General features: G+C 38.7%; 1 protein-coding gene across 3 annotated transcripts; it reads left to right on the top strand.

Moving 5' to 3' along the window:
* The first annotated feature begins 262 nt into the window (after nt 1-262).
* CSNK1A1 (casein kinase 1 alpha 1) lies at nt 263-42,634 on the top strand. 3 transcript variants are annotated; one of them, XM_081303393.1, is made up of 11 exons: nt 263-889; nt 1,534-1,640; nt 20,332-20,458; nt 22,890-22,988; nt 25,349-25,432; nt 29,465-29,604; nt 31,545-31,623; nt 31,845-31,919; nt 32,896-33,002; nt 33,875-34,023; nt 40,975-42,634. In XM_081303393.1, the coding sequence occupies exons 1-11, from the start codon at nt 767-769 to the stop codon at nt 40,980-40,982; spliced, it is 1,098 nt and encodes a 365-aa protein (XP_081159519.1). In that variant the 5' UTR covers nt 263-766; the 3' UTR covers nt 40,983-42,634. The 3 variants fall into 3 exon arrangements, with proteins under 3 accessions (XP_081159519.1, XP_081159520.1, XP_081159521.1); XM_081303394.1 differs by having other exon boundaries at nt 264-889; nt 33,875-33,987; XM_081303395.1 differs by lacking the exon at nt 25,349-25,432 and having other exon boundaries at nt 267-889.
* Nucleotides 42,635-72,089: the final 29,455 nt, after the last annotated feature.

A 72,089-nucleotide genomic window follows, 5' to 3' on the forward strand; every position in this document is an offset into this window, starting at 1 on the left:
CCTCTCCCTCACTTGCTCTCTAGGCCTAGGACCCGGCAGCCTAAGAGAGAGCGGGCGGGTCCGAAGTGACTAACAGATACCAATAGAACTGTCGACGACAGGAAGTGGAAGAGAGCCCGGAGCGGGGGTGAGGACAAGCCACGCCACGCTTGCGCAGGCAGCAGGCGTTGCAGTGCGCATGCGCAGCAGTGTGGTGACGCGATGACGCTTGGAGCGTGGGCCGCGACTCTCACGGATCCGGTTCCGCCCTCCTCTCACTGCCGACCCTTCGGGTCTAGAGCCCGAGATCCCTTTCCCAGAGTGCTCTGCGCCGTGAAGAAGCGGCTCCCGGGGACTGGGGGCATTTTGTGTTGGCTGGAGCTGGAGTAACAAGATGGCGGCGTCGGCGGAGTGACAGGGGTCCCCCTGGGCCGGAGCCGGCGGCAGTGGTGGCAGCGGTATCACCGTCCTAACTCACCGTGCCCCTTTTCCAGCCCGCGACGTCGCCGTGAAAACTCGGCAGCGGCGACCTCCCAGAAACAAGTGGCCTAGCCTAAGTAACCGCGAAAACCACTCAAAAATTGCGGCCTGGCTAAAAGAAACCTGACTGATTGGCGGTGATCGGGTTTCCCTTGGCCGATTCTGGGCCCTGTACACCGGGAAAAACCTCCGATTTTCACTTCCTGCCGCCCTCCGCAGCCTTGCCCGGCGGACGAGCCCCCGAGGCCTCCGTCCTCCCCTCAGAGGTGTCGGGGCTTGGCCCCAGCCTCCATCTTCGTTTCTCAGGATGGCGAGCAGCAGCGGCTCCAAGGCCGAATTCATTGTCGGAGGGAAATATAAACTGGTACGGAAGATCGGGTCTGGCTCCTTCGGGGACATTTATCTGGCGATTAACATCACCAACGGCGAGGTAATCACCCAGGGTGGGGTTCATCCAACGCTGCGCTCCCCCCTCCCCGAACCCCAAACTGCTCGGGCCTCTTCCTACCGCACGCACGCACCGGGGAATCCAGAGGGAAACCAGATTTCCTGGTGTAGGAGCCTCCCCCGCTTTCTTCCCTAAAAGGAAAAGAACCCGATAGAGGTTGGCTAGACTGGGAAGTTTCTCAGCTTGTTACAAATGTCCTTTGGTCAAACTTTGTTTTGTTTTTTTTTTTTTTAATCGTGCTTAAGGTGAGAAGGGCAGAAGCCTGAGGTCCCTGTTTCTCTTTTGTGTTTTCTGTATGTAATTGTACTGGGGTTCATGTTCCAATGAGTGCAGTTTCCGATCGCCTGGTTCCATCAAAACCTCTCATTACGTTCAGAGGTTGCCTGTTTTCTGGATGAATCGTTTTCCTGCACTTTAGAGGACGTGCGGATTTCGTCACTACCCCCTGAAGAGGCCTTTGAGGCTGGCTGCCCCGTTTTATAATTACAAAGGGAACTTTCCCCTCCCAGCCTTTCTCTTCGTCCTAGTAATAGCGACTTGGAGCTTTGCTAATGTCTCTTCTCCTTTCTCAAGTGACACTGAATCCATAGGGATGTTGACAGCATCATCCCTTCTTTCCCCTGCAGGAAGTGGCAGTGAAGCTAGAGTCTCAGAAGGCCAGGCATCCCCAGTTGCTGTACGAGAGCAAACTCTATAAGATTCTTCAAGGTGGGGTTGGCATCCCGCACATACGGTAAGAACCCGTCAGACAGGCGGTCCGCCCAGCGAGTACGAAAGGGGCCAGCCCAAGCCCCCTGTAGTCGGTGATTTCCTGACAGCCCTAGATCCCCGGTAATCACGAGTAAATTTCAGTTCGCCCACTGAGTTGAAAATATCAGTTGGTTTCACTCATGTCCATTCAGCTCCCGTCGTTTTTCCCTTCCCGAGGCTTTCATCTGCAGTTACGTGTGCAGGTCAGCTTTGATCCCTACAGGGGGAGGTTGACTGCTGCTTTCTTTCCTGCGGCACCTCTGATGTTCTTAGGTTTGTCCAGTGAAGTGGATTTGAAGGTGCCCAAATGATCGGGCTTAGCCAGTTCGGGTTGATACTGGAGCTGGCTTGGGAAATGGCTGCTCTTTTGTTGTGTTTTTGTTCCAACATGTCTTCCTCCTCCGCTTAGAAAATGGCGGAACGACGTGACTCAACCCCATATTACTGCCCTTTTTTCACTTTGAGTTCAGAAGTTATGCTTCTTGAATCCCCCGTTAGCAGCCCTGAATGGATTAATCCATTGTAAAGCCAAGAATAAAGCTTCAGGAGGCGGTGGGGTTCGAAGAAGGAGATAACAGAATGACAGTATGTTTGTAATCTCTGCGCAGATGCGACATGACATTGTTAAGTTATACTGTGTAGAAATTCTCAGAGATGTTTATTACCCTTTCTTTTGTGAATGATAGTGTTTGGCACATTTCAGTTTGTACTAAATTTTTTATGGGTAATGGCAATGGCAGTCTGAGCAGCACCAACCGTGTTGAAATAAATTGTCAGTTGTGTTAAAAGAAAGCTTCACTTACCCACAATTTGGTAAGTAATTTTAACCTGTTGAGTTATTTTGTCAACAAAACTTCAAGGACATTGTTGGCCTTTGGAGGATGGGATATTGGTGAAAGCAAATAGAAATAATAATCAAATAAAAGATGACTAGGTTTTTAAAATACATTGTGTTCTTTCAAATAGTTAACCTCTAAGGGTTTTAGAGTAATTCTTTTTAGTTTGAGATTAAATAACCCTCTATAGAATAGTAACTAAAATGTGGTTTAAGATGAGCTGTATTCCACTAATGAAAAATAACATTTGCAAAAAGATGCTGAATAATAGAGAATTAAATGGAAGATTTTCTGTATCCTTTTCCATTCTCGTTTCTATTTTTTTTTAAGTCTTAATTTAAGTACTGGGTTACATACATTAATTCTGATTTGGGAACAACCAAACTAACATTATACTTAAAAAAAATCCAGTGAAGATATGACATTTTTAATGGAAAATTGATGAAATGAATTCCTTGGAAGAAAATTCCAGGTTTATCTTATGTAGCAAAGGTTGATGTGAAATTTGAGATGATCTGGATTTGAGATTTTTCAATGTGTCTCATCACTTTAAAAACCTGTGTGGAAAAAAATGGCCTCTAACCCCCACTGGTTTGCTTTCCACCACTTGTTTTTTCCTAGAATTTCTTAACAAATGGAATCGTACACTATGAGGTCATTTGTATCTGGCATCTTTTGCTTAGTATAACACTTTTGAGATTTGTGGAGTGGGAGATTTTTAAATTTCACAAACCAAGTTGAATTTAATGTATTTGAAATGATTTTCAAAAATCATTAAGCATGTTGACTTTTCTTTCCTAAACCCAAGTTAAGAACATGCTATTTTATATGATATCTTTCATTTAAGGATAAAGCAGGTACAAGCCAATAAGGGAAATGAGTAATACATTGAATAAGTACATTAATAAATGAAATTAACTTGTGAGCAAGCTAATAGGTGCCTGTTGTAAGATGGTGGGTACAGAGAGGGTTATGGTAGTTACAGGCTGCCTGTGGGTGGGGCCAAATAGATGAATCTGGCTTTCAAATTAAGGCTTTCTGGGAGGGGAGATGGGATTTCAGGGTCTGGCTCTAAGGAAAAAAGGTTGGTGAACTGGTTGGGGAGGACAACCAAGACTAATATATGGCTTCTGGGAGTAGTCTCTAAGGTAGAATGTATAATTGGATAGAAGCAGGGAAAGCATACATTTGTTTCAAGAATGCTAGGGACAGGTACATAAAAACAAAGTTGGTTCATTGAATTTGTTTTGTTTATTTATAATCTGTCTATGTGGTATTAAGGATCAAACCCAGGAGCATTCTACCTCTGAGCTATATCTTCAGCCTTTTTCTTTTTTTTTTTTTAACTTTAATACATGGTCTTGCTAAGTGGCTGAGGCTGGCCTCAAACTTGGGAACCTCCTGCATCAGCCTCCCATGTCACTGGTATTCCATATGTGTGCCACAATACTCAGCTCTGGTTCATTGGTGTTAAAGTCTGAAAGAACATCAGTTTTCACTGATACATAAAAAATATTTATATTAATGTTCTTTGTTTAGATAGCAGCATCTTCCCATCCTCCTAGTTTAGCTTGTTTCCCACAATTCCTGTGTCTGTATATACTTAATAAATATTTACTTGGTAAATATTGAATTAAGTTGGCTTTTAGTTTTATCTAGATTAAATAAGATAATCCCTTATCCATTGTTTTAGACTGGTAAACACTAATTGTAAAAATTTAGATTTACCCTTTATTTGCACACATCTCTCATACCCATTTAGTCTTGTAGTCTCTCATACTCATACACAGTACACGTTATTGGTCTGTGGATTTGCTTTAAGATACTTAGGGATATCTTAAAACAAATCCTCAAAATTACCTTGTCTACCTAGCTGGTCTGCCTAATCAGAATCTTACTGTGTAATTTGAGGAACCTATGGTTAAGTTGAAGCCTGGCAATCCAGTCTCTTAGTTTTTAAACTAAATCCTTGGCACCTTGTGAATTGACATCAGGAAATGACTTAAATTACTGAGTTTCTGTTACAGTCCTCCTTTTTGCCACACAGAAATGAATTAACATGTTCTTTAAAGAAACAATTAAGATAAGCAGAAAAGAGTGCTTATTTAGGCAGTTGGTTTTCAGTGGTATTGACTGGTGATCTAGGATCATTCGGTCCTTTAACGCCTATGAACCTCTCAGTTTCCTCATCTTTATAAAATAAATATTTTTACTAATTTAGTAATTTTCTATTTTTGTTGGGGTGAGAAAGCAAAGTGCTGAATAGAAAGGATTTTTGTTCTTTGTAACTTTCTTCTAACACCTATGATCCCCAGGTTGGGGGCTTCTACCCTCCCACTGGGGGGGGGAAGGATTTCTACTGGCTTTTGCATGCTGAGTTTTTGGTTTTATTTGACTGATGGATTCCTACCTAAGTAAATGTTTCCTGCTTAGTTTCTCTTAAACCTTTTAATTCTGGCATTTCTTTTAGACTTGTTTTTAGAAGATAGTAGCTAGAAAGCATTTCTTCAGTTTGATGTTTTATCTAGATATCCTAACTGCCTTGCCCTTGGTACTGGGAATTGAACCTGGGAGTGCTCTCCATTCTCAGACATTTTATTTGATTTTATTTGGTTCATGGGGATTGAATCCAGAGGTGCTTAACCACCAGCTACATCCCTACCACTTTTATACTTTTGAGACAGGGTCTTGCTGCGGCTAGCTTTTGAATTTGGGATACTCCTGCCTCAGCCTCCTGAGCTGGTGAGGTGTGCCTCACCACACCCGGCTCATTTCATTTTCTGTTGACGCAGGGTTTCACCAAGTTGCCCAGGTTGGCTTCTAACTTTCAATCCTCTTGCCTCAGCCTTCTGAGTCTCTGGGATTATAGGTTTGTGCCATTACACCTAACTTTAAATTTTGGGAATAAGTACCACAGAAGACTTGAAGATATCATCAGCTTCAAGTAAACCATAGACTAAAAATGAAGTAAAATAGTGGAATATACTTTTATAGGGAAATCATATAAAGAAGATGGGTGGGACATAGGAGACTTGCTCTTGCCTTGTATTTTTCGTTTTGTTTTTAGTACTGGGGATTGAACCCGAGGGTGCTCTATCATTTAGCAACATCCCTTGTCCTTTTTATTTTTTCTTTCGAACTGGGGGTCTCACTAAGTTACTGAGGCTGGTCTCATACTTGGGATCCTGCTTCAACCTCCCAAGTAGCTGAAATTACAGGTGTGTACTGCCCCACTTGAACATTATACTTTAAAAAATGTGTGTGTGTGTGTGTGTGTGTGTGTGTGTGTGTGTACATGATATCTTTATTTATTTATGTTTATGTGTTGCTGAGGATCGAACCCAGGGCCTCCAAGTGCTAGGCAAGCTCTCTGCCGCTGAGCCACAACCCCAGCCCTGACCATTATGCTTTTTATGCACATTTTTTGCTTTCTCTGTCCAAATGTCTGATATTCTGGAGATAATTATGAACTAATGATTAATTCTTTCTTTAGTGTTAAAAATCAGCTTAAATTGTAGCCACACGAGGTGTCACAGACCTATAAACTTAGTGCTGGGAAGGCTGAGGCAGGAGGATCACATGTTCAACTCAAAATCAACCTTAGCAACTGAGCAAGGCCCTAAGCAACTTGGTGAGACCCCATCTCAAAATTTAAAAAAAAGAACTGGGAATATGGCCCAGTGGTTAAGCTCCCATAGGTTCAATCTCTATTATCAAAAATAAAACAATATCAGCTTAAATTTTAATCTTATCTTTTCGGCATTGAATACATATCCCATGAATAAGATTGCAGTGCCGTTAGAGAACAAAAAAATGACAACTGCATTGGGTATGTCTTTACTGATATTTGTTAAAGATCATTAGATGAATGAAAGATGTAATTATTAGCGTAACTGAAATCGTGGAATACTAGAAACGTGTTCAATTGATATTATTAGTCTACGAAATAATGTTATAATGCTAGGTAGTAGCATTTTTGAGTTGAATGAAACCTGAGAGGTGTATGTAGCCCAATTCCTGATCATACAAATTAGACTGTTGAGTCTCAGAGGAGTACTAGAATCTACTAACTTCTAGTTCTTCTGAAAGCCATTACCACCTTTGTCAAGGTCACATAATAAAGCTAAGTGGTGCTCCTCGAATCAAATGAAAAGGTATACCTTTTCATTTGATTCGAGGAGCACCACTTAGCTTTATTATGACATTTAGCTTCATTTAGAAAATCTGAAAATCTCTTCTATAAAATAAGTGACCTGGACTGGGGACTGTAGCTTAGTGGTAGAACACATACTTAGCATGTGAGAGGCCCTAGGTTCAATCTCCAGCAACCCCCACCCCACCAAAATTGTTAACAGAGAGGGTTAACAATTTGAAGGTCAGAATTGAGTCTTTAAAGTCTTTAAAGTCCTTGAGTTTAACAGAAGTTTATGTGAATACCTTGCTAGCTTTTGAGTGAGTGAATACCTAGTTAAAATGATGCCACCCTTTTTATTTTCTATTTTCGTTTTATTTATGGTACTGGTCATTAAACCAGGGTGCTCTACCACTGAACTACACCCCCAGCCCTTTTTTGCTTTTTATCTGAGACAGTCTCACTAAGTTGCTAAAGCTGGTCTTGAACTTGACATCGTCCTCCAAAGTCACTGGGATTACAGGAATGCGCCACTGCCCTGCTGATGTTCGATTTGGTTAACTATTTTTGTTTCCAATAACAAAATGAAGCTTTTTGTTGGCTATTTGTTTAGATAGCTCTTAATATTTTGGATTACCAATATTAACATAACACAAACTGATGCATGTCTTAAACAGTTAAATTTATGTACAGCAAAATGCATACATCTTAATGTGTGTTTGGATCAGTTTTGGCAAATGTATAGTCATGTAACACACACCCCTCTTGAGATAAGGAAAAATTTTTCTTTGCGCTCATGCACACACACGCTTGGATTCTTTGTAAGCTATATTCTATAATGACATTATTTTTTTAAGAAAAGGTGGATTTTTAGATCATAGTTATACATTCTGGATTTATCATTGTGCAGTACACTATTATATTTACCTAACAAAATATTCAAGTGATTTTGGTGGCTGCAGCAGTGAATGTTCATTGGTAATATTAAAGGGAAATGGAAAAAGCTTTCTTTATACTGAGATAATTCATGTTAGGGTTCTGTCATATCATAGATCTCAACCTAGAATGAATTCCATAATTTTTAAAGTTGACTTTAATTTAGAAAAGGGATTTTTTACAATGACCATGGTCCTGAAGAGTTTTTAAATGCATTATGTAGATTGAAAGAATCAGTATGCCTGGAAGATGCCTCTTCTATTCTCTGCAGTAATTTGTTCTTTGAGGTACGATTGCCTGTGATTTACATGTAACATTGGTAAGTACTGTTGAAATAAGGGAGTAATTGTTTGAAACCAATATGGCTAATTTTTTCCCTTCTACACATGAAGAGGGAAAAAAGTTAAACATTTGGGCATTGTCTGTGATTATCTTTTAATAATTACAACAATCCTGTAAATTTGGAGTTTTATATACAGTTTGTCAGTAGTTAATTTGTATAAAGTCATACAGCTAATACATTATTTGAATATATATTGTTCCTTCTTTGAATAGAACCAGGCTTCCCAAATGTTCTTCCCAAAAGAATATCCCTAAATATGGGGTTGGGGATGTAGTTCATTGGTAGAGCACTTGCCTAGTATGTAGGAGGCTCTGTTCCATCCCTGGTACTACCAAAAAGAAGAGACTCATTGCTAAACCTGATGTTTTTATTTAATTGTCTTGGGGTATGGCCTAGGTATCACGATTTTTTAAAATTCCCCAGTGTTTCTGATACACAGCAAAGTTCAGGAACCGATGTACTATACCATATTTTGTGCATTAATTGTTGCCTCTGCCCATTGTCATCAATCCTGTCTTTACCTGGAGCTACATCTCTCCTCTTTTTGTGGTGGGGTCACCAGGGATTGAACCCAGGGGTACTTAACCACTCAGCCACATCCACAGGCCTTTTTATTTTTCGAGACGGGGTCTTACTAAGTTTCTTAGGGTCTGGCTAAGTTGCTGAGGCTGGCTTTGAATTTGCGATCCTCCTGCCTCAGCCTTACAAGCTGCTGGGATTACAGGTGTGTGCCACTACATCCGGCTACATTTAATAAATTTTAGAAGTACCAGATAACATTTAAATTTCGTTTCTTCAGTTTCTAATAGGAATATTCTTCAACCCTGATACTTCTGTTTCGGAAGTATTAAGCTGAACCTCATAGGCCAGCCGCCAATTATCAAGTGGAAATGTGGCTGTACTAGTTCATTTAGCTTTGAATTCTGATGTAAAGATGACACTGTATCATTAAAATGTCCTGTAACTTCACAGTGAAGACTTATTATTGAGGATGTTCATGCTTACATACCTATTAGCATCTGTTAGTAGCGTTGGCCCTTTGAAATTTCTTTTGATTCTAGGTCAGCAATATTATGAAGTTGCTTCCATCACCAACTTCTGTATTGAAGGATTTTTCTTAAGGGATGATAACAGTGGCTGAAGCATATATAGTATAAACCATCCTTGTTGCAATTGTGTCATTCTTAAATATATTGTGGAGAGATTTGCAAATGAACCTTCTGAAATTAAGTCAGTCTGTTTAGGTTGAGTATTCCTTATCTGAAATGCTTGGGACCAGAAGTGTTTCAGATTTTCGGAATTTTTTTTTTCCAGATTTTGTAATATTGCATAGACTTTTGTAGTTGAATATCCCTGATTTGGAAATTGTAAATGCTATGAAATCTGAGACTATGTGCATCAAGTTGGCACTCAGAAGATTTGGGATTTGAGAATTAGGAGTGTGCTTAGTCTGTATTTCAGAAAATCTGGAAGTTACTCTAAGTACTTCATCTTTGTTATATTTCCCTACACTGCCAAACTATTCTATCCCCATGTTGACTTTTATGGAACATCAAGTATGAGATCTAATTTAAAGCTACTTTGGAAAGTAATAGCATGAAACTTTTGTAGGTTTTAAGTTTTCAAATTTTTCAAGTCTCAGTTATATAAGAAGTATCTAGTATGTTGTCCTTGGTAACAACTGAAATAATGAAGCGCATCTAATTAAACTGAAGTTCGTACTTTACGTGAATACCATTTTTTTTCCCTTTTATATTTCTTCAGTATGCTTTTCCCCATTGATGAGTTGTTTTATGTTTGGCCATTCACATTTTTTTTTTTTAAAGAGAGAGTGAGAGAGGAGAGAGAGAGAGAGAATTTTTAATATTTATTTTTTAGTTCTCGGCGGACACAACATCTTTGTTGGTATGTGGTGCTGAGGCTCAAACCCGGGCCGCACGCATGCCAGGCGAGCGCGCTACCACTTGAGCCACATCCCCATGGCCATTCACATTTGATAGAAGTTAGTCTTCTACCAAGCTCCACTTGTTAAAATCCTAGTGTTCCTATTTCTGAACCTTCTAGTATTAATACTTTGTATCCCTATTGCATAAATGTTTAATGAAAACTGATGGTTAAGACTGTCTTTGTGGACTTAGCATATTTTATAACATCTTGTACAGTACTATGTAGGGAATAACAAGTACCTTCTTTCATTCAGTTTTTGTGGGTGTGTGCTAGTGCCTATCTACCCTGTGCTGACAAAATTGAAAATACTAGATACATTTCACTTAATACTGGATACATTTCACTTAGGAGAAAATTTTTGTGAGTCTTGTATTTTGAGCATCTGCCACGGACCTGGCATATTGTAGTGGTCAATTTGACTCCTGCAGAAAATCAGGAAAGATGTTTGGATCCTTTTTTTTTTTTTTTTTTTGGTACTGGGTATTGAACCCAGGGGCACTCTAAAATTGAGCTATATTCCCAGTCCTATCATCTCATCCTTAAACTGAACTGCTGTTTTACTTGTCCAGTTTTAAGTTGTTTGGTCACTGAAGAATTTACTTTTATGAGTACTGCATAATTCTGTATTATTCAGGTTTTTACAGGATGTATGGGGTTGTTTGTTGTGGTGGTGGTGGGGGGGGCATTCTGGAGATTTAACCCAGAGGCACTTTACCACTGAGCTATATCCCCCACCCTTGCAGTTCTTCTGACTCATCCTCAGCAAGTTACTAGGGTTATAGGCATGCTTCACTATGCCTACCGGATTTATTTATTATTCATATATTCATTGCTTTGTGTGTTGTTTATTTTCCAGATTATATTGACTCTTTGTAAATAGGGATTATTCCTTCTTCCATTTTCCCTTTTGCTACATCTTAGGTAATCTTCCCAGCCCAGACCTTGTTTGTTTGTTTATTTATTTTTGGTGCCAGGCATTGAACCCAGGAGTGCTTAACCACTTAGCCATATGCTTTTTTTATATTTTTATTTTTGGACAGGGCCTCACTGAGTTGTTCAGGGCCTCACTAAATTGCTGAGGATGCTCTCAATTTATGATCCTCCTGCTTTAGCCTCCCAAATCACTGGGATTATATGTGTTCACCTTCGAGCCTGGCTCTTCTGTACTTTTTAAACAAAAATTATATCAAACTTTAGAATAATTCACCATTTTCTCTTTGTATTCAGAGGGTTTGAGTTAATTTTGTCCTATGTACTTTTCAGATAGTTTTTACCTCAAATACTTAGTCTCTTTTAAAAGGATTTGCCAAACAAGTTTATATAGTGTGGGGGAAATGTTCAACCATTTTATTTTTATTACTTTGATGCTGGGCATTCAATCCAGGACTTTCCATGCTCAACCATTTTTATGTGCATCATGTTTTCTGTTTTGAGAAGTGGGAGTATAGATAGCATTTAAGCCTTGAGAATTTGTGGTTTAAATTAAGAAGTCAGGAAGGAGGCCCAGTTTTGATATTTTGGAAGTACAGTAGATCATTTTGAACTTGGACACATTGAATTTAAGGTGACATGATATCCCAATTTTAACTCTTGTGCAGTTAGTTAACAGAAAACCGAAAATATCTCAGCCCAAGAGATTAGAACTGAGGTTAGATCTGAGCAATTAGCATATAAGTGAAAACCCAATCCCTTAGTTAATAATTCAAAGTTAATAAAGCAAAAAAAAATAAAAATAAAAACAGTTAGGATAATGGGCTGTGGAAGACAATAAACCAGGTTTTCAACAAATGAGTTGGTGTAGAAGAAACTAAGGTCATCTTATGCATATTATGTACCTGCCTATTACTGGTTATTTTCAGTATACATTGAAAATAGATCCAAATTTCAGGCAAACCCCTAAATGCTACCCACCCCTTCATCTTTTCCTCTTCCATCTGTACTTCAAGAAGCAGCCTTACTTCTTCAGAGGAATTAAAGTCTTATAATTTTTGCATCCTTCTGTTCTTGTGTGTGCTTTCTTATTTTGGAGGTGGGGGTACAGTCTCTGGCTGGTCTCAAGTCATGGGTTTAATTGATCCTCCTGCCTCAACCTTCCTAGTAGCTGGACAAGAAACATAAGCAAAGCTGACCGGTACTTGTTTGCTTATATACATACATACACACTGTACTGTATATAAAAGCAGGGAGCTGGGGTTGTGGCTCAGAGGTAGAGTGCTCACCTAAGTATGTATGAGGCATGGGGTTCGATACTCAGCACCATAAAAAAATAAGATTAAGATATTGTGTCCACCTATAACTAAAAAATAAATATTAAAAAATAAAAGCAGAGATTATTTGGTTTTGTTAGCTATTATGAATATTGAATGGTTAATGACTAGTGTCTTTAGTGGGTAGTGATATGTGTGAAAGGAAATTTTATGTTTTGTATTTTGGGGAGAGTTTTTTGTTGTTGTTTTGGCAGTACTGGGCATTGAATCCAGGGCCTCATACTTGCTAGGCAAATGTTCTACCCCTGAACTACATCCCCAGCCCTTGGGAGATTAGACCACACCTAGCTTTAATATTTATTTTCTTTTCCCTTCATAGACTTGTTGGATTTTATATTACTTATATGCTTTTTTAATTCTCTCCCCTAGGTGTAAGATTAGTGATATGGGGAAATGAGTCAATTTTAAAAGGTTGAAGCCAGTCTGGCACTTACTTGTAATCCACCTACTTGAGAGTCTGAAGCAGGAAGATTGCAAGTTCAAGTCCAGCCTTGGCAACCTTAGTGAGACCTTGTCTTAAAATGAAAATATATATATAAAAAAAAAGACTGGTGATATAGCTCTTTGTTATAGAACCCCTGGGTTCAGTCCCCAATATGGGGAACTGGGTATGGGGGTTGAAGTTGGGCACATGGTAGGACACCTTGAGTACAGCTACTCTTAATTTTTTTTAGTTGTAGATGGCCACAATATCTTTATTTTATCTATTTTCTTAATGTGGTGTTAAGGATCAAACCCTGTGTCTCAGGCATATGAGGCAAGTGCCCTATCACTGAACCTCAACCCCAGCCCTGGCTACTCTTAATATTGAACCACCCTTGAGCCTAGGAGTTGAAGACCAGGCTGAGCAACATAGCAACGTTCTATTGCCAAAAAAGAAAAAAATGGGGCTGATAATGTAGATCAGTTGTAGAGTGCTTGTCTAATGTAACTAAAGCCTAGAGTTAGTCCTCATACTCACACAAAAAATGGCAAAACAGGTTTGATGACATAAAAAATTGAATTAATAGCTAATCTTTCTTGATCATATTATTTTTAATTTGATAGGTACATCCATATCTAAAACTATGGTGGTTTTTGTATTTATGTTCTTTCTTTATTAAATTTGATACATCAACCCTGGAGTAGCTAAGTAGCCTTGTGTTTTTTTTCCTTAGTGAAAATATTTTGGTTCCTAAACCATCGTAAAGATATTTGTGAAAGTTGCAAATTTGGGGTTTTGTTTTTACAGAAATTGTGTTAAAATCGAATCCAAGGGATTATGAATAAAGATTGTTACTGATCTTTTAAAATCTGAACTGTACTTTGAACGTGAAACTGGAAGAGAAGGAAATGGCTTAGTGCTCAATTTTCTTTCTTTCTTTTTTTTAGTTGTAGATGGGCACAATAACTTTATTTACTTATGTGGTGCTGAGGATCGAACTCAGTGCCCACACATGCTAGACAAGTGCTGTACCATTAAGCCACAACCCCACTCCTAATGCTCAATTTTCTATGGCAGGAGGATTCATATTTAGTATTTAGATAATAAAATCGATCCTCAGCATCTCATAAAAATAAAGGTATTGTGTTGTGTCCATCTACACCTAAAAAATAAATATTAAAAAAAATTTTCAGGTGTCTGTATTCAAAATGTACTGAATAAAGGCCACAAATTAAAGAAGCAAATAGGGGCAAGGAAGTTTAAGGACAGTGAGAATTATGCAGCATCCTTGTTTATGAAGACAATTAAAGCCAGAAGGAAGTAACCCATATTTAGTCTGGTTCTGGTTCTCCTTTAAAAGGGTTGAAGAGTTACCATGAATCGAAATGTAGTTGAGCCTGAATTGCATTATTGGCCCCTTTCATGATGAATATCAGTAAGGGGGGCTTCATAAGTACTAATAGTTGTCTAATATTCAAGTTTATCAATGCCTACAGCTTCCAGAAGTAATCAACAAATGAATGCAGTACCAGAAAGATTGGTGACTTTTCAGGCTTTTCATTTGTTGCTTATTTAATGGATCTAACCAGGGTCTTATGCATACCTGACAAGCATTCACCACTGAGCCATATCCCCAGCCCTTTTGTTGTTCTGAGACAAAGTCGAACAGAGTTGCCTGGCTGGTATGAGTTGGCCTCTGGAGTAGCTGGAATTGCAGGCATGCACACCAGGTCCAGCTTAGGCTCAAAGGTTTAAATTGAGAATAGAAGAGGTCCAGAAACCTGGTGATTTAGGGAGATGAGGCCAGCATGTCATTCTTTGTTGCTGAAGAATGAATTGTTAGCACCAAAATAAACACAAAAAACTAGACAGAGATGTAATCCCAGGTACTTAGAAGAATGAGGCAGGAGGACTGCAGGTTCCAGGCCAGCCTTTGCTATTTAGCAAGACCCTGCCTCAAAATAAAAATAAAAAGGGCTAGGAATGTAGTTCAGTTAGTTGCAGAGTACTCCCTGGTTTCCATCCCCAGTATCTTAAAAAGAAAAGAAATCAACATGGCATGATTATAATAAGAAGCCAAAGGTGTCAGGCTCAGTGACCCACACCTATAATCAATCCCAGTGACTCCGGAGGCTGAAAAGGGTTGTGGCTGTGGCTCAATGGTAGGAGTGCTCCTGGGTACAATTCTCAGTAGTGGGAGGAAAAAAAATGGAAAGAACGATTATGATTTTTGACACTATATCTCTGTATTATGAATAGTAAAATTATACTATTAATAATACCATACACAGGGCTGGGGAGGTAGCTAAGTGGTATAACACTTGCCTGTCATGTATTAGGTCATGAATTTGATCTCCAGCACCATTAAAAAAATTTTTAAAAAGCTATACATTAATATTATTGTATAGGAACACTGAAAGGAATTCAGAGAAGAGACCTATGTAACTGGAACTGTTGCCAGTAGCATAGCATTCTGGGGTGGTTTTTTTGTTTTTTGTTTTTTCTTTTGTACCTGGGATTGAACTCAAGGGCACTGGACCACTGAGCCATATACCTCCAGCCCTATTTTTATTTATGGGACCAGGGATTAAACTCAGGGCAAGCACTCTACCAACTGAAGTATATCCCCAGCCCCTTGTATTTTGTTTAGAGACAGGGTCTCACTGATTATTTAGCACCTCGCTATTGTTGAGGCTGGCTTTGAACTCATGATCCTCCTGTCTCAGCCTCCCTTAGCCTCCTGAGCTGCTGGGATTACAGGTGTGTGCCACCACACCCAGCACCAGGTAGCATTCTAAAGGAAGAATTTGACCTCCCTATAAAAAGTAATAAAGGTTGGGTGATGGTGAATTGGCCAGAGTCTTAGTTTGAGAGACAGTGTCTTGAGAATACTTTGTAGATGTCATAAAAAATTGAATGTATTATAACACTAATTCAGTGTTTAAACTTTTTATTTGGTTTATAAAGCTTCTGACATTAATAACCTAAAGATAACAAAGATAAATAGCATAGGGAAAGACTTTCTTTTTTTTTATTTAACTTTGTTAAAACTGTCCTGCCCCGTCCCCCTACCCCACCCCACACAGTAGTACTGGGGATTGGATCCAGGGCCTCCCAAAAGAGCTGATGTGCTGTACTTGGTTAAAACTATCACTCTTAAATTTTATAATTATTTGACCTATTTTAATCAAAGATGAGTAGATGCTTCCCAGTGATAGTATATTATACCTTGAGTTCAGGGAGTATTTTTATTTTTCTTGCATTTTCTTCCTCTGACAACTCAGGTACTCCCTATTAACAACTAACCATTTCATGTATGTAAAACAGTAAATGATGGGAACACAGGGTTGTGAAGTAGACAAAATAGCTGCCCCTGTCAAACTGATATTCTGAAAGGAGGACCTCTATTAAACAGATAATTACTTTTTTGATGTTACTTGTGTCTTAGTTATAGTGATGGAATCAGTACTTATTTGTGTACTTTATTCTGAGGTGTATAAGGATTCTACCAATTTATTTTTCTTGGAATTCCTCAAGTACTTTGATTTCAGTAATTTGCTATTTCCGTTTTCATAAGGAGATTCCTCAGAAAAACAAAAAACTCTTAAGTTGAAATCTTCAGCTATCATACAACTTTTCTTTTGTATATATATATGTGGTGTTGGGGATTGAATTCAGGACCTTGTCACCTAATAGTTAACATCCCCAACCCTTATAATATTGTATCCCAGCTACAAACTCTCCTAATAGTTCTCCTAGTTACTTATAAAATATAAATCTTTTTAACCTTGCATTTAGTTTATAAACAGGTCCAGGGATGCAGCTGGGTTGGTGGAGCACTTGCCTAACATGTAGGAATCCCTGTGTACAATTCCCACCCTGACCCCCCATGCTGGTACCAAAAAATAATTCTATAAATAGCCTCAAACTATTTGATCCCTTTATGGGAGCCCCATAGTATGGTATTATCTTAAGTTTGAGTTTTTTGTGTATTTGTAATTTAGATTGTAGTTTGGATGTGGGGTGAGAGAAAAGGATATGAGAACAGAGAGATGGTCCTTGCTTTTTATTAGCATATTCTTCAGACTTTAATGTACCCATTTTTATGTACTCTAAGCAAATAATGACGTTGTATAAATTGTGAACTTCAGGTAACACTGAAGTCTAAAGGTGTTGGTTTGAAACAGAAAATGAGAGCCCTGGACATCTTGTTTTATTTTTTTAACTTTAAATTATTAGGAAAAATAAGAAACAAATCCAGCAATTTTTTTTTTTAAACTGGAAGATTTTTTTTTTTTTTTAAGAGAGAATGATAGAGGGAGAGAGAGAGAGAGAATTTTTCAATATTTATTTTTTAGTTATCGGCGGACACAACATCGTTGTTTGTATGTGGTGCTGAGGATCGAACCCGGGCCGCACGCATGCCAGACGAGCGCGCTACCGCTTGAGCCACATCCCCAGCCCTTGAGCCACATCCCCAGCCCCAAATCCAGCAATTTTTTTAATCTTCAAGGATAACCTAAGTATATACAATATGCACATCACTTTACCACAGCATACTTAATAGCAAATTTATCATGTATGTAACATTAAAAAAAATCTAAATGTAAAGCTGAGTCTATAACTTGTAGGCACCTAGGAAGTGGAGCATAAGAGTGAGGTTTTTGTGGTGATATAGTTCAGATTGTCCAAAATTTAAATGATCTCAGTCATGTTAGTGCTTATTTATTACTCAGGTTCTATAAAGACAGCTAAAAACTGAAACAGAATAGTAAGCCGTTTGCCAAACACTGAAGTAACAGAAAGAGGATATTTTATTGCCAGAGGGCTAGAATATGGATATAAGCAGTAGGAGGTGAATGAGGGAAGTTCTGTGAAATGGGAGACCAGTATGAGATAGGCTACATAAGGAGATTTCTTTAGTATCTGGCGTTTTAGGAGGTTGGGTTAAAACAATGAGAAGCTCTCAAAATAGTGGAAAACATGAGGTGATGATAGAAATGAGTAGGATTTGAATAAGCAGATCATCCCTGGTTCCTAATCTGTGTGCAATAATGTTCTTGATGGGTTAGTCCAGATGGAAAGCACAGATGGAGGGTATGAAGTGTTAGCTTTAGAGAAATAAGCTATATTCCTTGAAATCAAGAGGAAATATAAAAGATAGAAGAAACACCTGCCTCACACTTTTAAGGAGTTTAAAGTACCAATCTTTGTAGATCGAAAGACCTAGTTATTTTGGAGCTTTTTTGATATTTGCCCTTTTGTTTGTTTGTTTCTGTTTCTTTTTGAAATAGGATCCCCTAAATTTCCCAGTCTGGCCTCAAATTTAGGATCCTCCTGCCTCATCCTCCAGAGTACCTGGGAGTACGGACACGTGCTACCCCACCCATCTTAGCTTTTTTTTAAAAGTCCTTACACTTTAGTAAGAAGAAAAGTACCCAAATGAAAAGGGGCTTTTAGAGTTATGTTAATTTGATGAAAATATGAAGTATAAATCTTTTTAAATTTCTGTTCATATTTGGGTTTAGATGAATGGTTATAAAATTGCTTGTTATTTTTATGTCAGGGCCATCAATGGACATTTTCCTGGTATAGATGAGAGAGATGGTTTGTGCTTTTCTTTTGACCTATTAGACTTTTTATGCCTTCCCCTTGCTTCCTTTATTCTTTCTCCCTTTTCTTAAAAACTTAGGTAAAATCGGGTGTGGTGGGAAATGCTTGTAATCCTAGCTACTGGAGGCTGAGGCTGGAGGATCACAAGTTCAAAGCCAGCCTGGGCAATTTAGTGAGACCTTGTTTCAAAATAAAATATATATAAAAAGAAGTGGGAATGTAGCTCAATGGTAGGTTGCTTATCTAACATGTGCACAAGGCCCTGGTTCAATCCCTAGTACTGTCCACCCCACCCCACCCCCCACCCCACCCCACCCCCCGCAAAAAAATAGGTAAATTAGATTTATTTTTATTTAAATTCTGTAGTAGTTCTCAGTGATGTTAGACATTTAAAATAGCAAGTTCCTGACAACTCTAGCATAGATTTGCTGTTGCCATTAAATAAAAGAAAAAAGAAAAGGGAAGGAAAACACAACATTTTTGTTCATCATTTACCTAAAATATTGTCATGTGTTATGTCCCCTGTTTCCCACCCCAAAAAGTCCTGTGACCTTTCTACAAGTAAATGTTTGAATGAAAATGAAGGGTGTTGAATTTCCGTGTGGAGAATAAGGAGTAGAAAAATGACAGACCAATGCTGTGCTGTCACGTTGGCACAGGTGTTTTTTTTCCTTAGGCACATGGACAAGACCTCTACAGGTTTAAGCAGACTTGTTTTCCTTTATCTTTTTCTACAAAAAGGGCATAAAATGGATTTTTTTTGTGTGTGTGTGGTGGTTATCCATATCTCACGCTTGATATGTATTACACTTGAAGTAAAAGTCATAGAAAGAGCCAGGCATGGTGGCACACACCCCTAATCTCAGTGACAAGGTGGATCACAAGTGCAAGACCAGTCTCAGTGAGACCCTTTTCTCAAAAGAAAAGGGCTGGGGATGTGGCTCAGAACCCCTGGGTTCAATCCCCAGTACTAGGGAAAAGAAAAAGAAGGGGGAAAATAGAAGCCTATTTCTACCCTTTTGATGGATATTTTTAAATTATAATTTCAAATACGGTAACCCTTGTATCTGTTTTACTGGAGTTAACAAGAAACTAGTCCAGTTTTAAGCTTTAAGATCGCTTGTTCTTTTTTGCTTATACATCCTAAATATTGTCTAATTTTTTTTTCCAAGAAGAATTTGTTATCTGGTTAAGTTTAAAATAAAGATGGATGTTCAAGCCAGGCTGTGGTACACACCTGTAATCCCAACAGTTTGGGAGGCTGAGGCAGGAGGATGGAGAGTTCAAAGTTAGCCTCACTAAAAGCGAGGTGTTAAGCAACTCAGTAAGACCCTGTCTCTAAATAAAATACAAAAGAGGGCTGGGGATGTGGCTCAGTGGTCAAGTGCCCCCTGAGTTCAATCCCAGTGACCAAAAAAAAAAAAAAAAAAGGAGGAGGAGGAGGATACTCATAAGTGTTAAAATTTGAAATCGCTTACTGTGGTGATTCCCAGTCCTTGGGTAAATAAAAGTAGCAGTGGTCATCCTTGAAAGAAAGTACAAGTAATAAGCACAGTTTGGTGGGAAATGATACAGGAGTTTGTTGTTTAAAAAGTGATTTTTAGGGGCTGGGGTTTTGGCTCAGTGGTAGAGCACTTGCCTGGCACGTGGGAGGCACTGGGTTCGATCCTCAGCACCATATAAAAATAAATAAATAAGGTGAAGGTATTGTGTCCATCTACAACCCCCCAAAATTTAAAAAAATAAAATACAATAATAAAAAGTGGTTTTTATTTTCTGGAAAATTTTAGAATGACTGATTTAGTTTTCATTTCTTATTTTGGAAGTAAGTCTAGTAAGATTAAGGAACTTGACCAAGGTCACAGGAATCAGTGACAGCAGGTGAGTATAGAATTCAGCTGCTCTAGTAAAAGAATTTGTTAATATCTTCATGCATTTCCTATCTTTAGGACATTGGAGTCACTTGACAAAAAAAAAAAAATCTTATTCTATTTTATGTTAGACAAAGTATTTAATCAGTGGGATCATGTTCCGAATAGAGAGTTTACCTTGAAGGAAAAAAAAAAAGGATAACTGTCTTAATATTAAAGTTTAGCAATTTTTTAAAGTTTTATGATATTAAGCGGTAATTGGGTTATCATAGTAATCCTCCCTTCTCCTTTTCTTCTTCTGTTAGGTGGTATGGCCAGGAAAAAGACTATAATGTGCTAGTCATGGATCTTCTGGGACCCAGCCTTGAAGACCTCTTCAATTTCTGTTCAAGAAGGTTCACAATGAAAACTGTACTTATGTTAGCTGACCAGGTATGTGAAATTTTGATGAAAAATAGAGAATAAGAAAACTACTATTAACTATAATTTAAACATTTCATAAACTGGGGTATCATGATTCCATGTGTCACTATTTATCTTTAGGAAAAGCAAAAAAAGATTTTATACCAACTAGGCATGGTGGTCCATACCAAGATTCTGTAATAGAAGTCTGTGTTGAGTATGCTGGCAACATGAGAAAGAATACAATTCCGTGGCGGGGGGCATTGCAAGAAAGCTTTTATTTAAGGAGGTTGATGGTCACAGTTAATGATGGTTATTATCTAAGGCAGGTATACAAATTAAGTGACCTAAATATATTGTTTTTCTTCCTGTAAAAGTTGCTGCTGCATTCAAAGGTAGTATTTGTACATTTATACATATGCTTTTTTGAGGGTGTAAGTAGTTTAAGCTGGTTTGGCTTCAAAAGACATTTGTCAAGGTAAAGGAGTATGATTAAAAAATCTGTATATCCAAAGCAGTAAAAGCTCTGGGGGAAATGGGGGCAATTGAAAAATAGAAACCTGACACATACTAGTGAGAAGAGTAAGAATACGTGAGTAGAAGGAGAACGTTGGCAGGCTCTGGATAGTGAATACATTTTAAAATGCCACGTCTAATTAAGTATTTTATACAAAAGACAGTGTATTTGTTAATTTGAAAATAAAAAACTTTTGTTTTATTCAAGATACCACAAACAGTCAAAAGACAAATTTTTAAAACTTGTACCTATTTACATAATAGATGAAAGGTTGTCTGTTTTATACAGGCTCCTAAAAATGAATAAGAAAGAGTAAGCCAAAAGAATAACAGGCATCAAGAGTATAGTTTAGCAGTTCATAAAAATGATAAAGTGGTAGGGACCTAACAAGTGAGGTAATACTTTTTATCTGCCAGATCTAGAAAGAATATTCTAATATACTGCTGGTGGAAATGTGAATTTTGTAGCCTATTGTGAAAGGTCGTTGGATGTTATCTATAAAAATTAAAAGCATATAGATACTCTTCATAATCTCAGCTGCTCTGAAGGTTTTGGCAAAAAGATCACAAGTCTCAGATAAGCTTGGGCAACTGGTGAGACCCTATTTCAAGATAAAAAGGGCTGGAGATATAGCTCAGTTGGTAGAGTGCTTGCCTTGTATGCCCAGGCGCTGGATTCAATCCCCAGTACCACCACCACCACCATTCCCCCCCCACCCCCCCAAAAAAAAAAAAAAACTAGGGATATAGCTCAGTGGTAGAGCTAGGTTCAGTTCCCATTACCACCAAAAAGAAAGTGTTATATATATACCCTTTAACCCAGGAATTCCTGGGTTGAGTTATAGCCCATGGTGGGGGGGGGCTGCTAGGTAAGGACATATATCTAAGCATATATTAATAGGTTATGACTATGCCACAGGATATTTATAGCCATTAAAAAGAACATTTAGCTCAGTGGTAGAACATGTGGTTACTATTAGCATGTGTGAGGCCCTAGGTTCATTCCCCAGCATTACTACTACTACTACTACTACTAATAGAGCTATAATGTTTGATTTAATTTCCAAGAAGAGCTTGTTAGAATGACATATTTAATACTCAACTTTTGCATAGAAGTATGTAAGCACAGAAAGAAGAACAGGGTAAAGACCCAAGGCTTCTAACTCAGTTTGAAATAAAAATAATAACTTTTCTATCATTAGTCAGTACCCCAACTCCTAAGTCTATGTGTGTGTGTCTCTTTGTGTTTGTATTTTATAAGAGTAGCATGGAAATGGGTCTTGGTAATACCAGGCTGGTTGTTTTGTGATGCTGGGGATCAAGCTCAAGGCCTCATGCGTGTCAAACAGGTGCTGTACCCTTAGCCCTAGTAGGCTGTTTTTAATATGTTTCCTTCGCACAAGAAAGCCTTTATTTCATTTATTGTGACAACTGAAGTAATTCCACATATTGTATTAGTTTTTATAATTTGAACATACTGACCACCAAATCTATCAGGTTAGACAAGTGTTTTTATTTTTTTATTTATTTTTTTTTTTTTTAAAGAGAGAGTGAGAGAGGAGAGAGGAGAGAGAGAGAATTTTTAATATTTATTTTTTAGTTCTCGGCAGACACAACATCTTTGTTGGTATGTGGCGCTGAGGATCGAACCCGGGCCGCACGCATGCCAGGCGAGCGCGCTACCGCTTGAGCCACATCCCCAGCCCCCAGACAAGTGTTTTTAAACATTAATACTGAAAGAACAAGCCAAAGGGCATTATAGGTTTATGTTTAGAAATCTGTCAAGCTAGAAATAAATGGAGAATTTTTGTTCATCCCATTTAACTTTTTCTAATGCTCTTGTTGTAAACTTTAAATAATTGAGATACAGAAATACTTGAGAAATAATTTGTTGGTTTCTTTTTATCACTTAATTCAATTAATCTTTCTTTTTTTTTTTTTGCAGATGATCAGTAGAATTGAGTATGTGCATACAAAGAATTTTATACACAGAGACATTAAGCCAGATAACTTCCTAATGGGTATTGGGCGGCACTGTAATAAGGTTAGTCAAATGCTCTTTGCATGAAAAACAAAGAGTAGAATATTGACAAAAATTGCTTTCATAAACTTCTTTATCTTTAAGAAGCCATAGTAAAAAATTGCTGTTGATAATTGCTTTAAAAGATTGTGCTAGAAGGATAATCCGCTAACTCTATTAACTTAGTAACTTGAAATATATTCTCTCCAACTTACCCAACTGAGGTTGGTTATCTATGTGGAAATATAAAATTTCATAATGAACTGTAATCGTCTGTTATTTAACTGTTGAACAGTTGTATCTATTTTTCATTCACTTGAATAGTGAAAACCTCTATATACTTTTCCTCCTGAATGCTAAAAATCAGATTTTAACCTTTGGCTCTAAAGTGTGGGTTTTGTAATATATGTGCTTGTGCCAGTATGGGAACCACTGACCCATCTTGTCACCATGGCGTTAACATTTGCTGACTGAGCATGGTTGATATTGAGAATTCTTTGGTCCTTGGATTTGTGTATATAAAAGGATAACTTTTGGGCCTTCTTCAAAAGTAGTTGACAGTTTCTTACTTGGGCGCCAAGTTGGGTGAGTTCCTCCCTGTCCCCTTTTAAAGGAAAAGAATAGACAAGTGAAACAAACATTCATTCATACAACAAAAGTAGTGCTTATTGGGATTGCTGAGAATGGTTCAACTTCTGGGGTGATTGGATTTAGCTAGTGGCGCATGATTATAGTTAGAAACTAATTGTTGAAATTTTTTCTACAATGATTAGTTTTATTGAGTGAACTGCTTTCTTTTATCCATTCACTGTTGAGCTCGGGCAGACAGGCAGCATTGGCAATGCACTAAGCATGTTAATGATCTGATAGAAATTCTCAACTTCAGGACAACTTGGGAACTTTTTTTGTTTTGTTTTATGTATGTTTTTTGTTTTGTTTTTGGAAGGAAGAGTCCCATTTGTTTTACTAAACTGTTAGGGAAAGTTGTTTTTAGGTCCAGCTACAAATGTTTACCTTTGTTTGCCTGTATGAATGCCAACTTGGAGCCATTACCATTAGAATTGGTGTTGATTTGTTAATATGTGAGATTGACCAAGTTTTAGGAAAGCAAACTTTTTTCATTGAGCTTTAAATTATGAAAGGTGTTTCAGCCTATGTATAGTTTAACATTCCCAAATTGCATTTTCAGAGAGTATTATGTTGCTTTTTTTTTTCTTTTTTTTTTTCTTTTTTTTAAGCATCCAGGTTCTTAATTGTTATTGTAAAACCTGGTGATTTAGCTGAAAAGATATTACTGATCTTACTTTTTTGGGCAGTTTTGTCAGTTTGCCTCTTCTTTTGACCAATTTCCCAGCCCTTTTCTTTCCATTTTCTTAATCCTAAAGATCTTTTATTTCCATATGATCCTTGTCCTGCATGTTGACAGTGCAGTACATGGTTTTTGTCTTAAATTTAAATGATGGCCTAGTTGATAACAATAATACTTAGGTTTAGTTGTTGTTTCCTCCTTAAGAATAGCTTATTAATCACTTAGTTACATTGGGAAGTCCACATTGCCCGGTGGTGAAACATTTTTTTAGGATCTGTGTCCTCCTCACAGTTATTAAAAAGAATTTCATGGAGATGTTTACTGCTACGTGGTTTCAGAGAGACCTTAGAAGTGAAGTGTTTTGCTTACCTAAGATTCAAGTAATAAATGTTGAGCATTTTAGATTAGTGTTTTTAAGTAGTTGGGTTTTAGTGTTTTCTGTATTATTGTAGTTTGAAAAATGCCAGTTGTATGAGACTGGATTCTTTGGTCAGCTTGTTCTAGTAGTTTTCATATTGGGGGGGGGAGTATTTGAGGTCAATTTTTATTAAATTTCTTACTTGGAAAATTGTTCTGAATTTGATATTTAGGAGTGGCTGCTCCAATCTTAGTGAATTTACTCATCTCTTCTAGTAATCAGCCCTGCATGCTTATGAAAATAAATTTTAAGGTGACTAAATGCCTTCTACCTCTTCCTTACTGAAGATTTTTTTCCCCTGTATATATAATCTTTTTTGGGGGGGAAGGGCAGATTGTGGTGCCAAAGATTGCAGATCTAAATTCCCTGTTTTTTATTTAAAAATTGAAGAGCCAAATGTCACCATTGCTATCCCTGATTCAGGCAGTGACACAATATAGTGGCAATAAAAACCTGAGTATTTTCTAGAATTCAAATGTTCTTAAGCATGTGATTCTTATTTGGAAATCTGAGAAGCTACAGTGCTTGGTGGAAGAAGGATGGCATTTGGCTACCCTGTTCTTTCTCTAATGCCTCGGTGTTGCCTGTCTGCGCCGGCCATTGTTGCAATGTAAGCAATACTGTTTGATGCACTGCCACCCTCTATTGTCTGTTTAGTGTTTAGAATCTCCAGTGGGGAAGAGGAAAAGAAGCATGACTGTTAGTACTTCTCAGGACCCATCTTTCTCAGGATTAAACCAGGTCTGAAACTGTCTCCTATTCCAACCTCAATCCCAAATTCATGTGCTTTTCTTTTTTATTGTTTTATTTTGATTATTTTTATTTTGTTTTAATTCTGGATAATGTAGATCTTGCTCAAGCACCCCTTACCGTTGGCATTATTCAGACATACTTGGCAAACATATAACATTACTAAGATGTTTCTTTGTGGCTTTTGCTTAAAATTTGTGAAGTTTAGAGAAAACCTAAATGGAAATAGAGTATTATCTTTATATCTCCAGCATCCATATGAGGAAAAGATACGTTGTTCTAGTATTAAAATTCTTTAGTTAATAGTAAACTTCAGATAGACTAGTTTTTAAAAATGTATTTGGAGTTGCAGAATACACAAAAATTCATTTATGAAAAATGAAACTCAGTACTGTAAAATGAATATATTCTGCCTCTCCTCTCTCCTCCTTCCCAAGTGAACTTCAGGTAAGTATAGGTCAGATTTCAGATATAGTGTTTCTAGAATTGAGTTATCATAAGTGTAAATTCTCAGCTTCCATCAAATGGATACTTAAAGAGCAGCATATGCTGTGGAACTAGAGGACATTATATTTTTAATAGTACAATAATAACATAATTTAAGCACTATTCAAAGTAAGTGGTAGATTACCATTAGTAATGTGAAAGATAAGTGAATGTATAGCCTGCTAATTTAGATTTTGATGACTTAGATAAACTACAATAATTTTACAAGCATTTCTTCATATTACTTTTGTGGAAGTTAGTTTTTTTTGTTTTCTACGTTAAAAACAAAGGAAAGTAAATACAATTTAGGCACTTAAATTTTGATGCTCCTGTACAGATGAATCTTTTATTTTTCAATTTAGTATGCACCGAAAAGCAGGTATTGGCATGAGGAATCAAAGAAGAGTACTATGTAGTGCTTTATTAATCCACACATATCTGAAGGACTATTTAAAAGATTGCAACAACTGGTTATTTTTATTCAGGCAAAGAAATACAGCTATTGTGATTGTAATCTTGATTCAGAAGTGAGAACAGATAGATAACATGATAGGTAATTTGGTTCATTATAAGATAATATAAATTTTTTTAAGCTTTAGAGCTTATTTTTACTTATTCATATATTTAATATTTGTGAGAATAATCTTAATAATTTACATATAAAATTATATTATGTTTTTATATTCTGTACATACAGGTTAACTAGGTTAGGAGGTTAAGTGATCTTTCAAATTTTTTAGAGTAATGTCACCTTGAGTTAGGAGAAAAATTGTTCCAAGTACTAAAAAACTAAAATTAGCAATAGTGTTTCTGAAGAAAATGGTTGCAATTTATCAGATGTTAACTGATTCCTATGTACCTTTGAATAGTTAAGCTGCATTCTTTAAAACAGGCAATACAAAGATCTTAGACAACATATAATTAGAAGTCCGCAGAAAAGCAGCTTGACCCACCAAAGAATTTTGCTTCCTTTTGTATATGTAAGCCTATATACGTACATTGTCTTAAGTTTCTTTGATACTGACTGTGCTTATTTGATTTTGCCTTTACAATATTTACAACTCTTAGTATTCTTGATACCACTAGTTTTATGTAAACACTTGCATTGTATGTTTATGTTAGTTTTTAAGTTGAAAATAGAGCTACTAAAAGAAGCTTTGATAAGTATCCACAAGTAATGAACTACCAAGATATTTTCATTTTTATTTCAAGCAGCTTTCCTTTCAGTTGTTTGCTGAAAATAGGACGCCTTTCTATTACAGTGACACTTCTTTTCCTGATTTATTTTTGGTATTTGTAAGAGAAAATTTAAAATTTATTTATTTTAAAGATTGAAATGTTTAAGAAGACAGTGTTTATATGTTTTTAGGGGGTTTTGTTGTTGTTTTTAAAATATGGTTTCCTTCTTTAGCTTTGTGGAAGGAAAGAACTATAGTGAATACTGGGTTTCTATAAAGCAATCATGGGTTGTGAGAAAGTGTCTTGTTATTGAGTTGTAAATGGAGCTATTGACTGTAGTTGCCAGATTTGAATGAAACTAACAGTCTTAATCATGTCAGGGCTGTTCCCTTTTTCTCCTCTGTTTCAAGTACTGAAGGATACAATCCCAGAAAATATCCCCTAGAGGAAGTTTCGTGTACTGATTACTCATTTAGCATTCAGGAATCCTCAAATTTACTAGGGGTTTTTTTGAAATACCATGAATTTGAATGTCCTTTTGTGTTAATTTTTTCCTGTTTTCTTTTCAATATGAATCTGCAGAACTTAATCATAATTTTTGTTTTGTTTAACAGAAGGGTATTTCACTCACTTTAATATTTGTGTACTGAACTGCTTTCATAATCAAGAGAAATTTACAGTGTGAGCAATTTATTTCTCTTAGTGTTTTATATCACTAACTTGTTCATATTCCTGAAGTAACTTGATTGCTTAGGAAGTTTAATCTTATTACTTAAATAACTTTCATTAGCCAATTACATTTTACTAATAATTTTAATATTCATTGTTTTTTAGTATTCTTAAATGAAAATAAGTGTCTCATTGTTGTCATGGTGACAGAAACTCTTTACCATGCAAAGTATAACTGAGAATAGTTGGTAGTACCTGGCTGAAAATACTCATTCTCTTAAGAGAGGCACTTGGTCTGAATTAACTTAAAGCAATAATTTGTATTCTTTTTGAAACAAACTCTTAACAATTTAGGCAAACGGGTTTTCCAGCACTTCACAGATTACAGACTGTGGCAGAAGGGACCAGTAGTAGCCTTGCAAAAAGAATTATAAAATTTAGGCCTAAACAGCCAGGAGCAGTGGTGTACACCTGTAATCCCAGTGGGTCTGGAGGTTGAATCAGGAGGATCATGAGTTTGAGGTCAGCCTCAGAACTTTAATATTTGACCCTTTATTTTGAGACCCTCTCAAAATAAAGTAATAGATTGTTCCTGGATTCAGTCCCCAGTATGAGGGAGGGAGAGATAAGGGTATAACTAGAAAAAAACAAAAATCCAGGACCATGTAGTATATAAGGGCAAATAGACCTGCCCTTCTTGATAATTATTATAGATATAACTTTATTACAGCATAGTATAATAAGTAATTTTAAGATAAAGGCCAAAATTATAAGTTTATTTGTTTTGTTTAAAATGGTAGGTAAATGTGAATGCATTCTGGATTTCTCTTTCATTAAAAATAGAGATGCTTCCCCCCGCGCCCTTCAAAAGTTTTCATTTCTGGAGAGTAAACTTATTTAGAAAAATCAGCTGTGTTGTAAATGAGCACCCTATTCCCTGGGTTTAGTTGAATAAGATAAAACTAAAAATTTTTTTCTGAAATGTTAATTTTGTTTTGAATAGGCTAATTTAAACTGCTAATTGTAAGCCACCTTGTTTTAATTGCTAAGTACTTTTTTTAGATTGACTTGTTAAATTTTCCAGAAATTTAACCTGGTCACCTAAATATCAGTGCAAACTAGTAGAGTATGTATGCTTATTTATGAAAGTCCTTTTTTAATTTAATTAAAAATTTTTGGGTTTTCTGGCAATATTGGATTTTCAAAGATGTCTTATTTTAAATGAGTATTTCATTGGCATTTTGAACAGTGGCTTTTGTAGGAGGAAAGAGTTACAGATAGCTTATGTCTAGATTCTGAAACATCATGTTTGTTTACAAATAGTAACAGGATGTCAGATTTCATTATGGCAAACTGAGTACTTGACAACTCTGCCATCAGGCATGTATTCATTTATCCACTATTTTATAAAGACAGAATCCTGAATTGGAGCCTGTGAAGTGCAGATAATTAGATTTAACTCTTTTTGTTTTTGTTTTGTTTTGTTTTTTGTTTGTTTTGTTTTGTTTTACTTGATTTATTGGTGAGGACTAGTAAAAGCTTTTAGGGATGTAAGTCTGTTCAGTATCTGTCCTGCTTATGAAATCTTTATTTTGACATATTTGAATATATAGATACATGCTAGTAAATGGATAAGAAGCAGTTTAAACAAGGTTGAAAACCTAATGTCTCTTTATTTCTCTTTTAAAGTTATTCCTTATTGACTTTGGTTTGGCCAAAAAGTACAGAGACAACAGGACAAGGCAACACATACCATACAGAGAAGATAAAAACCTCACTGGCACTGCCCGATATGCTAGCATCAATGCACATCTTGGTATTGAGCAAAGGTGAGTCTGAAAATAATGGTTTATCATAGCACAAGCTGTTAACAGGCTTGTGAAATATTTCAGTTAATTCTTCTAATATGTAAGGATGCCTCTTGGCTGAAGATGTTTTTTAAGTTAATATGAAATAACATCATAATTCTTTTAAAAAATACCTTTATGAGTTATTGATGGACCTTATTTATTTATTTGTTTATATGTGGTGCTGAGAATCGAACCCAGTTCCTCATACATGCTAGACAAGCGCTTTACCACCATGCCACAATCCCAGCCCTTGGCTGAAGATTGAAGAATGCTTTTAATTGTTTTATCTGGTGCTTTTAACCAGTGCAGAGAAGCTGATTATAGGAGGTCTGTTCCTTTTTTCATTTTTGCCTCTTTTTGGTACTACAGATTGAACCCAGGGGCACTCAACTACGGAGGTATATCCCCAGCCCTTTTAAACTATTTTATTTAGAAATAGAGTCTTTCTGAGTTGCTTAGGGCCTCATTAACTTGCTGAGGCTGGCTTTGAACTCAAGATCCTCCTGGCTCACCAGCCCTTTTTTATTTTTAATCTGAGAGAGGGTCTTACCAAGTTGCTGAGGCTGGGCTCAAATGTTTGATCTTTTTGCCTCAGCCTCCCAAGCTGCTGAAATTACAGATGTGCCCAGTGAGATCGTTTGTTTTTTTAAATCTATTTTTTTATGCGGTGCTGAGAATCAAACCCAATGCCTCATACATGCTAGGCAAGTGCTCTACCACTGAGCTACAGCCCCAGCCCTATTTTGACATTTTTGATTTTGCAGCTAATTATAATTCCTGTTTCTTTTTAATGCTGATTTTGAATATTTTATATTTTAGTTGTGCAAATTGTTTGTTTAGTTGTGCAAATTTTAGTTGTGCAAATTGCAATTTCTGATCTTTTTGAGTTTCATCATCTTATTACAATTGATTTTTTCTTCAAAACAAATATAAAAATAACATTTTTAAATATATGTATTTATCTGAGCTTGGAATGTAGTTCAGTGGCATAACACTTACCTAGTGTGCTTGAGGCCCTGAGTTTAATTCTCAGCACTGCAATAAATGAATGAATAAAATATGAATGTATGCATGTGAATAGATTTGTGTGTATATATAAATAATGTATATATGCATTCATGTAGATATTTAATTTACTTTAAAATGCTAATTTATTTCAGCATCCTAAAAAAATTTTTTTAATTGATTTTTTTGTGGCTGTGTTTTTGTTGTTGTTGTTGTTGTTGTTGTTGTTTGATACTAGGGATTGAATCCAGGAACACTTTACCACTGAACTACATCCCTAACCCTTTTTAGTTTTTATTTTTTGAGTTAGGATCTCATTAGGTTGAATAGAGTGGCATTGGTCTTGGAATTCTCCTGCTTTGGCATCCCTAAAGTTTATGAACTCCTGCAAAGTTTAGAAGTGTTTTGGTAGTTTGTTTGCAGTTTTCATTAACCTGTTTAGAGCATTGTTTAGCAACTTCTTTTTGTTTTTCTTTAAAAAATATATATTTTAAGGTTGTTGGTATTATAATTTTACATTTCATGAGAAAAATAATTAAGAGGTAATCCATCATAAACTTTTTATTACCTTAGCTATCTTCTTTATTAATTTTTTCTTTTTTTAGTACTGGGGATTGAATCCTTGGGGGGCTTTACCACTGAGCCACATCCCCTGCTCTTTTAAATTTTATTTATTTATTTATTTTTAAACAGTGTCTTGCTAAGTTGCTGAGGCTGGCTTTGAATTTAAGATCTTCCTACCTCAGCCTCCCAAAACACTGGCACATTACAGGTGTATGTCACCATGTCCAGTCACTAAGTATCTTCTTGCATAAGATACCAAATGGTTCTCTGTTTTCATTTGGGGAAAATGTTTTTGTGATTCCATATGTTTTCCATAATCCTATTCATAAAATTACGTTTCTCTTTTCTAGTCGCCGAGATGACATGGAATCGTTAGGATATGTTTTGATGTATTTTAATAGAACCAGCCTGCCGTGGCAAGGACTGAAGGTAAATTTGAATCAAATTACTCGAGTTTCATTTTATTTTAAGAATGGAAATAAAGGTGGGCAAGGAGGTTTTATCTAAAGTGAATTTGGCCCCACCCATTTTTACTTAATATCACATCTGGGATTCTAGTTTATATTTGTATGCCTAGCAAGCTGAACTATTAAAGGTTCTTCTCCATGTTACTGAGAAGAACATCAAATATTAATTCTTATTTTCCATAGGCTGCAACAAAGAAACAGAAATATGAAAAGATTAGTGAAAAGAAGATGTCCACTCCTGTTGAAGTTTTGTGTAAGGTAAACTTGCATTATGAGAATTACTTTAAAATATAAATGATATACGAGCACAAACATTTTATTTTCCAGTCCTAGGACTTAAAACTGTTAGCCATCTTTAAGTTAATACAGTTTTACTTTTGGCAATGGCTTAAGCATGAATCATTTTAAGTGTTTTGTTTTATATCTGGTTTGTTAAAAGTTTCTGATCTGTGTTTTAAAATGGAGGAAAATTAACAGGGCAGGTAGTTTTATTGATCTGTGAGAAAAATTAAGAAATACTGTCCTTATCAACATAAACTGATGTCAGTGAGGTAAGAATATCGGCAGTTGGCACATCATAGAATAGAGAAATGGGCAGACAGATCATAGCAATAGAAAATAGCAATTTCCCAATAATAAAAATATAGGAGACAGCTTGAATCACACTTATTTCTCTGAAATCTCAAATTTCATATAGAATGTGTCATGTGCAATATGATAGTGGCTGTTTTTTTTAAAAAAATCAATATATTACATTAGATAAATGTCACAAATATTCATAGTGGTTACTATGAATAGAATCTATAAGGTTATAATCTATAATATAATATAATATATAAATAGGTATACACTAACTTTTGTAAAATAAAGAAAAGAGTCAGTTTTACTTGGTGGAACACACCTGTAATCTGAACTATTGAGAGGCTGAGACTGGAGGATTACAAATTTGAGGCCATTCTGAGCAACTTGACAAGATCCTGTCTCAAAATAAAAAGTTTTAAAGAGGAACTATGGATGTAGATCAGTGGTAGGGTACTCACAAGCAGGGTATGTGAATTGTTTGTGAACATAGTACTGTAACAAAAGGATACATATTTCATCTAATATAAAAAGATAAATATAATGAAGTGGGTAGGATGATGGAATTTTTTTGAAATTTATGAGATGACCGAGTCATAATTACTTTGTCATATCTTCAAAAATAAGATTTTTGTCTTAATTCTTGAACCTATAGGGGTTTCCTGCAGAATTTGCTATGTACTTAAACTATTGTCGTGGGCTGCGCTTTGAGGAAGCCCCGGATTACATGTATCTGAGGCAGCTATTCCGCATCCTTTTCAGGTCAGTTTTTAAGGTATTTTTAAGAGAAATAAGTTAAATCTATTTTGATAATTGGAAAAAATAAGGGAGGTCTAACCAGTATGAACAAAAAATTTAAGAAACTGAGTTCTATAGGAATTGTTGGCATTGGTCCATTTGTAGTATAAATGTATTTGAGATGATTTTAGTTTGAGATAGAGATGGTTGAATCAAAGTAGAATCAACTTTTCCAGAGTCATTGCAATTTATATTAGATACGTGATGTCAGTGACCCCTAGATTTCTCTTTGGTACAAAACACTTATCAGTACCAAATTAAAAAGCAATTAAAATATCAGGTAGCAATGGGCTGTGATCGTGTAGCAGCAATGCCAAACCAAGGTTCCTTCAAAGTACCTATAGTACTAGTTGGAAGACGATAAGAATTGTAATCCTTTAAACAAAAAAAAAAAACAAACAAAAAAATCTTCCCAAGGCTTCCCAGACATCTCCCTCACAGACTTTAGTTCTATACCAATTCTTGCTTCTGGGAAATACCTCCTGTTACAAATAGTTGTCCGTAGGAAGAGAAATGTTGTAAAAGTTACCACATATAAGACAGAATAATGATGTTTTTTAAAAAGTGCCTCACTTTCTTGAAAAGTCAAGAAATATCAAGGGAGGCTGGGGATGTGGCTCAAGCGGTAGCGCGCTCGCCTGGCATGCGTGCGGCTCGGGTTCGATCCTCAGCACCACATACAAAGATGTTGTGTCCACCGAAAACTAAAAAAAAAAGTTAAAAAAAATAGTAGATCCCCTTGTTTTTTTTTTTAAAAAAAAAAAAGAAAAGAAATATCAAGGGATATTTAACTGGACGTTTACTAATGAGTTAACAAGTGCTTTTATATTTTTTAGGACCCTGAACCACCAATATGACTACACATTTGATTGGACAATGTTAAAGCAAAAAGCAGCACAGCAGGCAGCCTCTTCCAGTGGGCAGGGTCAACAGGCCCAAACCCCCACAGGCAAGCAAACTGACAAAACCAAGAGTAACATGAAAGGTTAGTAGCCAAGAACCAAGTGACGTTACAGGGAAAAAATTGAATACAAAATTGGGTCATTCATTCATTTTAACAGTGTTAGATCAAGGAGGTGGTTTTAAAATACATAAAAATTTGGCTGTATGTTTTTTAAAAAAAGACGTCCTTGGAAAATTTGACTACTAACTTTAAACCCAAATGTCCTTGTTCATATATATGTATATGTATTTGTATATACATATATGTGTGTATATTATTATATCATTTCTCTTGGGATTTTGGGTCATTTTTAACAACTGCATCTTTTTTACTCATTCATTAACTCTTGTCCAAAATAAACATTTGGTGTTGGGAATATGGTATTATCAATCAATCCAAAATCCTAGACCTAACACTTGTTGATTTTTAATAATGAATCTGGTTATCCATGATATTTTGCTTTCTTTCAGACTAACAGTGTTAAGATTTTTTATTTTTGATTTTTTGCATGTTAATGCTTAAAAATGGAAAATTGTGAACATGATCTAATTTCAAGAGGTGAGTCTGGCATTGCCCGCCAAAGTATATATCTTCGCAGGTGCAGAGCATCTCATTTACTCCTAAATGCTCAAGTAACTGCAAAGCTCAACATATCTTTCCTAATCACAAAAATAAATCTCTTAGTTGCTGTTTTACTACAGAAGTTCTTAATTTCAAAATGATTCCTTTGGTTTCGGCTTCAGTTTTTTAAATATTGCAAACATCAGGCTCTAGTGATTTAATATGGAATTGAAGCCTACAGTTAGGCCTTGCAAATTGAACATTACTGGGGCAAATGCCATTGAAATGCCCATCAAATTCCTTTCTTGATCTTAGCGCTTGTAAGGAGTAGAACTGTTAGGGCACAGCTCTCTTTCGAATCACTGTTGCCACACAGTTCAACTCCCACTTTCATGGTTTTTTCTTTTCCCCTTTTTGGGGCTTATCTCCTGTTACCTGCCTACTTTCTGAAAAAGTGGTGGGCAGGTAAGGTTTGTTTTTTCATTTCTAATTATTAAATTTCTGAATGACTGCTCTAGTCTGAATTTACTAGTCTTCATAGATTACTCTTTGGTCTATATTTTCAGTGTTGTATTTAAACAATGTTATAATTTGAAAATAGATTCTAATCTGAGGATGCTTTTCAAGAACTATAATTAACTGATGTCATCTTCATCCCAGCGGCTCATCTATTAGAAGGGAAGTTGAAGCTGGGCATGGTGGTGCATACCTATAATCCCAGCTTCTCAGGTGGCTGAGACAGGAGAATACAAGTTCAAGGCCAACCAGAGCTATTTAATAGCAAGACTCTTAGGTCAAAATACAGTGTTTTAAAAGTGGCTGGGAATGTAGCTCAGTGATAGAGCACTTGCCTAGCATGCGTGAGACTCTGGGTTCAATCCCCAGCCCCCCACCCCCACCCCAAAATGAAGTTAAGGTGCTTCCATCCTGTTTTCTGTATTTGAGAAAAATTCAAAGTTGAAGATTTAATGTACCGGGGTTTTTTAGGTGATTAAATTTAAGATCAGGATGGCAAGTGCACATACTTTCTCATTGCTCTCTGCCTTTGCATCTCAGTTGGGACTTTAGCCTCTTTTGAGTCTTTTGCATAATAAATCATAGGGCCTTGAGCTTCATAATGAAGTAGGTAGCTAGTATCACTGAGAAATTATTCTATTTAGGTAAGACCAAATAGAGTCTCTAAACCAAGCACTTGTTATATGTGACACCAATAGTGTATTTTTCACTTCATTTCATACAAAATGAAGCCATTTCTGCCAAAAGCTAGCTGGGATAATAGATCATCATGAGATACAGTTTTTGGACCCAAAATTAGTTGAAATCTCATCTGACCTAGAACATGTTACTTCAGGCATTCAGCAGACTTCAGAAAGAATTGCTTTATTTGAGCTAGTTTCATTGTTAGTTTATTGTGTCTCTTACTCAATAAATAAGCAGAATTTTTGTCCTGCCTTATCCAGGTCTTAAAGAGGAGAAGTTGGATCAACTGAGTTAGTATGTTTCCTTGAAAAAGAAAAATTGTAATTAAACTTAAGTTTAATCCTTATTTTGTATTGTAGCTATTTTTCATAAAAGAAACAAAATCTTAGAAACATTAACAGCATCATTAGGTATAGTGGTCATACAAATTAATACATAAACATGGACTTGTCAAATTCTGGAAAATCAAAATTTTCAATAAATAATCACATCATTGATTGCTTTCAAAGATCAATTTCTAAGGCCAGGTACAATGGCATACATGCTTATAGAACCAGCTACTAAGGAAGATGAGGCAGGAGGATCATTTGAACCCAAGGTTCAAGGCAGGCTGAACTGTGCAAAATAGAAAGACCCTCATCTCAAAAAAGAAATTTGGATTACTAGGTAATATATTTTGACATTAAACCAAAGATTGATACTAAAACATGCCATTTTACAAACAGCAGAATTTTTTCCTACACTTTTGACTTGGAAACATCTGTATTCTTTTTGTGTATACACCTTGGTTCCCCTAGCAACTCTTATACACCTCCCTCCCATGAAAATAGCTGGCCTACAGGTGACATGAGATCATCTATTGCGTTAACCTCTTCCCTATCACATTATCTAGTTTTATATCATTTTCCCGTGGAATTGTACTTTCATAGATTTGCATTTTAGTGAATTCAATTTTATAAATGAATCTTCAGCAAGTAATTTTCTATTGTAGGAATATATTCCTAGAAAAATTATGGAAAATTCCAACATTCTAGCAATTCACTACAATGTTCAAAGATTCTAACCCTGGCATATCTGCCTATTAGATAGGGTTCACTTGTAACAGCTAAGGTGGACCTATATGAAACAGATGATTATGGTTTTGTTACATCTTTCAAATACTCCATTCCAAACTTACCAAAAAAATCAAGAAACAAGGCTTTTCTCCTAATGATTATTATGATCTTTACTAGTTTTTAAATGGTATAGTGCCACAAAATTATATTTTCTTCATGTGTAAGAGAAAAATACAAATTCATACCTGACTCACTTCAGAATTCATTTTAGTCCCTTTTCTTCAGATGAATGTGATTACCAGAAAAATATTGTTCAGGACATTGAAGAAGTGGTAAAGGAAAGGAAAATATTGTAGGACATTTAAAATCCTGTTAATGCCATTTGTGGGGAGAATTTTCAAAGTATAGAAGGCAAATGTGAATCCTCACATAATTCTACTCTCTATCTTAACTCATCTGCACTGTCCCAACCAAACAGTTTTATCATAGCAATATAAATGGATATCAAAATTGTTGCCACTCAAAGATTAGAAATATTTTCCCATCATGTCAACCTACCCTGTCCATGTTCTTCCTTGAATTACCTTCCAGTGTTTACTGGGCTTTACCTACTGTTTATATGTAGCTTAACTTTTTCTTACTTCACCAATTGCTGCCAAGAACATGGGTGGTCATTCAGCAGTGTAATCCAGATCATAGGGAAAGACCTTGAAATAACCTGGAGAGACTGATCTACTCTAAATACATTCAATCCAAAGAAGTATACCAGAAAACTGCATCTTCTTGCTGAATTCTTAAATTTTTGTCACCTTTTTTCACTGTGGATAGTAAAGCGGGAGAGAAAATAATAACCCAACAGGAAATGAAGATGAGAGTGTTAAGAGCTGGTTTGTGGTGATATGGAACCATGTATCAAGCTTGCTTGCTGGACCTCTCAGACATTAAGTTTGTCAGATTGGATGATACCACAGTTGTCAGAAGACCTAGCACATCAATAGTCCCATGTTATGCCTCAGCAGTATGTAATGCAGACAGACCATCTACCAGTTGGGGAGGATTCACTTATAACAGGTATTTTAAAGTTCAACAACTTCAGAAATCTGTTGCAAAAATAATTTCTATAATAGGGAAGAATTCAGATCAGCCAAATGCAATGGCGCACATTTATAATCCCAGTGGATCGGCTTGGGGGACTGAGGCAGGAGGATTATGAGTTAAAAGCCAGCCTCAGCAAAAGCAAGGCACTATGCAACTCAGACCCTGTCTCTAAATAAAATACAAAATAGGGCTGGGGATGTGGGTCAGTGGTTGAGTGCCCCTGAGTTCAATCCTCAGTACCCCCCCCACACACACACACACAAAAATAAAATAAATAAAAGGGCTGGGGATATAATTAAGTGGTAGAGTTCCACGGGGTTCATCCCCAGTATGGGAGGAAGTTTTGTGCTAAATTTCTAAAGCTAAATTGCTAAATTTCAAAAGCTCCATCACAAATTTATAACTTTTACTCTTAGGAAATTTCTCCTTGAGCTAGTTTCCTGGCTAGCTCAAAAACGGAGACATTTTCAGTGACTTCAACCTGAATTTTAGATTTCAGGTTGAGGGGTAGAATATTCTCATTAGGCAGGCACAATATCAGTCTCTGGTAATTTTAGTGAGTTCGAAGGCTAAGGCAGGAGAATCACAATTTCAAGGCTAGTCCCAGCAACTTAGCAAGACCCTGTCTCGAAGTAAAAAAATGAAAGTCTGGGGTTGTGATTCAGTGGTAAAGCACTCTTGGATTCAATGCACATACACACAAAAATATAGTGCTATATAAACAAAAACTCTTCCATTTGAAGACTTAAATGCAGTTATTAACTCCTGAATGGTCACACTGATCCTCCAACTCTTTATGAACTTTCCCCCCCCCTCTTTTTTAGGACAAAGGGACCCATTCCTCATTTTAACTGATATTACAGTGAACATGTGTTCTTGAACTTTTGGAAACCAAGAGATGCTACCCCATCTGCAAGATAAAAACCAAGGACTAAAACATGCTCAAGAAAGGAATGTTTATTAGTTTGTGAAGTTTGGATGTTGGATCCCTCCTGAATGTTCCTATTGAGGTTTTCCTACTTTAGTAACATCTTAGGACAATTCACTGGAGAAACACTACTCTGTGTGTTGTTCCTACCATTGACCCATATGAAGAGTTAAAGCTCGATCTGGCTGCTGCTATATTCTACCAGGAAGATTATTACATCAGCCTTTAACCAAACCCTAAGCAGTTGTAATCATTTGTTGACCTGGCAATTCTGAACAGATAAAATTCTTATCTAGAGTTTTCCTATTAAAGACAGAGTGTTTTCTTATTTTGACAACATTGCAACTCACATTTCCTTTTTAGTTCATTAGTGACAACAGTTTTCCATTTGTAAAACATTTGGGGGAATAGTCAGTGTAACAATGAAATTAGAAAACCCACAAATTTTAGTAGTTATCTAAATGTTTTGGTTTTTGTTTTTGAATCATGTTTAAGAATAACTGCAGGACCTAAAAACAAATCCTGAATGGGATAGAGGTCATTTCTATTGAGCTAATCCATAGTTCTTAACTTTTGTAGCTTCTTATCTTCAAAATTAGAATTAAGTCACAGAATATGGTTAGATGTTTAGATCTAATTAAGGTTTGATTCATAGTCTTTTAAGTATGTTTACCTTGCTAATCCTATTTAATAGCATGCATCAAACATAATATTTCTCAGTTTCCTTATCCTTCATTTTTGGTTGCTTCCTGTGATCTTGGTACTCAAGCAACAACAACTATTAGTAACTACTCTTTGTAGGAACTATGGAGAGACAAAGAAGTAAAAGAAAGACAAGGAAAGCATCTTTTTCCTCTTGGCTTACCAGATATATTTATCAAATGAATGAAGAAGTTTCCGCCCTCAAATGAAAAAAACTCCTTGATAACAAAAGAATATCTACTAAGAATCAATGTATAAATGTTTAAATGGTAGTTCAAAGAAACAGGCATACTTGCCATAAAAAATAAATGATAGTAATTTTATTTATCTCCTATAACCCAGTGGAGGTGGACTTGACAAATATAAGAGAAGATGAGCAGTTTGTGATGGACAGAAACATGGTCACCTGTCAGGTCATTTTAAAGGCTTAGAAGCGGGTAGGCAAAGGACAAAGTGTGGCTATAAGTGAGAGGAGAAAGTGCTTATGTGGGAGTTTCATGTTTAAGAGAAAGCATATATCTTCTTTGCCTTAAACCATAGATAAAGCCTATTATGAAGAAACCCCAAGGGTTGGTATCTCCTTTGAGGGGAAGATGGAAATGGGTTCAGAAGAGAGAAATTGAGAAGTAAATGAAGTGGCCCCTCCCCAAATTGGCTTGTTTACATTTTTCATATCAGTGATGAAATCATCTTTTTTGTTTGTTTTTCTTGTCCTAAGGAATCATATCCAGAACTTCAGGAATGCTAGGCAAATGTTCTATCACAGAGCTGTACGCCCCTGGCCATGAAATCATTTTTTCAATACAATGTGAAAATAAAGTTTTAAAGATCTATGTAAGGTTTCTGTATAGAAATCTTAGGTCTGTTCAGTGGAACAACTCAAATAATTACACCTGTATACATATTATTAGAGAGACCCTGTGCCCATCTCAAAAAATATATATGAAAAGAATGTATCTTAGTAGCAGAGCGCCTCAGGGTTAAACCCCCAGAACCCCACCCCCAAAAAACATTGTTGTACCTGGTTCATTCCTTATTCATATTAGAAATAATGTATACAAAAATTCATGCTCATAATATGATTAAAACTATTCTGTCTAGTTGTTGAGGCAAGGGAACCTATTTTTTATTCAACAAATTTTTGAAAACAAAAATATGTTGTTAGGTACCAAAGAGTGAACTGAACATGCTTATTTAAATAACAAGTATTTCTCTAATACACCATACCTTCCTAGTTATCCATATCAGAAAATTTTACTTAGAGAGTCATGGGTTTTTTATTTTAAAAATTGAGCCTAGTGATTTTCAAATAGATAAAAATAGCATGAACCACTATAAAGTGATTACTGTCCCAGTTCCCTGTAATTCCTCTATTTGGGGTATAGTTTCAAATTTATTATAGCTTGAAATTTTAACATTCTTTTTTCTGTTTTGATTTTTTTTAAATAGGTTTCTAAGCATGAATTGAAGAACAGAAGAAGCAGAGCAGATGATTGGAGCAGCATTTGTTTCTCCCCAAATCTAGAAATTTTAGTTCATATGTACACTAGCCAGTGGTTGTGGACAACCATTTACTTGGTGTAAAGAACTTAATTTCAGTATAAACTGGCTCTGGGCAGCATTGTTGATGCTGTATCATGAGTTGTAGCCGCTGTAATTGTGAATATTAACTGAGATAGTGAAACATGGTGTCCGGTTTTCTATTAATTTTTTTCAAGTGGAAAAGTTAACTAAATGGTTGACACTCAAATTGGTGGAGAAATTGTGCATATGCCAATTTTTTGTTAAAACCTTTCATTTTGAACTATACTGCTTTGAGATTTCATTTCAGAAGAACGGCATGAACAGTCTTCAGCCACAGTTGTGATGGTTGTAAATGCTCACAATTGTGCATTCTTAGGGTTTTTCCACCCCTGGGGTTTGCAAGTTGTTCACTTAAAACATTCTTTAAATGGTTGGCTTCTTGTTTGCAAGCCACCTGATATGGTAGCAACCAAAGATTCCAGTGTTTGAGCATATGAAAGACTCTGCCTGCTTACTGTGCTAGAAATAACAGCATCTAAAGTGAAGACTTAAGAAAAACTTAGTGACTACTAGATTATCCTTAGGACTCTGCATTAACTCTGTAATGTTCTTGGTATTAAAAAAAAGCATATTTGTCACAGAAATTTAGTTAACATCTTACAACTGAACATGTATGTATGTTGCTTAGATAAATGTAATCACTGTAAACATCTATATGATCTGGGATTTTGTTTTTATTTTGAAATGGGAGCTTTTTTGTTTACAAGTTCATTAAAAACTAAAAATTGTTTCTGTAAGGAAATGAGGTTTTTTTTTTTAAACAACAAAATGCCTTGCTGACTCACTATGAAATAAAAATCTCCCCAATTTTTTGATAGACTACTTTAAGCCATTTGTTACATGATATTCCTTTGCAAGTCTATTAAGATATAGTGTTATAAATTCTCATTTTTTTTTCCTTTTTTTCTTTTTCTTTTTTTTTTTTTTTTTTTTTTTTCTCCTTTTGGTCTGAAGGGAAAGGCATTCTTTCACTTTTTCTTTTTTTAATGACTTGCAGGCACAATACCTAGTACTGCAGCTGCCAGAACTTGGCATTGTAACTCCTGCTGCCACTAACTAACAGCTTGACTGATTCTGAGTAAGAATGAAAGCATTAAAGGGTTTGACTACAAGATGTTTTTATTTAAAATACTTGTGAAATGATTATAAGCAGTTGATTCTAAACCTTGGAACAGAGTTGGACTATGTGAAGTGCTTGTTGACCCCTCTATCTAGCCACTCCCCTCTGCTTCTATAGGTTACCTGTGTGCGTGCGCTTTCTTTCAGTCTTATTTGCGCGCTTTTCTCTTTTTCTCTGACCCAAGAGAAAGGAAACTTACCGATGATAATTCTTTAGTGTAATTTATTCCTTTATAGCATGTCAGGATAAATTAAAAGTACATTTGTCTGAAAAAAAATGCTGCCGGGAGCCTATTGTGTACATGTAGGTGTTTTGTGAAATAACCTTGAAATTGTAAATCGACGTGTGTGGTCAGATTGTGTCAAGTTTAATTTCTTTGGTATTTTTTTTTCCTTTTTTTTTTTTTATTTGAAAATACTTTAGCAATAATTAATTCCATGTTTGCCACATTCTGCCATTAAGGGTTGTTAGTTGCATAGTATTGAAGAAATCTTAGTAAGTCTGAAGTTTTGGGGTAGGTAGCTTCTTTGTTTCTTTTCTAAACACCCTGTCAGTTAAGGTATTTGTTTCTTGACTAATAAACCCTTTGATACTTTTAGCCAGAAATCAGTCTCATAAAGCTATTTTTGAGTATAGTTTGTGTAAAATAAAACTATTTAGCTTTGGTAATAAATTTTCCAAGCTGAACTCCCTCTAGCAAGATATTTTCAGTGCTTTTATTTACTATGCACTTAGACTATGCACTTTTTCTGAAATATTTTTGTAACACTTTTTTGTATTTTTGCCATTTGAAAAGGTTGTGGTGTAGTTGGTCTGTAATTAAGTTGCAGATTTAAAACTGCTGTTAGCTTTGTAAATCAAAATATAGGTGTTTTGTCTAGTATATTTTCATTCCATCTACAGCTGGAGCTGGAATCCCATTGATCTTCTAGCTACCATTCATTTCCTTCACAGTTCACAAAAGAAGAATGTGAAATTCAGTGAATGCTGTTACTAATCCTGTCGGGAGATGAATCTCATTTCACCAAAATTAAATTATGGTTTTCCACTAAAATGATGATGCAAGTTGAAGACACATCACTCTGAAATTGGAAGACCTCACCACTTAAGGCTGCACAGTGGCTTACTCAGCTGAACTCTAGGTTATTCCTCTTTATTTTGTTCACTCATTGGGGGGTGCAGGGTTTTTTTTTTTGTTTGTTTGTTTTTGTTTTTTGTTTTTTAATGTTGGGAGATGGCCATTCTAACTACTGTTGAATGTCTGTTTTGGGAACGTATAACAAGAAAATAAAAAAAGTATATATGAAGGGAGAGACTGGTTATATCCTCCCATATGGTTGTGCTTATGCTCTTATGGCCTATATATTCAGGTTTGCATTTACTATAATTTCCCATCAAGACATTTTTATGAGATTTTTCTATTTCTACTAGTCCTTACAATACTAGTAGAATTAAATGTTAAATGTTTTGAGCAGAGCATACTGTAATAAATTATAACAATTCCATTATAATAAAATTATCAAACAGATTTTAGAATCCAAGCCAATGAGCTAGTCTCCCTAGTCTGCTGAGATATCTACTATATTGATACCTTGAACATCAAGTTTAATTGGCCTTGGTCGTAATGCCTATATTCCCTGCTACTTGTGAGCCTGAGACAGGAAGAACACAAGTTGCAGGCCAACCTGGAAAATTTTAGAAGTCCCCATCTCCAAAAAAGAGGCAGCCTGAGCGTGTAACTCAGTGTTGCAGCACCCCTGGGTTCAATCCACAATACTTCAGGTGAAAAAATTAGTTTCTTGTAGCTCTTAACTGGAGCAAATCATAGGTATTCCTTAAAAAGGGCTGACCTAAACAACATTAGCTCAGCTGAAAATTCAGCACTTAGGTGTAGCTCAGTCTGTGACATCACTTTTGCTAGTCAGGGACAATTTTGTTTAGTGGCATATGGATTGTTTGCAGTACTAGGGATTGAACCTGGAGGCGCTCAATCACTTCACTCCCTCCCAGTCCTTTTTATTTTTTTGAGAGGTTCTCCTTAAAGTAGTCCAGGCTGGCCAGCCCTAGTCACTGGTATTACAGGGGTGTGCCATTACACCAGGCCAATTCAATTATTTCCAAGCCAAAGTGGTATTTGGCGTTGTTTTTTTTTTTTTTTTTTTTTTTTTTTTTGCCCATTTTCAAACAGTGATAACCCTATGACCATGATGTGAGGGAAAATATGATAAAGAAATACAAACTGGGCACCTTGGTTCATGCCTCTAAACCCAGCAACTTCAGAGACTGAGGCAGGAGGATTCCAAGTTTGAGGCCAGCCTCAATAATTCAGTGAAGCACTAAGCAACTTAGTGAAACCTCGCCTCATAAAGGGCTGGGGATGTGCCTCATGGTAGCGTGCCCCTGGGTTCAATCCCCAGTACCAAAAATATATATTTGAGATATGATTTTACTGAGTTGTCCAACCTTGGACTTGTGTCCTACTTTAGTCATTCCTAATCACTGACATTACAGGTATGCATCACTATTCCTGGCCTCTTCTAAAATAGTTTTAATATACTTTTTATATATCCAAAAATGGTTATAAACCAAATGTGAGTTGATCTAAACAGACTATAAATTCTTGTTCTAATCATGTTGCATTGTTGAAGTATGGTGATTTTGTTTTCTGAAATGATTTAGTAGACCAGTTTTCAGGACATTTAAAAATGGAGCGTCAGGCACAGTAGCGAACACCTGTAATCCCAGCAACTTGGGAGGCTGAGGCAGGAGGATTGCAGGTCTGACAACAGCCTCAGCAATTCAGTGATGCCCTGAGCAACGTAGTAAGACCCTATCTCAAAAAGGGCTAGGGATGTAGCTCAGTGGTTAAGTGCCCTTGGATTAAATCCCCCTTATGGGGAATGAAAATGTCCAGCAATGGCCAAGCTGTTAGAGTAACTAGCTGTCCCAGGCTGAAGTATTAAGGGAAAGTATCTGATTTGGGGGCATGGGCAGAGATAAAAAGATGAACCTGGAACTGCCAGAAAAGATATCCCTAAATTTGGTAGATAACGTGTTTAAAGGATAAAGGGTTCACAGTAGCCAAGTCTAATTTTAACTCATTTTAATCTTTCTGTACCAGTGATTGAACCCAGAGGTACTTAACCACTGAGCTATGTCCTAGCCCTTTTGTGTGTTTTGAGGCAAGGTCTCACCAAGTTGCCTCAGGCTGGTCTTGAACTTATGATTCTCCTGTCTCAGCCTCCAGAGAGAAAACTTCTTGAACAATAATGTCAGCTAATAAAGTTGCAAAATGCATTAGAAAAATCAATTTGCCAACTGAAGTTTTTAGAGTTCTCATATGCAACATCTCTTAAGCTTCTTATTTCCATGAGCAATGTTTGCAAAAAGTGTGGGATATCTAGGGTGAAGCATCTCTGTAAGCTTTGTAGAACCATGACTTCAACCTGATTCCCTTTAGCTTTCATAGTGTTAAGCCATGCTGTTCTTTGTTGCCCTTTTAAACTAAGATAGGTAATATTAGCAATTATTTCTTGAATACCTTGAAACAGGCACTGTTATAGTGCTTCGTATATATTGACATGTCTGATTTTCGTTTTTTTATAAAGTAGATCCTCTTCCATATTATATATGAGGATACCAAGGTATAAAAGTGAAAAAAGTAGTTGCACTCAGATTCCTAAGATCTTAACTTCCCATTTATGGATGTGTGTGCTGGGGATTGAACCCAGGAACACCTTAATCACTAAGTTATATCTCCATCTCTTCTGATTGATTGATTGATTTTTTATTTATTTATTTTTTTTGGTCTTGAGACATTTCCTCCTGTACCAGCCTCCCAAATCACTGGGATTACAGGTGTGTGCCACTGCATCTGACTTTAAATAGTTTATATCGTACATCAAATATAAGTATGTGTCAAATAGAATGGCAGCCCAATTTGAATCAAAATTTTTTTAAAGGCTGGAAAACAAGTAATATTTCACTCAATGTAGTTATTTTTATCATAGATGTGTTACGTAGTCTTCATTATCTAAAGTGAGAGCCATTAGTAGAGTGTGTGCTTAGCATGTGCAGGGGCCTAGGTTCTATCTCCAACACAGATCACTTAGGTTGTCCATGGGACCTGCTTAATTCAGGTCTAAAAGTTTGAGGATTAGAAAAATATGACTGACTGTTCATACACATACCACACAGTTAAATTATTGGGGCAGACCCTATCTGTAATAAGCAAATGGCCAAACTACATAAATAATTAAATATTGAGCATTTTTTAATCTGTATGATCCAGGCACTTGAAATCGTCAAGGGTAATCAGTCCCTGCCCTCTACCCACACCCAGAAAATAAAAAGCAGTTTTAAAGGGGTTTAAGTACCAAGTTTGAAGTGACTTAGTTGTTTGTAGCATTTGATGTATGTCTACTTAGAGAATATAAATTTGCTTTATTGTAACTTTACTGTATAATCATTAATTATTCGATATATTCATGAGACAGAAACAGTCTCCTACATGCAAAAAGCTGCTGTGTTTGGGGACTGAGGTAAGTAGAGAGGAATGTGAACAGTTAGAATAATTGGATACAGAAGGATGTAGGCCACTGAATGAGGGAATGGCTTCAGGAGGAGGTTGTGGAGGTGTGACATTGCCATGTATACTGTGAAAGAATTGTATATATTCTGCAAGGTTATGCTGTTGACTTGGTTCTTTGGCCTTCAGACAGCAAAGGTTGGCTGTTCTAAGTCTACCCTTCATCCACCCACTAAACTAAGTACTTGACATCCTCAAAAGACCTATAATCCATTAGAGGGACAAGTCAGGCTTTCTATTAATTTATTCACTGACCTGTTCAGTCATTTCATGGCTCATTAATAGAATTTAGAATCAAATACAAGTTCACTGAGTCTTGCAGATCTGTTGAAAGTGAAACCCAGAAAGATGTACGCAAGTGCTCAGGTTCCCCAACCAAGACTACAATTAAGGCCAGTTGCCTTTAATCCCAGTGACTCAAGGCTGAGGCAGGAGGGTCACAAGTTTGATGCCAGCATCAACAATTTGGGGAGATGCTAGCAAAAAAAAAAAAAAAAAACTGGGAGAGTAACTCAGTGGTGACGTGCCTTTAGGTTCAAACCCCAAATATTTTAAGTACCTCCTAGTGACACCATTAAACCAAAACAATTTTTTTTTCTAGGATTGAACTCTACCAGTGAGCTGCATCCCAGCCCTTCTTATTTGGAGACAGGGTTTTACTAAGTTGTCCAACCTGTTCTGGAACTCAAAATATACCTCAGTCAGAGTAGCAGATATTATAGGCATGTTTCCATGATTGGCAGCCAGAGCAATTTTATATCAGCCCAACCTTTACCTAGTCACTAGTACCTTATTTATGTGTTGAGTAAATAGAAAAAGAAAAGTAAAAGGTCAGGTTTTGGTTTTTGTGGTGCTGGGCATTGAACCCAGGGTCTTGCATATGCTAGGCAAATTCTCTATCACTGTGCCACTCCCCAGCCCAAATGTCAGCCTTTTTGCTATTAACAGTCTTTTATAAAAATTAAAATTTATTTCTTTTGGGGGGTATGTACCTGAGATTGAGGCTAGGGGCACGTTACCACTGAGCCACATCCCTAGCCCTTATTTTAAGGAAAGGGTCTTGCTAAGTTAGTTAGGGCCTCAGTAAATTTCTGAGGCTGGCTTTGAACTTACTATCCTCCTGCCTCAGCTTCCCAAGTCTCTAGGATTACTATGCCTGGCAAAATTTGATTCTTTTAAATCAGATTAAAACTACTGACCAAGTTAGTATTGGACAGATTCAAGGTAATATTATCTGTCTCATGATCAGGAATGAAAACAGGATTTGCATGCCACTGCATGAAACCAAATTTTGATGAAGTTATTTTTGCTCAAACAAGTATGTACACAGCGAGGATTTTTTTCCCCTTAGTTTTAAGTTCTAGAGTACAATATCTTTCCCCTCCCCCTCCTCTCTTTCTTTACTTTTGGTGCTGGGGATCAAACCCAGGGCTTCATACATGATAGACAAGTGGTGTACCACTGAACTACACCACCATCTCTTAGAGTCTGATTTTTTTTTATAGTCTGTAACTTCTAAACAGGGTATCTTAGTTGTTTTTTTTTAAGTAGCCTTTTTCTCAACATTACCATATTAAGTCTGCAATATTACTGATTCAAAGAAGGAAAAGAGTTTGAATAACTGTTGGAAACAATTGCTGTGGATTTTAGGCAGCCAGCCATTGGTTCTGTATGCCAGTGGATGATAAAGTGCTGTTAGATATTTAGAATTGAAAGAAAGAAGGGAGGACATGGGTATTTTTAGAAACTGCTCATTAACGGATGCTAAGTAAATATCAAAAACTTACTTGCACTCTGCTAACATGTGACTCCATTAAAAGTGTAAGGTTTGGTCTAGATTGAGATAGTAAAACAAATTAGCCTTTTGTGGGTGTGCTACCAGAAAAATTGAAATATTCTAGACAATTTTAGTTTCATTGACCAGGGTCTCACTGAGTTGCTTAGCACCTTCTTTTGCTGAGGTGCCTTTGAACTTGCTATCCTCCTTCCTCAGCTTCCTGAGCTGCTGGGATTACAAGCGTGCACCACAGTGCCCATTTTTATTTTACTTTGAGACAGGATCTCACTAGTGGCTGAGGCTAGTCTTGAACTTGTTATATTTCTGCTTTGGCCTCTCAAGTCTGGGATTGTAGGCATGCACCACTGTGCCCAGCTCTTTTATTTTTATATATTTTTTTGAGACAGTTGCATTATGTTACTCAAGCTGTCCAATTCCTGGATTCAAGCAATCTTCCTGCCTCACCCTTCTAAGTAACTGGCACTACAGCTATCTACCACCACATCTGGCTAATTTTTTTCCCCAGCAAAAATGCAAATTCTACACAAACAGTAATAGAGACTGATTTTACTCATTAATGAGCAATTAATTAAAGAGGAGGATTTTTTTAGTCTGAGTTCCAATTCTCCTTCGGAATTAAGAGGTGACACTTCACTCAAAGTGTGTGTGTGTGTACACAGTATGTGTACACACATATAGACACATGTATATAGGTATGGTTTTGTTTTGTTTTTTGGTAATGGAATTGAACCCGGGGTGCTTTACCATTGTAGTGTATCCCTAGCCCTTTTAAATTTTGAAGCAGTGTCTTGCTCAGTTGCTGGGGTTAGCCTCAAACCCCAATCCTCCTGCCTCAGTCTCCCAAATCACTGGGATTACAAACATGCTCCCATGCCCAGCTTCAGAGGTGACATTTCATATTGGTTTGTTTGCAATATGGAATGTTACCAAAATTTGTGTAACACTAGTGGAACAGATGGAGACTAGAGAAGTTCTCTGAATTGCATCAGAGAGAATGAGTAAGATTTCACCAGGCAGTAGATATTTTTATAATCATCTTAAGGAAACTAATCTTGGAGTAATGGTAGCAAAACACTCCCACGGATAATTTCTGCCAGCAGAGTACGTTCCTTTAAAAAAGAGCCAAGTAAGAGCATGGGAGGTTAAGTACTGGAGGTTCTTTGTTAATTACTCAGTCATGTATAAATTTTATCAAAAGTTGTTATGTGGAAGTACATAGAATAAGAGGAAAATCACCAACTAGCAGTGTCCCCTATTCAGTAAGTTTTACTGACCTATAAATCGTTGCATCACTCTCAAGAACATGGAAAGAAAAACAGATCATAAATGACTGTGTTAGGGGCAGAGAAGGATGATACAATGTGGGAAAAAATACAAACAGCAAATATAAGCACAGCATTAGGAAAATGGGAGTAAAATGGTATGGTTTTCTGAACAGGTAACAGTCTCAAAGTTAGAAAATTGATGGGATGCCTGCCTTGGTGGTGCACACCTGTAATCTTAGTGGCTCAGGAAGCTGAAGCAGGAGGATTACAAGTTTGAGACCAGTCGCAGCAATTTAGAACTTAAGCAATTTAGTGCGACCCTGTCTCAAAAACTAAAAAGGGCTGGAATGTGGCTCAGTGATTAAGCGCCAGTGGATTCAGTCATTGGTACAAAAACAACAACCAAATAAATAATGGAGTTCTTTCTCATCCTCTCTAACTCTGACCCTCTAAAATATCCCATGTGTGGTACTAACAACCTCAAAAACTGGTGGTGATGATTCATTGGGTTCCATTACATATTAAAGCTTTGGATTTTAGGGCTGATAATTTGTCCCTGTGGGATTAATATAATTTAAGGTCTTTTAAAATGCCACTTGTCTTTTCTATCCTTAGAGGAAAATGTGCTGTATTTATAATGATTTCACAAAGGAAAGTTACATTAATTTTACTCTTGAGTGAAAGCCAGAGCTTTTTATAAAGCCACATTCAAATATGCATTGTCACCATGAGAACATTAAGCCTAATAGGGTGATTCTGCTTGCAAGATCTGGAGATACCCCACTCTGTGCTTGTCTCAGAGTGTACTTATAAAAGGTACTTATGTATGAGTGGGTAAAGACAGAGTGATACATGAGAAAAAAGTAGCAATGTATGGAGAGTAAACAGTAAGACCACTGAATCTTTTTTTTTTTTTTTTTTTTTTTTGAGGGGAGGGAGGGAGTACTGATGATTTAACCCAAAGACACTTAACCACTAAGGTATGTCTTTGTTGAGACAGGGTCTCACTAAGTTGCTGAGGCTGGCCTCAAACTTAGAATCCTCCAGCCTCAGCCTCCTGAGTCTCTGCGATTACAGGCATGCACCACCATGCCCTGATAACCATTGAATCTTGAATCTCTGATGCTCTTTTGGACAATATCCTGTTCAATGACACAGAGCTGATTAGTGGCAGAGCTAGAAAGAAACCCCTGGCACCCTTTTGCCACTAAACTGCTACTCTAGGCACAGAACAGTGGTTTTATTGAGCAAGGTTCCAAGACTAGCAGCATCAGCATTAGCTGGGAATTTGTTAGAAAAGCAAATTTTCATGCTCTGCCTCATACCCAGCTGATTTTCATGATAAAGTTTGTAAACCACTGGCAAAAGGGAATAAGGGCAAGTGTGGTGATGTATGCCTTATAATCCGAGCAACGGGAGGCTGAGGCAGGAAGATCACAAATTCGAGGCCAGCCTCTGCAATTTAGCGAAAAACTCTGTCTCAAAAATTAAAGGGCTGGGGATTAGCCTACAGGTAGAGTGGTCCTCACGAGGTTCAAACTCCAGTACTCACAAAAGAAAAAAAGAAGGCCTGCTGAGCCTGTGACACACACTAATAATCCCAGCAATTTGGGAGGCCGAGGCAGGAGGATTCCAAGTTCAAGGCTGTCCAGGACAATTTAGTGGGACTGTCTCAAAAAGATTTTTAAGAGGACTGGGGATATACTTCAGTGGCAAAATGTCCCTTGGTTCAATCCCCAGTCCTGGAAAGAGAATGAAACCAAATGGGTGGCAGGATGAACTGGGAAGGAGCTAAGACAAAACCTGTGCTCTTTCAGTTTCCTCATTTGGGTTTTTTTACTTTCTTTTCTTTTCTTTTTTTTTTTTTTTAATACTGGGGTTTGAACATAGGGGCACTTAACCACTGAGCCATATCCCCAGCGCTTTTTTTTTTTTTTTTTGAGATGGGCTCACTAAGTTGCTGAGACTGGCCTTTAATATTTATTTTTTAGTTTTCGGCGGACACAACATCTTTGTATGCGGTGCCGAGGGTTGAACCTGAGCCACATGCACGCCAGGCGAGCGCACTACCACTTGAGCTACATCCCCAGCCCAACTGTTTTCAACAATTTTTTGTTGGTTTATTAATAATTACACATAATGGATCCATTTTTACTATTCACACATGCACATTATATTTTGGCCACTTTCTTTCCCCAATACCTCTTCTTTTCCTTCCTCCCTGCCCTTAGTCCTTCTTCCTCTATGCCACTGGTCTCCTTTCTGTTTTCATAAGATCGCCCTCACTTTTCCTTTTTTCTTTCTAGCTAGTGCCCTCATTTTAAATATTTTCTTTCTTTCTTTTTTTTTTTTTTTTTTTTTTTTTTTTTTTTTTTGTATTTATTTATTTGGTGGGGGAGAGGGGCAGGGATTAAACCCTCACTGAGTTGCTTAGGGTTGGCCTGCCCTTTCAAGCCACTGGGATTACAGACATGTACCACCACTCCTGGCTTTTTTAATTTAAAAAAATATATATTTTGGAAGCACATCTTTATATTTTATTTGTTTATTTTTGTATGTGGTGCTAAGGATTGAACCTAGTCCTCACATGTGCTAGGCAAGTACTCTGCCGCTCAGCCCCAGCCCTGTTTTTATTTATTTATTTATTTATTTATTTATTTATTTTTAGTCAGGGTCTCACTACATTGCCCAGGCTGGCCTCAAATTTGTGCCTGGGATTACTGGATTTCAGGTGTGTGCCATCATACCTACCATACATGAATCCACGAATCCTGTGAAGCCCCACATTGCAAATAACTTCAAGGCATGTGGTCAAAAGACAAGTATCCCAAGCCAGAGATGTGGGTTTGAAAGTTGTGATAAAAGTGATAGGTGAAGCTCTAGAGTTAAGTACATTCTTTCATGCTGAATTTTTGATCTGCAAATGAAGAGGATTGAATATAACTCTAGGGGATACAAGGATAAAGAATGATGAATTAGGAAGGAAGGGAAGTGATCACAAAAGAAATCCAAGAAGTTAGCATTGACACATGGAGAGAGACAAGAGGAAGTTACATTATTTATTTAATCAAGGTATTTAATGCTAATTATCGTAGGGACAAACTTAGAACATTTGCAAAATATGTTTCTCCTTAATGTCAGCCAAGTATTATACCTTCCATTTTATGACTGCATCATTTGGATCTTGACCTACCCAGATCAATGTAAAGGGGAAAAGTGATGGTAGCACACCAGCAACAAATTATGTCGGCTGGGTAGTGACATCAGTTCTCCATAGGCCAGTGGTAGTTGACCTCTATTTGCAACAGAAGCTTTAAAATGTAGGAAGAGCTGGGCACAGAGGTGCACACTTGTAATCCTAGCAATTTGGAAGGTGGAGGAGGTGGATTTCAAGTTAGAGGCCAGTGTCAGCAATTTTGTGAGACCCTGTCTCAAAAGAAAAAACAGGCTGGGGATGTAGCTCATTGGTAAAAATGTACTGGATTAAGTCCCCAGTACCACAAAGAGAAAAGTAGGGAAGAGAATAGGTTTGGGGTGTTTTGTGGTGCTGGGAATTGAACTCCTGGGTGCTCTACCACTGAACTACATCTGCAGCCTTTTTTACTTTTTGATAAAGGGTCTCACTAAATAGCCCAGACTGGCCTTAAATTTGTGATTCTCCTGCCTCAGCAGGATTATGGGCATGTGCTGCCACACCCAGCATGGATAGGTGTTATTTTTAATGTTCTTTGTTACACATTCTTCACATGTCTAGTTTGGAGGGTTTTAATTGTTATTGCTTTTTTTGTTTTGGTTTTGTTTTATGTAGAGAAAGTTGGGTGTGCCAGAAAAACAGTCTCTGGCTGTTTGTATCCTTAAGATCCAGGCTCAATCCTCAGGAAGGCAGAGCCTGAGCCTCATATAAAGGCTCTGGGTCCTTCTTTCAGGGCTTGTCACAGGAAAACAAGCCAGGCAGCCACCATCCTCCCATCCCCCAAGCCGTTGCTAGGAGATATATAAACACAGCAAGAAATAATCCACTGATCTACTGAGGGTTTAGCATTGCAACTTTCCCATAAATGACCAACAGCTGTTTGACCTTTGGGGGGCTATATCTCTGTGTGGGTGGCATAGAACTAAGGATGAAAGGAGAGTGTGTATAAATGCTAGGACAGGCGTATTGCAGAGCCAGAAGCTCTATCTCCTTTTCTCCTTGTACTCAGAGTCTAGCACAGGAAGGTGACCGGCAAAGCTGTTGTTGAATATTAATGTAGATCCTATTGGTACTGTCTTTCTCTCAGCAGTATTATGCTTTTGACTTATTGGTTTTGTATTCAATTGAAACTACATAATTTTACTCAAGATCTGTTGCCAAGATACACCTATCTTGGACCTATGCAAGTAATATATATATATATATATATATATATATATATATATATATATATATATATATATTATTTTGTTTCATCTGCATTCTAATTTTAGATTCAAAAGTGGCCCTACTGTATCACATTATGCCACAGTGAATCAGCAAAAGCCCCCCAGATTCCTCTTCTTGAAAAGAATACTGCAATCCTCTACCTAAACATAAAAGGAATTTTATCAATACTTGATCCAGGGCTTCATGGTTTCTTTTTTCCCAGTGCTGGGGATTGAACTCAGTGCTTGGGATGCTAGGTAAGTGTGAGGCCAGCCTCAGCAACATAGTGAGACCGTGTCTCAAAGAAGGACTGGGAATGTAACTTAGTGGTAAGCCTCTGGGTTCAATCTCCAGTGCAAAAACAAAACAAACAAAAATAATAAATAAAAACTGCAAAACACAAACAATGTAACCATTTCTAGGAAGCTTCCCACACCCACCAAGAAAGCTGATCTCTCCCCCTTCCCTCACTGTACCTCTCTCCTAACTGTATCTACAATTATGTTTCTGCAATTGCTCAGATACACATTTCTCCGTGACCAGAATGAGAACTCCTAAAGGGCCAGAACCAACCTGTACCTATACCCCTAATGCTTGAGGGATGGCACACAGGTAGGGAAGAGCTAGGCACAGAGGTGCACACTTGTAATCCTAGCAATTGTAATACTTGGTGAGCATTTCCTCAGTGATGGCCATATGACAGTCTTGAGGGTAGAGATGAAGTGACTTCTAGTCAGAAAGGAACTCAAATCCATTAGACATAAGGAGTCTCCCTCTCTTTTTTCCCCCACTGGAACTAGGGATTGAACCTGGGGTGCTCCCCCAACATGCTGTATCTCCAGCCCTTTTTATTTTTCATTTTGAGACAGTCTCACTAACTTGCCCAGACTGGCCTTGAACTTCAGATCCTTATGCCTCAGTCTGTTGAGTAGCTAGGATGACCGGTAGGAGCCCAGATTCCTTTCTGTCTTAATGATCATGATATCATATTTCTCTAAAGCAAAAGTATGCCTTGATTTCCAAGTGAAACTAGTATCTCATGACCACTGTTATTGAAGTGTTCCCCACAACCACCCCAGCACTGGGGATTGAATATGAGAGTACTTTACCACTGAACTATATCCCCAGCTCTTTTTATTTTATTTTGAGACAGGGTTACACAGTTCCTAACCTGGCCTCACACTTTGTGATCCTCCTACCTCAGCCTACAGGCTTGTTCCACTGCTCCCAGTTTCTTTTCATTTCCATCCACATGTGAATAAGAGGATTGTTCACATAATTATATGGAAATTGAAGTTTTACTATTGCTGTGTCTCTCGGTTCTTTGAATTCTTTCCAAGATATCTGTGATAAAAGAAAAAAAAATCTGAGATGTCCTAAATATAATAACAAAGGCCAGAGTGTGAAGGGGGAAGATATAAGGAAGTTAGTTAAACACAGCAGGTGAAACCAACAAAAAGATTATGTTGAAACCTTAACTTAAATCTTATCACAGCCACCAACCAACAAGATCACTGAGGACCTGTTTAAATCAAAACTTTCAGGACTGTTAGGCTCAATCAATTCAAAAGCAGCAAGTTCCTTCTGATGGGCTGCCCTCCTGTCCAGAGCTTCCTCACTTCACCTTACCCTTTTGGTTTATAAGTTGCATAGATTCTAGTGCCTTCACTGAATTTGAGAAAAAGTGCTCTTGGTTTGGGTCCAGCTAACATCTTCCAACTTGCCACTTCGTTCTATTGCTGGTAGTCATGGAAATTTGTTCCAGAACCTGGCCCTTTCTTTTTCTGGCTAGAATTGTAATGGCTCAATAAACCTTTATTATTGTACCGAACCTTTGGTTTCTAGTGTTTTGGCTTATTGGCATGTTCCAAAAATCACTGAAAATCAGTGTACAAGCCAAATGTGGTGGTGCAAATCAGGAGACTGAGCCTCAGCAACTTAGCAAGACTATCTCAAAATAAAAAATTAAAAGGGCCAGGGATGTATCTCAGTTGTAAAGAGCCCAGTGTTCAATCTCCAGTACCACACACACACAAATAAATCCGTGTACAGTTGTATCAATGCCTCCTTCCTGCTGTGACATGGCAACCTCTTTTCCTCAAAGACTGTTCCCCTGAAAAGTGTTTTCTGTTTTCTTTTTCTTTCTTTCTTTCTTTCTTTCTTTTTTTTTTTTTTTTTTTTTTTTTGGTACTGGGATTGAAGCCAGAGGTGCTTTATCACTGAGCCACATCCCAAGCCCTTTGTATTTTTTTAAATTTTGAGACAGATTCTCACATAATTTCTAACCTGGCCTTGAACTGCCACTGAGCTATACTCCCAACACTTCATTTTGAGACAAGTTCTCACTAAATTACCTTGGGAACCTCAATTTGTAATCCTCCTGCTTCAGCCTCCCTAATTCCTTGGTTTGCCAGTGTAAGTCATGCACCCAGCCCTGGAGAAACTTCTAGAACAAGACCATGGATTTGCAGTCTGCCCACCTCTGGGGCCTGTGAGAGTATTGCTCTTCAGTGGGGCTGCCCCCAGGCCACAGGTCCCAAGCAAGGCACTACAATAGTTATCCTCCAACTCTGGCCTCTCCTTTCCCTCTCCAGGTTTGAAACTGAATCTGGATCCTGAAACTCCTTTGAGCTGAAAGTCAGGATTTTTTCCTGTCTCCTACCCTAACAATCTCTTCTCATAGTTGATTCTCTTTGCCAGAAAAAGACTCACACTGTATGACAAATTAATCCAGATATCTCAAATGTTTGTCTTAAAAACACCACCAACAGTGGGGGCCCTGGGGAAACGAGCCTACTACATTCACCTCCCCTCCAAAACGATGTGCTTTTCAAAGACCAGTGTGCTGAAAGCTTTCTGTGTCAGCTGTTTGAGCCATTTACAGTCAGCTCCTGGACAATGCCAGTCCACTGAACCGTTGGGAATTATGTGAAGCTGGCTGGCCCCTAACTCGCCGCGTTAGCATGTTCGCTCAGGCCATTAACTTTCCTTTTGTATCTGGATCTACTTGGATTCTTGCCTCTTTTTGACCACATTAATTATCTCAGGTTTCATCAGGACTCTCTGCTTGGCTTGTTCCCATTTCTAATAAAAGGTGAAATCACAGCATCAAAGCTGCACACATTTGGTAACTTTCTCTTGATTAACCTTTGCTGTGAAACAGAAGCAGTGTCCTTAGCTCCTAGGAGGCAGCTCCGTCCCTTGGAAGCAGCATTGAAGCTGATGAGGACAGAAGACCTGCTCTTGTTTTACCAGACTACACTCTTTGCAGGATGGTCAATGTGGGGCCTAAGCAGATACTTTAACCACCAAGCCATATCCCCAGACTGACAATGACCCATGTTAACTCCCTTCTCTACCCTGAGACTCAGTTTTTGTTTTGTTTTGTTTTGCGTTGTTGTTTGGTACTGGGGATTGAACCCAGGCATGTTCTACCGCTGAGCTATATCCCTAGCCCTTTTTATTATTTTATTTTGAGACAGAACCTTGCTAAATTGTGGAGGCTGGCATTGACCTTGTGAATCTTTTGCCTCAACTTCCGAGTCACTGGGATCACAGGCGTTCACCAAAACACAGGTTCTCCTAAGACCCAGTTCTTATGTCTTAACAATTGAAAACAAATTTTCACACTGAACTAAGGACATAACTCAACTGTGGAGCCCTTACCCAACAGCACAAGGCCTTGGGTTCGATTCCCAGCACAAACAAAAACAAAACCAAAAAACAGCATTTGAGCTTCCTCAAGGATTAAGGCAAATGGTTTATTATGTTTAGAATAGTCAAGCACACAGCTGTTGATGAGAGTGAGGGGCTATTATTGTTGTTATTCTTATTTTGGCATAGGAGATTGAACCCAGGAGTACTTTTACTTTTTTTTTTTAAGAAGTTGTTTTTTTTTTTAATATTTATTTCTTAGTTGTACACAATACCTTTGTTTTGTTTGTTTATTTTTATGTGGTGCTGAGGATCGAACCCAGGGTCTCGCATGTGCTAGTCGAGCACTCTACCACTGAGCCACAACCCAGCCCCAGGAGTACTTTTACTACTGAGCTCACTTCTCAGCCCTTTTATTTTGAGACAAGGGTCTCACTAAGTTGTTTAGGGTCTTGCTAAGTTTCTGAGACCTCAAACTTGCGATTCTCCTGCCTCACCTAGGATTACAGCATGTGTCACTATGCCCAACATGAGGGGCCATGATTAACATCCAAGTGGAAGGTATTCTCCAGAATCTGAAGCCTGGTTCACAAGGAACTCAAAGGAACACTCAAGGTCTCAGGTAACAGGGTGTAACATAGGTGGGTTTTGATGAAGGAATACAGCTCTTACTGGTGTGAGACCCACAGGGTTACAGCATTATCTCCTTTATCCAAGTAGGAAAAGCAAGGGCCACGTTGCTGAGGCCTGTCTGGCAGGGAAAGTGGGTGGAACTGGACTGGCTGCTTTGCCAGCATGGAGCCACCCGCCAGTTTACACAGCTCTTCTCAGAGGGGCAGGTGTGCAGTGCCTGAGTTGTGTGAGTCACTTCAGCTGCATGTCCCCACACGCAGTCCTATTTGCCAAGCACAGGAAATGCAGGGCCACCTGGGAGAGCCAGGCCTGTGCCAGGGTGGCTGCTGGGAAGAGCCTCTCCCCATCCCTGAGGTGGATGATGGGCCAAAGTCCAGTGAAGCAGGAAAAGAGTAGGCCCTGGATAATGGGAGCCCACACTGGGGGCGGGGGAGGCCCAGTCCACCCTCAGACAATTGTGGTCCATCCAGGCAGACACCCCACATCTGATCAGAGCCAGGAGAGTCCACGGGTGAAGGAGAGCTCAGCACTAAAGTCTAAAAGAGGGCATTTTTTTATTTTGAGACAGGCTCTCACTAAGTTGCCCAGGCTGGCCTCATACTTGGGATTCTCCTGCATCAACCTCCTGACTAAGGGGCATTCCAGGAGTGTGTGACCCTAAAAATTCAAAGTTATATAGAATCCAGGTAATATAAAGGACTATGCAAATGTCCATCTGGAGGAGTGGAAGCTTGAAAAGGCTGTCCCTAAGAGTGTTGCAAAACCACACAGAGTAGCCCACAGGGCTGGGCAAGCAGGAGGAAGGACCTAGACTTTGGGAGCAGTGGATGCCAGACACAGAGACAGGGACCTGTGACGCTGCCCACAGCAGGTAGAAAGTGACTCCCGGGCTCTGTATTTTCAAAGGTAAGGCTTGGCAGTTTTTCTTGAAAAGGTGACATAAGACAATGAGGACAAAGCAGAACATTACCTAACCTGGGATGTAACAGCCTCACATGTCACCCCTGGGGGAGATCAGAAGCTCACAGGTAACCCACAGACTTGACTCTAGGAGACCCCTGGTAGAACTGAGTTTTTGTTTTTTGTTTTTTGTACCAGGAATTGAAACCAGGAGTGCTTAACCACTGAGCCTCATCCCTGGTCCTTTTATTTTGAGCAGAGTCTCGATAAGTTCTTAGGGCTTCGATAAGTGGCTGAGGCTGGCCTTGAAATCTTAATCCTCCTGCCTCAGCCTCCCGAATCACTGGAATTATAGGTGTGTGCCATTGCACCTGACTGGATTGACTCCTTGACACCAAGGCCCCAGAGCGGAGAACAGGCAGGCAGTGGACTTTCTGGATACAGCTGTAGAATGGAAGGAAAGGTGGATGCCTGGGGCCCAGTCCTAGGTTTCAGAGGAGGGAGAGTCCAGAGCTGAGCTTGCTGTGCACAAGCCACATAGCAGGTGGCGGGAAAGCCAGGCCTGAGAGGATGGCGGCCCCCTGCCCTCCAGCCTGCCCCTCCAAACACACATTCCCCACCACCTAGCCCCTGATAAAAGACCTTGCTGCAGCTGGGATCAGCCTTTCCTGCCACAACAGGGCTCTCTGGACCCATCCCAGGTCTGAGAGCCCTTCCCTGGAGCCTTGCCCCTATGGGGCAGGTGCGGGTCCACAGCTGCAGAAGCCTGGGGAGGAGGTTCTGCCCTACCCTGGCTGCGGTCAGGAGCGAGTCTTTTACTGGACCACTTTTGCCTCCTGGGAAAGACTCCAGAAGAAACCCAAGGAAGCAGAGTGCATCACCCAAGCCACACTCCACACAGGCTTTCTTCCTCCATGTCCAGACAGGCTGCTCCTCAGCCCCTTCCTGCTCTCCTGGCAGTCTCCATAAGGCCACCTCTTTTCTCCCTTGCCCTGGTGGGCCAAGGTCCAGACCACTCACGGGATCAGAAGTAAGGCTTGAGAAGGAGGAATGGGAGAGTAGGACTTGGGGCAGTGAGTCAGCCCGGGAGCCCCCCTCTCCCTTCCGCTCTCTTGCCCTGTCTTCCACAGCTGCAGCAGCCCATTGATTCAGGTCATGTAAGTCCTCTGTCAAGACAAGGCCCCCTACTCTCTAGCTCTGTCACTCCCAGAGCTCACCCCTGACCCTCCCACTGTCTCCAGTCACCTCCCCTTACCCTACCCTGCCTACCTCCCAGATACTCTGTAGGCCGAGGCAAGAGGCTGGCAAGTTCAAGGCCAGCCACAGAAACTTAGTGAGACTTTATCTTCAAATTAAATAAAAAAACAGGTCTGAGGATGTAGCTCAGAGGTAGAGTGCCCCTGGGTTAAACCCCTAGTACCACACACACACACACACACACACACACACACAAACTTGATGGGATTATCACCACCTCCACTGCACATTCCCAAACAGACTTTCTTTTTTTTTTTTAATTTTTATTTATTTATTTTTAGTCATACATGACAGTAGAATGTATTTTGATATATAATACATACATGGAATGTACATACATCAATCATATTGTCTATTCTATTCTGCTGCCCTTCCAATCCTCCCTATTCCTTCCCTCCTCTCCCATCCTTTCTCTCTATCCAATCTAATGTGACACACTTTTTTTTCTTTTTATCATTACAACTCACACACACACACACACACAAAAAAAAAACTTGATGGGATTATCACCACCTCCACTGCACATTCCCAAATAGACTTTCTTCTTGAAACAGATCTCAATCTACCTTGTCTATCCTAAGATTCACTCTTTACTGAATCTTCTCCAGTTTCTTCCTTTTTTTTTTTTTTTTTTTTTTGGTACTGGGGATTGAACTCAGGGGCACTCAACCACTGAGCCACATCCCCAGCCTATTTTGCATTTTATTTAGATACAGAGTCTCTGTTGAGTTGCTTAGGGCCTCCCTAAATTGCTGAAGTGGGCTTTGAACTCTCGATCCTCCTGTCTCAGCCTCCCCAGTGGCTGGGATTACAGACATGCACCACCGTGCCTGGTTCTTTTTTTTTTTTTTTTAGAGAGAGTGAGAGAGGGGGAGAGAGAGAGAGAGAGAGAGAGAGAGAGAGAGAGAGAGAGAGAGAATTTTTTTTAAAGTGAGAGAGGAGAGAGAGAGAGAGAATTTTTAATATTTATTTTTTAGTTCTCGGCGGACACAACATCTTTGTTGGTATGTGGTGCTGAGGATCGAACCCGGGTCGCACGCATGCCAGGCGAGCGCGCCACCGCTTGAGCCACATCCCCAGCCCCCGTGCCTGGTTCTTCACATCTTTTTAATGTAACTGAGATAGAAACAAGATATGACAAAGGACACATAACTGAAGCACAGGGCGTGATGAATGTTTTTGTATCAGTTCACTGGGTAACTCACCACTCAGTTCAAGATGCTGGCCTGTTCTGTCACCCTGAGAGGTTCCCCAGAGGAGCCTCCTGCCTTGGTCGCCATGGGCTCTGCGTGGTCTGCTATGCCCGGCTCTCTTGTCCAGCACTGTGCCTGTGACATGTAGCTTATTGTCCTGTGTCTTCCTGTTTATTGCTGAATAATATTCCTCTGCCTATCGTCTAGAGTTTGGAATCACAGGATCTGGACCAGATCTTTCATCAGGCCTTATAGACGACACTGTAGGCCCACACTTACCCAGCACATGCAGCTCTCAGGTCTCTGGATGGGAGATACAGAGAGATACCTGTTTGCTCTGCTCCAGCCTTGGGGACCTCACAACAGTCTACACAAGGCAGACCAGTATCATGGGCAAGGGTTCAGGGCCTGGAGTCAGGAGGCCCGGGTTGAAATTGCTCATCTGCTATTTCCCTTCAAGGTGACCTGGGAAAATCACTAAGCCTTCATTTCTTTCCTTTATCAGTAAAATGTGGATGTAATCATACCACTGACCTTGTGGCATTGTTGTGAAGAGTCCATAAAATAATCTGTGAGCTAGGCATGGTGGCCCACACCTGTAATTCCAGCTACTTGAAAGGCTGAGGCAGGAGGATCACAGTTTCAAGGCCAACCCTGGTGACTTAGTGAGAACCTGACTCAAAATAAAAAGATAGAAAGGGCTGAGGATGTAGCTCAGTGGGAGAGTGATACCCCAGTGTGTGAGGCCCTGAGTTCAAATTAAAAGGATCTATGAGCCTGGTGGTCAGGGCCTGGAGATGATGGACAAGGGCTAGTTATTTTTGTTATGACTTAGGCCACCAGACATTCTGCTCTAACCAGAGCCACGGGTTCTTTGCTCAACAGCCTGATCCATAGGCATCCTCTCCCTCCCTCTGCCAGGCTGCCCACTCAGGCCTCCTTTCTGCAACTTTCAAAGCACTTTTATAAATGGCACAAGAAAGCAACTGGAACCCGGAAAAAAAAAATACAACAAAGCACACATCTATCAGGATCATTTTACGAGCACTGTAATTAAAGCTTTGTATCCTCCTTGGGTCATAATCATTATCAGGTCTTTAATTCAGGACTTTGAACTTGAGCTTCACAAAGTGCTGAGTGAGGAAGTCACTTAAGTGCAGAAGTCAGGAAGCAATTTGAGATTCAATCTTGTCTCCCAGATGAGACATCTGAGTCACCTTACACCCACTCATAATGGTCTGTCCCCTCCCTGCTAAGAAGCTGCTGTTCCATTGACAGGAACATGAACCCTGGCTGCACATGAGACACAGACCCATTGAGGTGCACAATACAGATCCCCCTGCCTCGGGATCCCAATGTCACCCTGTGACCCAGCCTCACCAGGGGGCACATGCAGCGTCTAGAGGGGGTGCCTGGGGAGCACTTTGGTCACCCTACCCACTACCAGTAATGACCATCACATCCTACGGCCATCAGTAAAGAGTAATAGCAATAACATTTCATAGGCAACTGACAGTGTCTCTATCACACATTGAGTGGGATCCAGGGCATCTTCCAGAATGCTTGCTGTCTCTGTTGGTATGTGACATGAGACCTCAGAGTTATCAATGAGCCCCTCTAATTGCATCTGCCCCCCACCCCCACCTCTGCTGGTTCCTTCTCACTGTGAAATGTGGGAGCCAGCACAATGGTATAGCCACATACCATAGATACACTTGCACTTCCCTGGGGCAGCCACCACAGGATGTGTCACAGGGCCTGGCAGCCACCATGCAGCACTGTGGCACAAAATAACAATGAGAAGAGGAATATTCAAAACAGCATGGTATTGTCACCAAAATAGACATGTAGAGCAGTGGTACAGAATAGAAGACACAGAGACAAACCCACATAAATACAGTTATCTCATACTAGACAAAGACGCCAAGAACATGCTTTGGAGAAAAGGTAGACTCTTCAACAAATAGTGCTGGGAAAACTGGAAATCCATATGCAGCAAAATGAAACTAAACCCCTATCTGTCACCATGCACAAAGCTCAACTCAAAGTGGATCAAGGACCTAGGAATTAGACCAGAGACCCTGCACATGATAGAAGAAAAAGTAGGCCCAAATCTCCATCACATGGTCAGATTAGGCCCTGACTTCCTTAACAAAACTCCTAAAGCACAAGAATTAAGGGGCTGGGGATGTGGCTCAAGCGGTAGCGCGTTTGCCTGGCATGCGTGCGGCCCGGGTTCGATCCTCAGCACCACATACCAACGAAGATGTTGTGTCCGCTGAGAACTAAAAAATAAATATTAAAAATTCTCTCTCTCTCCCTTCTCACTCTCTCTTTAAAAAAACAAAAGTCTTCCTTTCTAAAAAAAAAAAAAAGAAAATTTGCTCCCAAATGAAGGTCTCTCTTCACCTCATTGTTTCTTTTGCTCAGAAGCAGCCTTTTTAGTTTGAACCTATCCCATTTATTAATTCTTGATTTTTTTTTAAAGAGAGTGAGAGAGAGGGGGGGACAGAGAGAGAGAGAGAATTTTAATATTTATTTATTTTTTCTTAGTTCTCGGGGGACACAACATCTTCGTTTGTATGTGGTGCTGAGGATCGAACCCGGGCCGCACGCATGCCAGGCGAACGTGCTACCGCTTGAGCCACATCCCCAGCCCTGGGAGCAAATTTTTTCCACACACACATCAGATAGAGCACTAATCTCCAGGATATATATAAAGAACTCAAAAAATTTAACACCAAAAAAACCAATCAATAAATGGACTAAGGAGCTGAAAAGACACTTCTCAGAAGAAGATATATAATCACTCAACAAATATATGAAAAAATATTCAACATCTTCAGTAATTAGAGAAATGCAAATCAAAACTACTCTAAGATTTCATCTCACGCCAGTCAGAATGGAAGCTATCAAGATTACAGATAATGGGGTTGTGGCTCAAGCGGTTAGCGCGCTTGCCTGGCATGCGTGCGGCCCGGGTTCGATCCTCAGCACCACATACAAACAAAGATGTTGTGTCCGCTGATAAGTAAAGAATAAATATTAAAAAAAAAAAAGATTACAGATAACAAAAAGCATTAGCAAGGATGCGGTGAGGGGGAGGGGCACACTCATACATTGCTGATGGGACTGCAACCACTCTGGAAAGCAGTATGGAGATTCCTTAGAAAACTTGGAATGGAGCCACCATTTGACCCAGCTATCCTACTCTTCCGTCTAAACTCAAAGGACTTAAAATCAGTAAATCATAGTAATGTTGCCATATCTACGTTTATAGCAGCTCAATTCTCAATAGCTAAACTATGGAAGCAACCTAGATGCCCTTCAATAGATGAAAGGATAAAGAAACTTGGTATATATACACAATGGAATATTACTCAGCATTAAAAGAGAATAGAACTATGGCATTTGCAGGTCAATGGATGGAGTTGGAGAATATCATGCGAATCGAAGTGATCCAATCCTAAAAAATGAAAGGCCAAATATTTTCTCTGATAAGTGGATGCTGATCTATAATGAGGCAGGGCATGGGAAAAATGAAGGAACTTTGATTGGGCAAAGGGGAGGGAGGGAAGGAGAAGGGGTATGGGGGCAGGAAAGATGATGGAATGAGATGGACATCATTACACTAAGTACATGTTTGACTGCACATGTGGTGCAACTCTACATCATGTATAACCAGAGAAATGTAAAGTTGTGCTGCAATTGTGTACAATGAATCAAAATGCATTCTGCTGTCAGATATACCTAACTAAAGTAAATAAATTTTTTTTTAAAGAAGCAGAATATTTGTGGAGTGATCTTGCTGTCATTTAACCCATTCAAGCATTCTGTGAGATGTTCTGGGTTGAACTGTAGCCATCGGTTCAAACCCTCCCCCAAAAGATGCCACCGTTCTAACCCTCAGTGCTTGTGAGTGTGACTTTATTTGGGAACAGGGTATGTGCAGATGATCAAGTTAGGTCGAAGTCACGAGGGTAGATCTTATCCAATGCAACTGTTGTCTTCATAAAAAAGGGAATCTGGACACAGTGGCACACAGAGAGACCACCATGTGAACATGAAACCAGGGGTGCTGACGTCTGCAAGCCAGGGAACACCAACACCTGCCTACAAACCCCCAGCAACTAGTGGAGAACCTGGTCCACTATTCCCTCACGGCCCTTAGAAAGAGCCAACCCTGCTGATATCTTCATCTCAGACTTCATCTTCAGAAATGGGGGGTGGGGTAATGCATTTTTGTTATTTAAGCCCCTCAGTCAGTTGGTGACACTTGGCTTCAATAGTTAGAGCAGACATAAATATACACTATTTTTTATCCATACTCTATAGATAAGGAAATGGAAGCTTAAGCCTTGGAAACTTTGAGGCCAGTGTGGGCAACTTAGTAAGACCCTGTCTCAAAATAAAAATCTAAAATCGGGTGTGGTGGCACAAACCTAATTCTAGCAATTTGGGACTCTGAGGCAGGAGGATTTCAAATTTGAGGCTGTTGCCGAAAGCTCGATCCTTGTCCCTGAAGCCAATCCAATAACAAGGACATGTTTTTTTTTTTTTTTTTTTAATTTTATTTTATTTGTCGGCAGACACAACAGCTTTGTTTGTATGTGGTGCTGAGGATCGAACCCGGTCCGCACGCATGCCAGACGGGCGTGCTACCACTTGAGCCACATCCCCAGCCCCACAAGGACATGGTTTTGAGAAAAGGGAAAAAGAAGATTTATTGTTTTGCTAGCAAAGGAGAAATACAGGGGACTCCTGCCCCAGAGGCTGTGATTCTGCCCATCAGCAGTGTTACCGCTGTTGACCGGTGACGAGTCCTTGCTTCCCCGATGTTGAAGAATAACACCAAAGAAGCACGCCGAGGCAAGGTCAGAGTAGAAAGTAGAAGTTTATTAAAGGACAGCAGAAAAGACTTCTCCCGGAGGAAGAAGGGGACCCAATAGGTGGAATCCAGTTGGCGGGCAAATGTGTTCCCCTTTTTATAGTTTTGGTGATGGAATGTAGGTGGGAGGGGTTGGGACACAGGTGGGCCAAAAGGACAGGGAGGACTTTTGGGATGGGCTATCTTTAAGTTTGCTGGGGGCTGTTTATTAACACTTCTTTGTGATGGGCTATCTTCAAATCTGTTGGGGGCTGTTTCCTGGGCTCCATTAACATTCCATTGTCCTGTGTTTTTCCTGAGTCATTCCCAGCATGGCCTCCATTTTAGATTTTACTCGGTATTAGACCCGATTTACCTAACTACACTGACTACCTAACTTTAAATCTGGCTTCATTAGGATCAAGGGACTTTTAAAGAGGTGATTCAAAGGCTACATTCCACGCATTCTCTGTCGGAGTTGGAATCCACTTGTTAATTGGGAGATGGTCATTTCTGAGATCTTCTGGTGCCATCCCCAAAGTCTGGACTACTTCCTTGCTATGGTGGGTGTGTACTCAAGTAAGACCAATCTGCCTAGGATGGGGAAGAAAGGAAATACTGTTTTCCCTGAGATTAGGGAGGAGAAGAGAGAGAGAGGAGGAGAAAGAAACGTGTGCATTTTGAAAATCAGTTGCAATGGCAGAGCAGCAAGGGCTACGTTTAAAGCGTGAGGTGCACCACTGTACAGGGCTGGCCTCAGGGACTCAGCGAGGCTCTGAGCAATTCAGCAAGACCTTGTCTCAAAAGAAAAAAAGGGGGGCAGTGGTGCTGGGAATGTAGCTCAGTGGTAAAGTGTCCCAAGTTCAATCCCTAGTACTCCCCGCCCCCCCCCCCCAAAAAAAAAAAAGAAAGAGTTGGAAGATGGAGCTGAAGTGGGTCCTGGAAGCTCACCGGGGCTGTTTGCCCAGCAGCTCCTTTTGAATCCAGATTTAAAATTAGGTAGTCAGTGTAGTTAGGTAAATCGGGTCTAATACCGAGTGAAATCTAAAATGGAGGCCATGCTGAGAATGATTCCGGGAAACGCAGGACAACTCTTGGAATGAGTTAATGAAGTCCCAGAAAGGCCCTAGGCAAAAGTCCACCCCAAAGAAATGTTAATGGAACCCAGGAAACAGCCCCCAACAGATTGGGAGATAGCCCATCCCAAGAAGTGATAATGAAGTCCTTCCTGCCCAGATTACATGTTTGACCCACCTGTGTCCCACCCCTTCGGGCCTTCCAACCTACATTCCATCACCAAAACTATAAAAAGCGGAGACAACCGCACTTCCACGGATTCCACCTCTTGGGTCCCCTTCTTCCTCCGGGAGAAGTCTTTTCTGCTGTCCTTTAATAAACTTATAATTTCTACTCTGACCTTGCCTCGGCGTGCTTTTCTGGTGTTATTCTTCAACATTGGGGAAGCAAGGACTATCACCGGCCAACAGCGATAACACTTTTAGCGGTGAGTTTTGCAGCTTCAAGGTCAGCCTGGTGGCTTTTCCCTGCCCCTTCTGGTCCTTGAAGGCCCAAAGAAGGAAAGACTGAGTCAGTGGTTGGGGAAAGGGGCCTTAAGCAGAGCCAAGCACAGGCTGCAGGCCAGGTTGCTAAGGTGGAGGGGAGGGTGGCAGCATTGGGGTGAGGGTCTGGTTGGAGGAGGAGAAGCCACAGATAAGCCTGGGCTGAAAGGCCCAGGGAGGGTGCCCGCCTTCCCTGTCCCACGCTTTCATCTTCACAGTCCTGAATGGACCTCTGCTGGAGGGGGGGACCCTGCCTTTTGCCAGGGCCACAGTGTGGAACAGCAGGAAAGGGTAGCGCTGGTGGAGGGAGCACAGACTCGGTGACCAGAGAGCAGGACTCCATGCCACGAGCCTGGGCTCACGCTGGCCCTCGCTAGCTGGTGAACTTGATCTGCCCTCACTTGGTCTCAGTCTTCCCATTCGTTTTTTTTTTTTTTTTTTTGGTACCAGGTTATTGAGCCTATGGGCACTTAACCACTGAGCCACATCCCCAGCCCCTTTTTAATTTTATTTAGAGATAGGGTCTCACTGAGTTGCTTAGGGCCTCATTACATTGCTGAGCCTCAGCCTCCTGAGCTGCTGGGATCACAGGCTTGCACCATTATCCCAGCTTCCATTCACTTTTGCGTTTTATTTTTTGCAGTGCTGGGGAAAGAACCCAAGGTCTTGTTGATACCGCTGTTGACCGGTGACGAGTCCTTGCTTCCCCGATGTTGAAGAATAACACCAAAGAAGCACGCCGAGGCAAGGTCAGAGTAGAAAGTAGAAGTTTATTAAAGGACAGCAGAAAAGACTTCTCCCAGAGGAAGAAGGGGACCCAAGAGGTGGAATCCGCGGAAGTGCGGTTGTTTCCCCTTCTTATAGTTTTGGTGATGGAATGTAGGTGGGAGGGGTTGGGACACCGGTGGGCCAGGCAGGAAGGACTTCTTTATCACTTCTTTGGGATGGGGTATCTTTAAGTTTGCTGGGGGCTGTTTATTAACACTTCTTTGTGAAGGGCTATCTTCAAATCTGTTGGGGGCTGTTTCCTGGGCTCCATTAACATTCCATTGTCCTGTGTTTTTCCTGAGTCATTTCCAGCATGGCCTCCATTTTAGATTTCACTCGGTATTAGACCCGATTTACCTAACTACACTGACTACCTAACTTTAAATCTGGCTTCATTCCCCCCTCTAATTTGGGAACTCCTTACTGCTGTAAGGAAAGGGGGCGAAGAAGATCTTTCTGGCTTCTTCAGGCTGACAAAAGGGGCGATGTTGGGGCAAGCAGTTTGGAGTCCCCTTTTAAAAATCGGGTCTATTGAGTGGTCCATGATAGAAGTCCAATTGAGAAGTAATAGGCTGGAGGGCCATCTGAGTGATGGGTGGTCTATAAGAGAAACAAGAATTCATTAGTACTGGAACCATATTGTCCCACAGCACAGGAATATGCCAATGAGTATGATGGCAAAGACAAAGACTAACAATGTTTTCCACCAGGAAGTACCAAGAACCAGGAGCTAAGATTGTCTCCATGACAGGGTTGCTGAGGACATGGCTTCTATCTGAGCATGTAAATCTTTAAGGATATTTGTCACATTGCCAGAAATATCAGGGATGTAAACACAACATTTAACTTTTAGGGTTACAGTTGTCCTTCCCTTAAGATATAGTTTAATAATTTAATATCATCTGATCTTGCAAAATCCTTTTACTAGTATGACCTGTGTCTAATAGAAATCTTTAATTCTGTTACCTAGGGCTGGATACTCATACTAGCAAACACCAAGCCTACCTGTGTAGGTTAGGAATATCTGTGGGCCTTAAATTAAAAACTACTCTGGTAGTTCCTTTTGATAGTTATCAGGCATTCCTGTCTGAGAATCTCCTTTGTAGCCTCTAGTTTACTTATTTATGGAAGTTACATTTAACTATCATTATTATTAAAATGTCCAGGAATAGCTGTGTTTGGCTTTGACTGTCTTTGCTAAGTGTTTAAGATGAAGCAAGTCAAACTGACTTTTGTTTCAATCTATTGTTAACAGTCAGCTGAGTTACTCTGGGTGGGAGTCCTCGGGAACTTCACAGCAGCTTCTCAGTTCTGCTAGTGCCATTTGCGCTAGGATGGGTCCAGGCCTTGCTTGACCATGTGGCTTCCCTCAGAAGCATCAGGGATGTCTCCCTTGTTGATGACCCTCCTCTTCACAGCAAATGCACTGACTGGCTTCCTGTCCTCCACTGGTCTCATTAATCTCCCTGATCAGGAGGTTATGTGGCCTAGAGTTGCAGAGCCCTTTGAAGAAGTCCCTATTCCCTGATTCAGACTGACTCAGAGGGCAAGAGCCAAATTTTTAATTTTAAAACTTAATCTTAAACATCCAGCAAAATAAGTTAACAGCCTTATACTAAGAGTACTGGACTTTAATGTCTATCTCTCTATCCTGTAGGTGATAACTTCTTGTCTTAAATTAACCCAGGTAGTGAGCTCTTAAATTAGTACCTCTGCAAAACATTAACAGGCAATCTTAAATCATTTATAAGAAAACTACAAGATAAAATTATCAAGAGTAAAAACATTTAGTTCATATAATAGCTACCTTGAATTTTGGTGGAGTATATCCCCTGTTTGAGATCCTGGCAATCGTGACAAAAACCAACTTTTGGACACAACTTTAAGTGTACTGAAATTTAGCCTACTTCTTTCATAGTCACTTTCACATGGGATGGGACATAGAGCCTTATCTCAAGTAAGGTGGGGCTCTTCATAAATCTTAAATACTATAGTTCTGAAGCTGATCTTTGCTTTTTTTTAAACATCATTTTACAAAGCCTACATAAATTGTTGCTTAAGTTCACATGAATATTAGCTAACACAACATAATATCACATCTAAAACATGAATTAAAGGAAGGCTGGAAGCTTCTAACCTCTTGTTGGAAATTAGCAAAGTATTTCTGTGTCTCACAATAAAACCTTCACCCAGATTAGGCTCTCATTGACTTAAAAATACATTTAAATTGTATCTCAGTGTAAAAAGTAACATGGAACTTTACATAACTTATTGATAATAAGTACAGTTATAGAACACAAGTGATATAAATAAATTTCCAACATGTTTTTCTTTTAAGCCTAAAATTACCATACACTTTTAGAATACCAGCTTGATATAATGCTCTTTCTAAAGCTTCTACCTTACAGACTTGTATACCTGGAAGATATGAACACATTAATGGCACCAATTACATTGATGTTTTTATATTAACCAAGTTTAGCTTTTAAAGAAATAACAGCACAATTCTCTAAAACAACAGCACTTGTTTAACCAGCTGTTTAATGTCTTTAAGATTACTTGTTCAAAAACTTATACAGACCTTCTTTATATCATTTACTTAAACTCTCTTAATTACTTAATCATATAGACTCTTATCCAGAAATCTAGAACCTTTTAGTTTCTCTTTTTATCTGTTAACCTCTTTTTGTTCACATTTTGAAACAATACTTGTAAATTTTTGAATTTAAGCAGATTATTTCATAGACATCAACATTTTATTAGGGCCTTTTTGAACACCTAGAAAAACTTATAAGCTTAATTCAAGACCTCTTTACTTTTATCTGTTTACCCAATTTAAATTGAGCCATTTGAATCACGTGAATCAAAGATATTTGGATCCATTTTTAATTTTTCATGAGCGCTCCTCATCTGTCAATTGTCATATCACTGCATGATATATGGACATACACACACACAGACATACCGACATACAAC

The sequence above is a fragment of the Spermophilus citellus genome (assembly GCF_964194105.1).
Source record: "Spermophilus citellus genome assembly, chromosome: 1".
In the NCBI taxonomy this organism is placed as follows: Eukaryota; Metazoa; Chordata; class Mammalia; order Rodentia; family Sciuridae; genus Spermophilus; species Spermophilus citellus.

Coding starts and splice junctions, on each gene's coding strand:
- CSNK1A1 (XM_081303393.1), top strand. CDS start 767: ATGGCGAGCAGCAGCGGCTCCAAGGCCGAATTCATTGTCGGAGGGAAA. Junction 31,920..32,895: donor CTGTTGAAGTTTTGTGTAAG/GTAAACTTGCAT, acceptor TTGAACCTATAG/GGGTTTCCTGCAGAATTTGC. Junction 33,003..33,874: donor CTATTCCGCATCCTTTTCAG/GTCAGTTTTTAA, acceptor TATATTTTTTAG/GACCCTGAACCACCAATATG.